Consider the following 72,089-nt stretch of genomic DNA (forward strand, 5'->3'; position numbering starts at 1 on the left):
ATATTTGTTTTTAGTTCAAGGTTGATCCATATCTATTTTTGAGTACTCTTTTAATCCCATAGAGATACTTTTGTGTTCTTATTTTAAAACAATATTTTATCAACATTTGCAAACAAATTGTATTAAGCCATCTGATCAAATTTGGATCGATCAGCTCAGCGCTAATAATGTTATTTTTTATATTTCATATGTTTAAATTAGCAATTGATATTATTATTGATATTATTATATTGTGCGGCGCGAATTTCGGATTAATTGACTATGAGACCATCTAATGTTTACTTATTATTTTTAGAATTATTTTTAAGATAAGATATTTATATATTAGTTTCAAACTTTGTATATAGATAATTACATAACGGAGGGCAATTATGTCGTGGTTAAGTGATTGTCAAATGAGTTAAAAACACTACAATTAAATAAAATAAGTATTAGAAACATGCCCCCGCAGAGAGAGAGAGAGAGAGAGAGAGAGAGAGAGAGAGAGAGAGAGAGAGAGAGTGCGCACAACAGCAAAAGTGAGGACGCGCACTATAGTAACAAGTGTCGGTTTTTTGTTTTTATGTCGTTTTTCCCGCTATCCCCCATCCGCTGAACGCGCAATAAGCAACTTCGTTACAAAAAAAGATTATAACCGTAAAAGTGAAGTGTATAATAGTAAATTTAGTATATAAGTAACTTTACTTAGTTTTTAAGTTATGCCAGATCTATGTACAGGTAACTAGGATTACCTCAATTGCAGGCAAATTTCTTAATTATTTGGTATAATTACTGTTTTTGTACTATGGTTAAACAAATAAATAAATAAATATATACTATATACTATAATAATGTATACTATGGCATCAGTACCGCTACGGGTAGATTTTGCTCAACTGTTGATCTTGGGAGGATTTATGTCTTTTATACTAATAATTCGTCCTTCTTGGCGGTCCATACATGCGCTGTTGTGATAATCCATATTGGTGGGAGGTAGGAAGTGCTACATCCAAAGTGGGTATGAATAAAAGAGTAAATACTAATTGTATCGTTGGGGGAGTCGGCAAGTGTAGCGACGAGGCAAAATTCAGATTTTTTCGGTATATATTTTTTTAGTTATTCATTAGACAGTTATAAGGTACTGTATATAAATTGGGTCAGAATTAATTATGTGTTTGTTAATTTGTTTTCCAAACAAATTTGAGTATAGAGTGCAGACATATATTTGAGATGTTTTAATAACCTCTAATAAACTTTATTTGAACATTTTCTATATCGCGATTCTATAAGAAAGTAATAAAACGAATTGCTATCAAAGCAATTTGTTTTATAATTTCGTTTACATTTTATCACACCACAACAGTTAATTAGCCAAAATCATATTTTGGAATGTCAAAATTTTATTTTTCTCATTCGTTTATCTCATTTACTTTGTAGACCTTATTGGTTTCAAGTTTTTTCTTAGATACTAAGTAAATACTGGTGTTATGAACAGATAACTAGTTTGTTTCTGCGACAATTATATTTAATAATATACTGAATAATATACTGTTTTAGTACAAACTCTATCTAAATAAAAAATGATTATGAATTTTAATATTGGCAAAGTTAATTAAAAGTTGTAAATTATTAAAACCACATGGATAATAAGGAAGAAAAACATTGAAAGCTTATATATTGAAAAGGACAATTTAAACATATGATTTCATTAAAAATTATCCATTGTTAAATTAAATCTAGATTGTGAACATGTGTTAGCAGTAGACTAATATTTTATTTTACTAGCAGTATAAAACCGTTCAATCGAGAAGACATACACAATGACTAGTATGTTGATAAAATTACATATTAAATATCCCTGGTAGAAACGTAAAGAACTGATTCGCCATCGGTTGGCCAAATCCGAACGACTTGGCCAACGGTTTAACCAACAGTTACCCTTAAATACTGCTTATTTCGTCACATTACAAGCGGTACGGTTGGTAAACAGATGGTTTAATTTGAAATACTCGTTTGAGGTTAGATTTGATTTAGGAAACCTAGGTAGCGCGCTCCGTGGCTTTCGATGTGTAGATGTAAGTTCTTCTTGAAGATGACGAGCACGTTACTCAGGACTCTCGCTGACGATGACCAGGTGTTCATCGGGGAAAAAAATGAAATCTATTTGGCGCGCTCCGTGGCTTTCGATATGCAGATGTAAGTTCTGTTTGAAGATGATGCGAGCACGTCACCCGGGTCTCGCGTAGACGATGTCTAGGTCTTCGACAAGAGAAAAATAATAAAATATAGGTAGCGCGCTCTGTGGAAATAATTACTATACAAGACTTCAAAAAGTGTTTGAAAATATTGGAACATTTTTGAAAAATTTTGGAAAATTTTGAAAATGTTTAAAATTTCCACAATTTTATATTTCACTAATAACTAGATTGGATATAGATTACTAGCCGCTGAGGTTCTCGGACACCTGGACATCGTCTACGAGACTCGCGGGTAACGTGTTCATCATCTTCGAGCAGAACTTACACCTACACACCGTAAACCACGAAGCGCATTACTAAGCCTAACATTTTTTCCCATAATAAACACCTGGACAACAATTTAGAGAGTTCCGGGTGACCTGAACAACACAGACGGCGAACATATTCTATATATTTATTATAGGTATTCTATATATTTATTATAGGTATATCACAAACCGAAATTATAAATCACTATAATAGTATTAAAATTTCATAACCTTAAATTACTACACTTGAAATTTTTCCCGAATCGTTGGTTAAATGTTAGCTAATATTCATGATAAGCGTTGGCCAACATTTTTAGCCAATTCTTAATTCACAGGCCATTTTGGTTGGTTTATTTTCTACCAGGGATGTGATATTTTTCTATGACTGTTACAACTTTTATTAGAAATTTGAATTTGTGTCATTGACTTGACAAAATAATTCCGTTATATTATATAAGCAATTGTGTTTTTTATGGGGTTTATCAGAAATAATACATTGATTTAAGTACCCACATATATTAAGTCCATGGATTACAAGTTTTTAAATCAAGATTGAGTTTTATAACTAATGAACCATGGCAACCAATCACGTTCATTTAGCAACCTAAATTAAATTAAAAAGCAATTTTTTTGAATGTACAATACGCACAAATAAGTTGTTTATAAATGATCCATGCATGTATATATGAGTACACAACGATTGTATTTATGAGTATATCTTGATTTTATGTGTTTTTTGTGAAAGGTTCTATTTTTGTATACTGTTTTATTTCTTTGCTATATTTGTTTTCTAGTTCAAGGTGGATCCATATCTATTTTTGAGTACTCTTTTAATCCCGTGGTATATTTGTTTTTAGTTCAAGGTTGATCCATATCTATTTTTGAGTACTCTTTTAATCCCATGGTATATCGGTTAATAAAATTGTTTTCGCATAAATCTATATCATCAAGCGATCATATTGATGAAATGCTTAATAAGCATTTCGTAACGTAGTGAATAAGAGATACTTTTGTGTTCTTATTTTAAAACAATATTTTATCAACATTTGCAAACAAATTGTATTAAGCCAAGCTTGTACAAAGAACTGTTAATTAGTTTAACTTTGTATTAACTCCGTACCTCTCGTTAGTCTGACAATAGATGATATATAAAGTTATAATAACGCACCGCATAACTTGTTAGATCATTAGATCATCACAAAACATTTTTAAAATGAGATTTCTTAATATCTGTTATTAATATCATAACTTAAAAACTAAGTAACTTTACTTAGTTTTTAAGTTATGCCAGATCTATGTACAGGTAACTAGGATTACCTCAATTGCAGGCAAGTTTCTTAATTATTTGGTATAATTACTGTTTCTGTACTATGGTTAAACAAATAAATAAATAAATATATACTATATACTATAATAATGTATACTATGGCATCAGTACCGCTACGGGTAGATTTTGCTCAACTGTTGATCTTGGGAAGATTTATGTCTTTTATATTAATAATTCGTCCTTCTTGGCGGTCCATACATGCGCTGTTGTGATAATCTATATTGGTGGGAGGTAGGAAGTGCTACGTCCAAAGTGGGTATGAATAAAAGAGTAAATACTAATTGCATCGTTGGGGGAGTCGGCAAGAGTAGCGACGAGGCAAAATTCAGATTTTTTCGGTATATATTTTTTTAGTTATTCATTAGACAGTTATAAGGTACTGTATATAAATTGGGTCAGAATTAATTATGTGTTTGTTAATTTGTTTTCCAAACAAATTTGAGTATAGAGTGCAGACATATATTTGAGATGTTTTAATAACCTCTAATAAACTTTATTTGAACATTTTCTATATCGCGATTCTATAAGAAAGTAATAAAACGAATTGCTATCAAAGCAATTTGTTTTATAATTTCGTTTACATTTTATCACACCACAACAGTTAATTAGCCAAAATCATATTTTGGAATGTCAAAATTTTCTTTTTCTCATTCGTTTATCTCATTTACTTTGTAGACCTTATTGGTTTCAAGTTTTTTCTTAGATACTAAGTAAATACTGGTGTTATGAACAGATAACTAGTTTATTTCTGCGACAATTATATTTAATAATATACTGAATAATATACTGTTTTAGTACAAACTCTATCTAAATAAAAAATGATTATGAATTTTAATATTGGCAAAGTTAATTAAAAGTTGTAAATTATTGAAACCACATGGATAATAAGGAAGAAAAACATTGAAAGCTTATATATTGAAAAGGACAATTTAAAGATATTATTTCATTAAAATTATCCATTGTTAAATTAAATCTAGATTGTGAACATGTGTTAGCAGTAGAATAATATTTTATTGTACTAACAGTATAAAACCGTTCAATCGAGAAGAGATACACAATGACTAGTATGTTGATAAAATTACATATTAAATATGTGATATTTTTCAATGACTGTACTACTTTTAATAGAAATTTGTGTCATTGACTTGACAAAATAATTCCGTTATATTATATAAGCAATTGTGTTTTTTATGGGGTTTATCAGAAATAATACATTGATTTAAGTACCCATATATATTAAGTCCATGGATTATAAGTTTTTAAATCAAGATTGAGTTTTATAACTAATGAACCATGGCAACCAATCACGTTCATTTAGCAACCTAAATTAAATTAAAAAGCAATTTTTTTGAATGTACAATACGCACAAATAAGTTGTTTATAAATGATCCATGCATGTATATATGAGTACACAACGATTGTATTTATGAGTATATCTTGATTTTATGTGTTTTTGTGAAACGTTCTATTTTTGTATACTGTTTTATTTCTTTGCTATATTTGTTTTCTAGTTCAAGGTGGATCCATATCTATTTTTGAGTACTCTTTTAATCCCGTGGTATATTTGTTTTTAGTTCAAGGTTGATCCATATCTATTTTTGAGTACTCTTTTAATCCCATGGTATATCGGTTAATAAAATTGTTTTCGCATAAATCTATATCATCAAGCGATCATATTGATGAAATGCTTAATAAGCATTTCGTAACGTAGTGAATAAGAGATACTTTTGTGTTCTTATTTTAAAACAATATTTTATCAACATTTGCAAACAAATTGTATTAAGCCAAGCTTGTACAAAGCCCTGTTAGTTAGTTTAACTTTGTATTAACTCCGTACCTCTCGTTAGTCTGACAATAGATGACATATAAAGTTATAATAACGAACCGCATAACTTGTTAGATCATTAGATCATCACAAAACATTTTTAAAATGAGATTTCTTAATATCTGTTATTAATATCATAACTTAAAAACTAAGTAACTTTACTTAGTTTTTAAGTTATGCCAGATCTATGTACAGGTAACTAGGATTACCTCAATTGCAGGCAAGTTTCTTAATTATTTGGTATAATTACTGTTTCTGTACTATGGTTAAACAAATAAATAAATAAATATATACTATATACTATAATAATGTATACTATGGCATCAGTACCGCTACGGGTAGATTTTGCTCAACTGTTGATCTTGGGAAGATTTATGTCTTTTATATTAATAATTCGTCCTTCTTGGCGGTCCATACATGCGCTGTTGTGATAATCTATATTGGTGGGAGGTAGGAAGTGCTACGTCCAAAGTGGGTATGAATAAAAGAGTAAATACTAATTGCATCGTTGGGGGAGTCGGCAAGAGTAGCGACGAGGCAAAATTCAGATTTTTTCGGTATATATTTTTTTAGTTATTCATTAGACAGTTATAAGGTACTGTATATAAATTGGGTCAGAATTAATTATGTGTTTGTTAATTTGTTTTCCAAACAAATTTGAGTATAGAGTGCAGACATATATTTGAGATGTTTTAATAACCTCTAATAAACTTTATTTGAACATTTTCTATATCGCGATTCTATAAGAAAGTAATAAAACGAATTGCTATCAAAGCAATTTGTTTTATAATTTCGTTTACATTTTATCACACCACAACAGTTAATTAGCCAAAATCATATTTTGGAATGTCAAAATTTTCTTTTTCTCATTCGTTTATCTCATTTACTTTGTAGACCTTATTGGTTTCAAGTTTTTTCTTAGATACTAAGTAAATACTGGTGTTATGAACAGATAACTAGTTTATTTCTGCGACAATTATATTTAATAATATACTGAATAATATACTGTTTTAGTACAAACTCTATCTAAATAAAAAATGATTATGAATTTTAATATTGGCAAAGTTAATTAAAAGTTGTAAATTATTGAAACCACATGGATAATAAGGAAGAAAAACATTGAAAGCTTATATATTGAAAAGGACAATTTAAAGATATTATTTCATTAAAATTATCCATTGTTAAATTAAATCTAGATTGTGAACATGTGTTAGCAGTAGAATAATATTTTATTGTACTAACAGTATAAAACCGTTCAATCGAGAAGAGATACACAATGACTAGTATGTTGATAAAATTACATATTAAATATGTGATATTTTTCAATGACTGTACTACTTTTAATAGAAATTTGTGTCATTGACTTGACAAAATAATTCCGTTATATTATATAAGCAATTGTGTTTTTTATGGGGTTTATCAGAAATAATACATTGATTTAAGTACCCATATATATTAAGTCCATGGATTATAAGTTTTTAAATCAAGATTGAGTTTTATAACTAATGAACCATGGCAACCAATCACGTTCATTTAGCAACCTAAATTAAATTAAAAAGCAATTTTTTTGAATGTACAATACGCACAAATAAGTTGTTTATAAATGATCCATGCATGTATATATGAGTACACAACGATTGTATTTATGAGTATATCTTGATTTTATGTGTTTTTGTGAAACGTTCTATTTTTGTATACTGTTTTATTTCTTTGCTATATTTGTTTTCTAGTTCAAGGTGGATCCATATCTATTTTTGAGTACTCTTTTAATCCCGTGGTATATTTGTTTTTAGTTCAAGGTTGATCCATATCTATTTTTGAGTACTCTTTTAATCCCATGGTATATCGGTTAATAAAATTGTTTTCGCATAAATCTATATCATCAAGCGATCATATTGATGAAATGCTTAATAAGCATTTCGTAACGTAGTGAATAAGAGATACTTTTGTGTTCTTATTTTAAAACAATATTTTATCAACATTTGCAAACAAATTGTATTAAGCCAAGCTTGTACAAAGCCCTGTTAGTTAGTTTAACTTTGTATTAACTCCGTACCTCTCGTTAGTCTGACAATAGATGATATATAAAGTTATAATAACGAACCGCATAACTTGTTAGATCATTAGATCATCACAAAACATTTTTAAAATGAGATTTCTTAATATCTGTTATTAATATCTGAAGAATCACATATTAACATTTTTGTGCAATGTGCTTTTTTCTCGCAAGCTATTGAGCATGGGGTAATGCGAATTTTTTTAGCGCGCGGCACAATGAATTGTTTACGTTTATTGGTGTCAGTGAAAGAATAAATCGTCGTCTTGTGTAACGTTTTCCTATTACAAAATCTCATGTGTGATTTCGAATGTTTTATAACGAGTTGACTAACGTGCTCTCGTTATGTCTCTCTCCTCCGAATATATATGTGAATAACTATAATTCTGCATGTACATATCCATGTAAACATGTACTATATTTCAGCAGCAAGGTAAGTGAGAGAGTTCACACTTAAGCAGCTAGCAATACGGAGAGAGCCGCGCGCTTGTGTGAGTGTGTCACATGAGAGAGAGAGAGAGAGAGAGAGAGAGAGAGAGTGGGAGAAAGCCCGCATGCTCGAGCTGCCGCGCTCCGCTAGATAACTTTGCTTTCGGCTATTGTACGGTGCGGTCTAATTTTCCTAGAGAGATTCTGCGATTGCGATCCGTGACAGTAGTATATGGGCCACTATGAAGAGACAGGGGCGTGGCCTAACTGACGTCACTCCCGTGGCTGGCGCCAGTTGTTTATGTAAACAAACACCATGTTTATATAAACAGTAGCTGATAAGGTCAATAAACATGATTTACGACCGCTACTGTATGAGTGCGTCATCGATGGGTGAACTACTTTGTTTATTTATAAATAATTATAAATAATTAGTTAACAAAAGCTATATCACGCATACGATGCCATAAGGTTAACATGATTTACGACCGCTACTCTGTCATAAACAGTCTGTCATCGATGGGTGACTTTTGTTTATTTATAAATAATTATAAATAATTTTTAAACAAAAGCTATATCACGCATACGATACCAACCTTTTACCCAAGCAGACCCGAGCGCGTCTCTCTCCCTCTTTCGTTATCTACTCCATACCAGCCCCGAGCTCGAGAACGCACGTGCGCGACTCTCGCTAAGCCAACCCGTCCCCTCTCCTTTTACACTATAGTAGCCCGTGAGCTCTGACGCGACGTCTCTCTCTCTCTCTCTCTCTTTCGCTGTCTACACCATACCGGCCACGAGCTGGAGAGAACGCGCGTGTTCGACTCTCGCTATACAAGCCCATCCCCTCTCCTTTTACACTATAGTATCCCCTCTGACGCGGTGGCTCCCGCCGCTGCTGTACCGGACCCGCTTCTCTCTCCTCCATACTCGCGCGTGCGTCCGCCGCCGTCTACCTGTCGTATACCTGCTGTTTGGCTTTTATTGCCCTTGCGTCAGCTCTGATCCTTTCTGCGCTGTAATAATATGTAACCTGTATGATTTCCTACTACACGGTGCCGCAAAGCCTACTCTAAATTTCAGCTTTGGGGTTTATTGATGGGATTTGTACACATTAAAATAGAGAAAATTTGTTTGATACAAGCTTATATTTATTTAATAAAACAGCAAAAATTGAATACATGATATATTTATGCGCTCGTGTGTGTGTGTGTGTGTGTGTGTATGCGCGCGTAGAACAATAAAGAATATTTACAGCTTAGAAACTAACGATAGGAGATGAATAAAAAAAAACGTTATATCGGAAACATAACGTCGTACACATCTTTTGCGATTCTGGCTAAGCCAAACGCATAGATTTCCGTTAAAACTACATCTAAAACGTCGACGCTTACAGTGGCGAAATTCAAGTTTGTCTTAACAATTTCGTCGATTTTATATTTATGAAGGGCGTAATATTGTTTGAACGACTTTACATTTTTCAGAATTTCACGACATAGTTCAGCCTCTTCTCTTTTCAAAGCGTCTTTTATATAATCTAAAATTGAGTCCACGCCGCGATTAACTAATCCCGAAAGCTCCTCGAGCTGTTTAAAACGCAAATCGATGCACTCTTTTACCTGTCTTAAGCCAGCGAACGTTTGTTGATGCATAATTACACTAGGCGGACTCTCGTACTTTTTCTGCTTCTTGCACGCAGGCTGTGCAGGTGGATGCTGTTGTGTTTCCTCGTCATGGCCGCCGACACTGTTGATGAACTGCTGAGCGTTGTGGGTTGTCATTTCTGCTGTAGGTGCTGATGTTGGTGTTGTCCTCTCGTCGATTCTGATCGCTCTTGCTCCGAAGCTATTTGTGAATGTGACATCGTGATTTGGAAGGAGGATCTTGCTAGGATTTCCAAAATCCTGGTAGAACGTGAAGGAGTGATTCAGATAGGCATCCATAGCCTCCATCTGATCTTTGATCACTTCCCAGCTGTGTGAGTCGAGTGTCACATACTTGGCTGGCGATCCATTGGCACAAATTTTTAACACTGCTCTGTAGTAACCGCTGTAATACTCGAGGCCTATGGTTGCACGCTTGCAGTTTGATTTGTTGAGCGCGTACGTCGTCGAGTACAGCAAGTTGCAGGTGATCGGCTTATTTTTCCAAGACTCGGCACTTGTTGCTGCTGAGGTTGCTGCTGCTGCTGAATCCATTGCAAAGATTTTTTTTACACACGAGGTCTACTTGACGAGAGTGTTCTTACGACTGGTGGCTGGCGACTGAGCCACGACACCTTTATAAAGAATGGTATGACAAAGAGCGAGCGTCAACGAGTCGCAGATCTTTCTAGAAACGACCGTTACAGTATTTACATTCCATAGTGAAACACGAGACAAGTTTGATATCGTTAAAAGTTGTTTTGTTTAACGCAAACGTCACAGCTAGTACGATTGTATAAACTACTCAGATAAGAAGCATCCGGTCTTGGCTGTGCAGATCTGATTACAGTAACCCCGTCCTGTAGAACTCGTACGTGGGAATGCGTTGACTCGATGACGCATTGTTTTATTTTGCATTCTTCTCATGAGCCTTCGATAAAACTTAACGGCTAATGCGTCATTCTTGACAAAATCTGATGAAAAAAAACGTAGATATTTTCGCAGAGAAACGCCGCTACACATATGATACAGAAACATAATGCAGTTCGCCACATACTTTAGAGTCGACGCTCTGCACTTGTTTTTTATTCCAGTCGAATCGCGTGCAGTTTTTTCCGAGTCGATCAAGATGATGCTTTGATACGGGTGCAACTCCGTAGCTGTCAAAGTAAATTCCGTATCCATTTTTATCTATAAAGATGGCAACCCAGTGTGATCCTGGCTGATCGGACGTGTCTAGATTCGTTACAATAGCTGTCGGTGTGGATAGCAATTTCGGAACGTGATTAGCAGCGTAAACTCCTATTGAATCGGCTTTTAATCCTCTAATAGCTGTGATTATTTAACGCGTATTCATGTTGATGGTGCATCTACGTACTCTTCTTCTTCCGCACCGTCTTTTTTTTCCTCAGCTGCTTTTTTAATTTCGTCCACAACGTCGCTAGCACGAAATCTTTCGGGATAGTGATATCTCTCCATCTGCAGCAGATCGTAATCTAATATAGCTTGGTACATTACTTGGCTATTTATGTCGTACGGGTCGCTTCGATGAGGACTGGCAACGATTGAGTGTATCCACCTTCTGATTTGATAGGCTCGACGCAGCGCGCAAAAATTTTTCTTCTTCTCGAATTTCTTGATACCGTGGCTGGTGCACAGCAAGACGTTAGGGAATTGCACAGAGAGTTCGTCAAACGAAGGCGCACTAAAATCTTCTAAATTTATGATTCTTCGAGCCACTACTTTTTCCAAAAACTTGGCTTTTGCCTGGCCACGCACGTATATACGGCGCGCGTCTTTCACCAAGTTGCACAGATTACGACGCAAACTCTTGAAGGAGATATCTCCGTCGTGCCACTCTAAACCGTGTACATCGAGAGTGCAGTAATTATTCGTCTGCTGCATGTCCACGGGTAATTCGGTAAATCTGCACGGCGCGCGAAAGTAGATAGGCTATATGCATACTGGCTCATGCGGATTCTGGCTCACCCCCTCCTCTCTCAGTGTGAGCCAGAATCCGAGCTGTGTATTTTAAATGGAGGGATTGTCAATCCCTCCCTTTTCTCCCCAAGCGACCGAGAATTCTTCCCCCTCTCGAAGTGAGCCAGAATCCGAGCTGTGTATTTTTAGATAGAGGGAGTGTCGATCCCTCCCTTCCCTCCCCTAGCGACCGAGAATTCTTCCCCCTCTCAAAGTGAGCCAGTAACCGTAGTATGTATAAGTCCCAATATTCCCTTCTCCGTGTCCCAAAAAAAAAATTTAGTGGTGGGTTCATGCTCCTCCTCCTTCGCGCAGGTAGAGACGACGACCCGCGTACAGGTGTTTTCCTCTACTTTACGGAATGTATGCGAGAAATGCTCCTTATACAAACTTCGCATAGATAATTCTGGGATACGTATACAAACTATCCCACGCAGATGTATACAGCTTCCAGCGACATGTGTTTTTCCTTTCGACTGCGATAAGTTAGTCCCCGTCTGCGCGGACAGATTGCATAGGTACTATCCCTCACATTTCCAATACGATCCTCACGCAGATAAGGACGAAGACCCGCGCACAGGTGTTTTCCTCTACTTTACGGAATGTATGCGAGAAATGCTCCTTATACAAACTTCGCGTAGATAATTCTAGGATACGTATACAAACTATCCCACGCAGATGTATACAGCTTCCAGCGACATGTGTTTTTCCTTTCGACTGCGATAAGTTAGTCCCCCGTCTGCGCGGACAGATTGCATAGGTACTATCCCTCACATTTCCAATACGATCCTCACGCAGATAAGGACGAAGACCCGCGCACAGGTGTTTTCCTCTACTTTACGGAATGTATGCGAGAAATGCTCCTTATACAATCTTCGCGTCTCTCCTTATACATCTAGTTGCGAGTCATGCAACTCGGTGAGGAGCATAAGAAATTTAAAACCCATTCCAAAAAAAACAAAATTGGATGGTGAGTTTTTTTTAATTCATAATAAATTTTTTTTTATATAATTAATTATTTTACAATCTTTTTTGTTTCTTTAGGTGATTTAAAAACTGAGAAGCCGTCAAGTCGCGGGCTGCTTAGTTTGAAGAAACAAAGCAGTAGCAGTGGCATGCAGCAACCGCGGCAGCAACAACAACAGCAGCAACAGCAGCAGCAGCAGCAACAGCAGCAGCAGCAGCAACAGCAGCAGCAACAACAAAAGCAGCAGCAGCAGCAACAACAGCAGCAGCAGCAGCAACAAAAGCAACAACAGCAACAGCAACAGCAGCAGCAACAACAACAGCAGCAGCAACAACATCAGCAACAACAGCAGCAGCAGCAGCCACAACAACAGCAACAAAGAAATGTTCCGAGAGTTATCGATATAGAATTTGTAGTTGATCCTATCGATGTATCAAAATTTTAAAAAAAAACAAAAAAAGTAAAGTAATGTAAAAAAATTTATTTTTTTTTTTTGTAATGATGTATGAAAAATAGAATAAGGTATAAATAAATAAAAATAATATCGTATACATTTTTCTTACTTTCTCTTTAATCCACTCTGCTCAACGTTATTTCATTAAAAAAAAAAATAATGACATTTCTTTTAATAATATAATAATTATTATTCTTTTATAAAAAAAAAATTATTATTTATTGATAATATAGATTCCTCTTTCTTAAAAAAAAAATAAAGCTATGAATTGGTAGCGATTTTTTAGAGCTAAGAAAGAATTTAAACATAGTTTTTTATCTTATTTTTCTTTATTTCCAATATAAACATGTACATACATTATTTTTTTTAGAAATATTATCTATTTCATCTTGACCAAATGTCGATTCTAAATAATTTAGCAGCCAAGCTCTTATTGCTACAACATTATGAATAGCGCACATAGGTTTTCTCCTAATGCAGAGAGCATGGTTAAAACAAAAGTAGTGGCTTTTACTTGTTATTTCTTCAAGAGGTGGACATCCGAAGTCTTCAACATTTGTAATGGATCTGCAAAGTATCAGATAAAATTAAAGATAAGTATCAAAAAAAAAAGTATCAAAACGATTCAAAATAATTAACTTACATGTTTGGCAAAATATTTTTCATCCATCGGGCTTTCTGTTGTCCCTTTATGCCATTGGAGGTTTGAAAAGATATGCGGTCGGTAAGGCAGTTTTCCTCAAATTAAGGAAACTTATTTCTTTGAAAATAAAAGTATCGTCTGCAATTCTCTGAAATCCTTGAATGTCGCAGATATAAGCATTTTCTTCTTTACATTGCAGGATAGTATTTTTAAACAACAAATCGTAGTCACGTGTTCTTTCCATCTTTTCAGCTTTGTAGACAGTTTAGCAAGAAGTGATCTCGCGAGGTTCCAGCATCCTCGTTTTATAATATGAAACTCCGCCTTTCACACTTCCAGAAATGGATACTCAAAACAAATGCATAGCCCTCATTTGTTGGGCTCAAAAGATGATTTTTGGTTGGTTTAAAAGGAAAAAAATTCATCCCTTCTCTAGAAAATTTTCCTCCTCTTAGTCTCATAATCTTCTAGGATTGGATGATGGAAAAATGTGTACCCCTTATTGGAAGAAAATTCATCCCTTCCCGAGAAAATCTTTCTCCTCTCTCCTCAGCAGCGAGATCTTCCACCTCTTCTTATGATGATTTCAGCTTTAAAAGAGAGAAATTTCTCTTAGACGAGCACAGTTCATCTGACGCAGTCGGCAAAAAAAAAAATTCAGTCTCAATTTTGTGCAAGATTACTAGTGACACTCTAGTGAAAAAACAGTAAAAATGGCTTCGATTGATCTTATCGAACGTCTTGTACAAGTGCTTCGCGATACTGTACAAAATGTGGATCAAATGAGCGTCAATGATATTCATTATTGGTTAGATATGTGTAATTCTACTATTAATGAATTAAACGAAAAAATTTCTAAATCCAATCTCACGAGAGGAGAAAAACAGAAATGTCAAACTTGTTTGACGCATCTTTCGTGTGTGCAAGTAGAATTTGAACATCGTCTTCATCGAGGAGGTAGTCTGCATGCTGAAGAAGCAGAAGCTAGAGTTGAGTGGCGTGATGTGCAATCAGCCTTCCAAAATCGAATCAGGACAGGTGTGGTTGTTAACATAAAGCATGTGGACATATTGAGTTTTTTTAATGATGCACTGAAGCTCTTCAAAGATAAGACACAAGCATGTTTAGAAGAATATAATGCGGTGAAAATCAATTCCGATTTTATTTCAGAATTTACAATGCAAAAAAATGGTGAAGAAACGACAGATATTAAATATTTTACGAGTGAGAGTGCTACAGTATACATGTCAACAGATTTAGAGAAATGGTTTACAGACAATATTAAAGAGCCCATTCTTTCACAATTAGAAGAATTTCAAGAAAAGGATTCAGGCTGGACACTGAAGAGTATTATAAGTTTATGTATAAATATGAAAAAATATTCTCCAATTAAGGGAAGTTCTTATATTCCTCTTCCAAAGTTTATTGAAAATAAAAAAGCATGTGTTAACGTTCATAATAACGACGATCAGTGTTTCAAGTATGCTGTTCTTTCATCATTATATCCAAGTAACAAAAATGCTAGTAGAGTTAATCAGTATCGATTGCATGAAAATGAATTAAATTTTGCTGGTATAGAATTCCCAGTAAAACTTAAAAGTATTCCGAAATTTGAAAAACTGAATAATATTTCAGTAAATGTATACATGCTTAGAAAGTATGGCCACAAATTCGAAGTAACACCTTGTCATATTACGACAGAGAAGAAGGAAAAACACGCAAACCTTCTCATCATTCAAGATTTTTATATAGATGAGCATGAAGAAAATAATCGTGCTGATGAAGGTGACATGCCTAAATATCATTACGTATGGATAAAAAGTATGTCTCGACTTTTGAGTTCTCAAGTGTCTAAAACTCATTTAAAATCTTACCATTGTGAAAGGTGTTTACAAATATTTTATACCGAGGAAAGATTGAAAATTCATGAAAGCGATTGTAAAAATTTAAATAATTGTCGAATAAATTTGCCTGATTGTAAGAATAATATTCTCAAATTCGAAGATTACAGTAAGAGTGAAAAGGTTCCTTTTGTTATTTATGCGGATTTTGAATGTTTATTGAAACCTACTGAGAATGAGAATGCTTTCCAACTGCACGAAGCATACAGCATAGGATACTTCATAAAATGCAGTTTTGATGATAGCTTATCTGGCTATAGATCATACAGAAGAAAAAATGAAGAAGAAGAGACAGCTGCAGCATGGTTTGTTCAAGAATTAAAGTCAATTGGTGAAAAAATTGACGTACTCTACAAGAATCCAAAACCAATGAGACTTACAGATTTAGAGGAAATATCTTTTCGGAGATCATCAACTTGTCATATATGTCGGAAACCATTCACTAGTGAAGAACTTGCTGTACGAGACCATTGTCATCTCACAGGGCGGTAAGATTTCCTTCTCGATTATATTCGAAATAATGTAAACGAAATTTTGTAATTCTAAGATAGATTTTCTTCTTCTTCAGTTTCAGAGGTGCAGCTCACAATTCTTGTAATTTGAATTATAAGGATTCAAGATTCATTCCTGTGGTTTTTCATAACCTCAATTACGACACTCATTTTATTTTAAAGGAGATTGCTACTTCTACGTTGGTGAGAGGACGAGTAAATTTAATACCTCACAATAAGGAGAAATATATTTCTTTTACAAAATACGTGGATGGCTGCAACATTAGTTTTAGATTCATAGATTCTTGGCGTTTTCTACCTTCATCATTGGAAAAGCTTGCATCATATCTGAAAAATGTACTAATAGCAAAGGAATTTCGATCAGATGGACTTACAGATGAAAAGATAGATCTCCTTCGACGAAAAGGTGTATTTCCATATGATTTTGTAAATGGATTAGATAAGTTGACGACTACAAAATTGCCAGAAAAGAATGATTTTTATAATAAGCTAACAACAGATTCTCAAATTGCTGAAGAAGACTATAAGCATGCTGTCCAAGTTTGGAATAAGTTCAATATTAGTACGTTGGGAGAATATTCAGATCTTTATCTGAAAACCGATGTTTTACTATTGGCCGATGTTTTCGAGAGTTTTCGAGAAACATCTCTTAAAGCCTATGATTTATGTCCTGCTCACTTTTATACGACTCCTGGACTAACTTTTTCAGGAGCTTTAAAAATGACAAAGGTAGAATTGGAGCTTCTTACAGATATTGACATGCTAATGTTTATCGAATCGGGCATTCGAGGTGGAATAAGTCAGTGTTGTAATCGATATGCCAAGGCAAATAATCCATATATGGGTTCTTCATACGATAAGGATCAGAAAACAAAGACTCTCTTATATTTTGATATCAACAATCTTTATGGATGGGCAATGGTACAGCCTTTACCAGTTGGAAAATTTGAATGGATTGATTATGAGAAAAATCCAAGTTTTTTCAATACACCACCAGATTCTGATATAGGCTATTTTGCTGAAGTTGACTTGGAGTATCCTGAAGAAATACATGATGATCATAGGGATTTACCTTTTTGCGCAAAACATCTTGCATCACCTGGTTCAAAGCAGAAGAAACTTCTCACGACTTTGAATGACAAGAAAAGGTATGTCATTCATTATCGAGCACTTAAGCAGGTCTTAGATAATGGACTTCGATTAAAAAAGGTGCATAGGATTTTGAGTTTTGAGCAGAGGGCGTGGCTCAAACCATATGTTGAATTTAACACAGAAAAGCGAAAGCAAGCAAAGAATGAGTTTGAAAAACTCTTCTACAAATTGTTAATTAATGCAGTCTATGGAAAGTGTATTACGAACGAGAGCGGAAACGTGTAGATGTGCGATTAGTAAATAAATTTACAGGCAGATACGGAGCAGAAGCACGCATAGCTATACCAAATTTTCACAGTTGTGCAATCTTCGATGAAAATTTGGTTGCCATACAGCTGAAGAGGACAAGTATTACAATCAAAAAACCAATATACGTTGGTCTCTCAATTCTAGATTTGTCAAAAACATTAGTATATGATTTTCATTATTCATATATGAAAAAGCGAGTTGGAGAAAAATGTAAACTCCTGTATACGGATACTGATACTTTAATATATGAAGTTGAGGATGTAGATATGTATCAAATAATGAAAGAAGATGTACATAAATTTGATACTTCTGATTATGATGAAAATAATCAGTTTGGAATTCCACGTGTTAATAAAAAAGTTCCTGGATTGATGAAAGACGAATGCTGTGGCAAGATTATGACAGAATTCATTGGTTTAAGAAGCAAAATGTACAGTATTTTGATTAATGGAGCTGCGACAGTGAAAAAAGCTAAAGGTATAAAATCTAGTGTTGTAAAAAAATCAATCACGTTTGAAGATTATCGAAAATGCCTTCAGGATCATGTTATTATAAAACGTGAGCAGTGTAATATTCGTTCAAAATTACACATTGTGCATACTGAAAAACAGGAAAAAATTGCTCTAAGTCCACACGATGATAAAAGATTCTTATTGCCTCATAGTACTGACACTTTGCCTTGGGGACATTACAGAATTATGGAAGAACAGATGGCGCAAGCTGCTATGCAAGTAGAGGGAGATGCGGTGGAGGGGATTGTGGTGGAGGAGAGGGGCAACAATGGCGAAGGACGAAAAAGAGAGGAAGAAAGTGAGTGGGGGCATGAAGCAACCAATGAGAATGCTTCGCGGGTGGGGATGACACTTTATGCTGATGGAGGGGAACCAATCAAGATTGAATATGATGTTTTAGAGGAGTTTATGCACGAGTGGGATCCATCATTGGATAGGTTAGGAACTGAACAAGGAGTGAGAAATGATATATTACTAGAGGCTATGGAAGGGGCAGAAATTGTGGTGGGAAACGGGCTATATGAATGGATGAAACACGATGAAGAGCACATTCGAGAAATCGAAGCGAACAACCAACCTTGTGCAAAGAGACCAAGACTCACCTAACTCTAAAATAAGTAAGTTCTATTTCTTAGTTCTCTCTCTCTCTCTCTCTCTCTCTCTCTCTCTCTCTCTCTCTAAATTCTCACCTACAAGACATTTTTCACTAACTTTCATTCTTATTTTCACTTTTCAGAATGGATCTATCTGCACTCAACAAGATTGCTGAGCGCGAGTTCTTGCCTAAGAAAAGTCGCTTATTTTCTAAATCAAAATCACCGTCCGGTGTAAAATTGAAACCAATGCCTGGGGGACCGCGACTCACTTGCGAGCCCTCAAGTTTTCTTCCAAACACATCGAGACTCATGGTAGTACTGATGCAAAGAAGAAAGTTGCATGTCAATATATATGCCCAGCTTCGCGTAATTCCTCAATAATCGACTGGATTTCATTGACGTGATTATTATTTCCAGCTGATTGTTCGGCAATCAATAATCGAAGTCTCTCAGTAAGCTCGTTTGGATCATCCCAATAGACGAGATCAATGGAAGAATTTTTCTTAGCTATTTTATATTTAGGTATAAGTCCTCCTCCGCTGCTGTTTACATTCTTTTTACGTGGAGTGCTGCGGAACATTGGTGCTAAAACATTCTTATATTTATTACTTCTCGACATTCGTATAGATTCATCTTTGCTGAATTTTTTCCGATGAGCATTTGTTGCTTCCAATATCTTGCGATAATTTGCACGATCTGCTGAACTTAAAAGAAGATCATCCGGATATTTTTTAAATAGTAATTCCATTAGTCCATTCGTTTTAGGATAACTTTCATTTCTGACTTTGACATATTTATCATCAAATTCAATTTCTGAATCACCAATCATATACACTTCATCAACCTTTCGCACTCCGTATATATTATCAATGGTTCTACGGCTTTTATCTAGCATTGATAAAAAGTCTTCAGCTGATTCATTTTTTCCACTCGCGGATTTAAATGTAGAATTGGTTATTGTGTTAAAAACATCATCATTATTATCATTATCATCATAATCATAAACGGTATAATCCATTAAACTCGATCGATCGATTCTCATTCGTTTTTTTTTACTGTTGTTTTGATCCAAAATGTGATTGGATGGTTGCTGTAGTGGGCTTTCACTTTTCATCTCAACAAGTTTCTCAAGTGGTGTGATGACTGGTTTTAGAGTATCACCGATGACTTTTTCAAAATCATCTTTCTCCTGTTTTAATAAAGTGTATTTTTTCTTAAAAGCCTCACGAGCTCGCAAGAGCTCACTAAGAACATTCTTTTCTTTAGTGAAGTCTGACATGCTTACGTGGCGATGTCTACAACTGAACTGTAAGTTTGAGACTCATAATTCCTTTTTTATTGCAAAACAGTCAAATCCTTTTCTGTATCTACCCTCATTCATCGGTCGATCTTTGTCAATAACGATGAATCCATATCTATCATTCTTCCAACATTCAGAACAAAGATTCCGAAATTCGTTGAAAGTTAAATCTGTATTCACATGATCTTCATAGATATGTTTAAGATTTACATCATCTTGTCGATAAATTACTAACAAATTGACATTATCTCTAATGAGATGTTTTCCTATATGAGCATAAGATTGACATAGATAGAAGCTATCTACACTCTTATGTCTTCCCATACAGAAGAATGCTCTGACATTATCCTGCTTCTCACATGCCACATCATCAAAAATCATTATTGAATTTGGAAGGGCTTCATCTGGAGATACTACAGATTCATGCTCACTGAACGGAAGATATGATACTCCATCAATCGGATCCAGAACACTTTTGAGAAATTGATACTTTGGCTGATTCAAGGATTTAGAGTATACATACAAATTTTCAAACCTAAGACCATTGGGATGTGTTATTAAAGCCAATAAACTATTTGTTTTTCCACAGTTCGATGGGCCGCAGAAAACTGCTCGTATACTATCTGGTAGTAATTCCCCATGACGCTTTTTTCTCTTCACTTTTCCAAAATCGAAATTTGTCACGGGGAGTTTGACGTTCTGCTCGGTAAAATCCATGTTCACTCAACAGAGTCAAATATAACATTGAGCTCTCGAAATATAAACGCTCGTTTTATATCATGAATGTCAGTTGTGAATCAACACTCGAAGATCATACACAAATCTCAGAAACAGCCGAAAGGCTATGGATTGCTTGATAAAGTTATCAATAACTTACCTGTTGAAATGCATCTTCCTGGATATCAATACTGCGGTCCCGGAACCAAATTGAAAAAGCGAATGAAAAGAGGAGATCCTGGCATTAATCCGCTTGATCAGGCTTGTAAAAAACACGACATAGCTTACTCCGATAAAAACGGAGATCGTAAAGCTGCTGACAAGATGCTTGCTGAGGAAGCTATGCAGCGTGTTAGAGCTAAGGATGCTAGTCTTGGTGAAAAAGCTTTTGCTTTTGCTGTTAGCAATGCTATGAAATTAAAAGGAAAAACTGGAATGGGACTGAAATTTAATAAGTTAGTGACTGCAGCTAAACAGTCAATGTCAACAAGTAAAAGTTCTCGCAAGGTTATTCAATCAGCATTGAAGGGCGCACGTCAAGCTGTTAAAAGTGTAGGTGGAAAGAAAAAAGTTATCATTCCACGTGTTCTGCCGCTTCCATCAAAAATTGGTGGAGTTCTTCCTTTTCTCATTCCATTGTTCGCAGGACTAAGTGCTACCGGTGCTCTAGCAGGAGGTGCTGCTGGAATAGCTAAAGCAGTTAATGATGCTAAAGCTGCGCAGAAAAATTATGAAGAAAGTAAGAGGCATAACGAGACCATAGAAGCTATTGCTTTAGGCAAAGGTCATCTTAAGCCCTATAAAAGTGGAATGGGATTATTTATGAAACCTCATATCGGTCGTGGTCATCAAGTCAGTAGAAAAAAAAAACTTCGATTTAACTTTGCCAAATCGTGCACTGACTGACTACAATCTAAAAAAATATGCTCATATGATGGGAATTTCAGATTTCCGTGGTGTTTTCATGAGAAATAATCTACCACCCGATGGTCCATGGCGCAATGAATCAGCAGTGGTAAACTTGGATGATTTTCAAAATAGAGGCACTCACTGGGTTTGCTATCGCAAACGTGGTCCTGAAGTACTTTATTTCGATAGTTTTGGTGATCTCAAACCTCCCAAGGATCTCATGATGTATTTTAACGTGAAGGAAGTGAAATACAATTACAAAAGATATCAAAATTTTGACTCATTTATATGTGGACATCTTTGTCTCTACTTCTTAGCTGGGAGACTATAAAAGAGATGTTCGCAGACGAATACATTCATTAGCATCAGATCAGTCATGGAAGATAGCTTCACTCTGAGTCTCTCATCAAACTCATCTGTCTTAGAAGCGCAATATTTTCCTTCGATTGAACTGCCACAGCATACAAATTTTGTCTTGGGATTAGTTGAACTTTTAACATTCAACTCTATTCCCAACGTTGACCATTCAAATAATAAACTTCATTTGAGCAAAAATAATATTATCACTATCCCTACGGGCAGCTATGAAATTGATGCTATAAATCAATTTTTACAAGAAACTTTGAAATCCAAAGGAATTGAATTTTCTTTGAAAGCTAACAACAATACTCTCAGAAGTGAAATTCTCTGCAGTCATCAGATAGATCTCAAACCTCGCGATTCAATAGGCCGTCTCCTTGGCTTCGCTCCTCGCATTCTCAAAGAGAACATTCAACACAGCTCTGATTTACCTGTAAAAATTTTGAGAATCAATGCACTCAGAGTAGAGTGCAACATTACTGCAGGTGCTTACATCAATAATAAGAAAGTTCATACAATCCATGAGTTCAGTCATTGGTGCCGAGGTGGCCTCTATTTCGTCGACGTCGCGCTCGTAATCGTGTTCAGCGTGACGTTCGGAATCTTTGAAAAACAGATATCGCCGCAGTACTTGTAAATAGTTTAGACATTTTTCACGCTCATCTGTAAATTTATTCGAATGTAGAATCGTGTGCATCTCGGAATCGAGTCTCGAGAGATTGTCGCCGCACGTTTGAACAGAGTTTTCACACGACTCGTTTGGCGGTTGTGCTGCTGATGCTGGCTGAACGTTTTGCATGCGCGAAAACATATCTTCGGGCACGATAATCATTTTTCTCGCACGATCCATTTTAGTCTTCCGTTGCTGCTGCTGCTGCTGCTGCTGACTTTGAATTGAATAACTTTGAGACAAGAGCCCCGATAATAGGTGCGAGTAGAAGCGGCAAAAAAGCACCACCGTGCTGTACGAGAACACGTTTCTTCTTCTGCCAATCGCTGACAGATTTCTTATTATTGCAAATAGTCAATTTTCTCAGCACGTTTTTGTGCTTTTTGAGTCGTCGTTTATGCGAGTCTTTGATTTTGATCACACCTTGCAAGATATTCAAAGCGCACTCGCATATGCAACGTACGAGTCTCTTGTCGGCTGTGCGTAAAAGAGCCGTGCGTTGTTGTTCGTCCGTGTGACAAAGAGCGTTCAGTACAGCTACTCGTTTTCTGTTGAAATGCTTGGTGTCGAGCGTAGCCACGACGGGTATACAACAGCCAGCCTGTTTCTTCTTCATCGATGTTGTTGGCGCCATAGCTTCTCGCCTACTGTCTATGCCGAGAGCTCTGCACGCCTATTTTGTATTTTCACTTTTTACCGAATTTCGGCACATAGGCGTACTGAATATCGTCGCTTGGGAATATACACGTGCGAACCCTATACTCGTCCGCGGCGGGCCGCGTATCCGCGTATACTCACGCGCTGGCCGCTTATACGCGTATACTCACGCGCTGGCCGCTTATACGCGTATATTAGCGGCCGCATCCGCGGACGAGCCGTCTTTACGCGTGCATGTACGGCTCGTCTGTAAGCGTGCGATGATGAGTGGATAAAGGAGAGAGAGAGAGAGAGAGAGAGAGAGAAGGGTGTTATAATTACAAGATTTTTGTTTTTCTTCTCAATATGGCCGTTGTGTTGCGCCCTGCTTGATGTACTGCCCTACTGGACTTTGTGTTTGCGTGCGTTTTGCTCTAGTTCTTTGTGCTATTACGCTGTGATCCAGTTTAGGTACTTCTTTATTAGTTTTGGTGCCTATTGGTCTCCCTCGTCCTCTAGGTTTATTTACTATGTCACACGTTGACTGTATACTAGTTCTTGGTTGCGTTATTGTTTTGGATGCTGTTGCTATGCTTCCTGATGATTTCTCTTGTTTCTTTTGTTTTTCCTCTATCACCATGACTTTTATGCTAGGTAGATTTTTATTAATTTCTTCTCCAGTCATTTCTGGTGGGTTTCGCGATAGTGCATCAGCGTTTTTGTTTAATTTACCTGGTTTATATTTAAAGGTATATTCGTATCCGGTGAATCTGAACATCCATCTCATTATTCTTTGTCCTGGATCTTTTCTGCTATGCATCCAGTTCAGCGGTTCATGATCGCTTACTAGCGTGAATTTTCTACATAACAAATATGGTCTAAATTGGTGCAAGGCATATAACACTGCAAGACATTCCTTTTCTGTGGTCGAATAATTTCTTTCAGCTTTGTTGAGCGCTCTGGATAGATATTGTACTGGGTGATCAAATCCGTCTTTCTCTTGACTAAGTACAGCGCCAATGGCGTAATCAGAAGCGTCTGTAGTTAATGTGAATTCTTTATCAAAGTCCGGAAATTGTGGAATTGGTTCTTTCATTAAACATTCTTTTAGTTGTTGATAACTATTTTCACACTCTTCTGTCCATTCAAATTTCACACTTTTCTTTAATAAGTCGTTGAGAGGTTTTGCGATTTTTGCAGTCTTTTATATATTTTCTGTAGTAACCAAACATACCGAGTACTTCTCTCACATTTTTCGCATTTTTGGGTGTGGCAAGCTTTGCGATGGCGACTACTTTCTCTGGGTTAGGCTCTATGCCTCTGGCGCTTATGATGTGTCCTAGGAAACCGACTTCCCTTCTAAAGAATTCTATTTTGTCTGGTTGCAATACTAATTTTGCATGTCTGAGTCTCTCCATAAGATTTCTGATTCTTTGTTCGTGTTCTTGAAGATCTTTACTATATACTATTATGTCGTCTAAATAGACTAACATCTCTATGTTTTGCAAACCTCTGAGCACCTTCTCCATTAGTCGTTGGAATGTAGCTGTTGCATTTTTTAATCCTTCAGGCATTCTGGTATATTCGTAGTGTCCATTTATAGTTGTGAAAGCCGTTTTGTAACAATCTTCTGGGGCCATTGGTATTTGTTGAAAACCGCTTGCAAGATCAAAGATGGAAAAATATGTGGCTCCTCCCAATTGATCCATTATATCAGCAATGTTTGGTAGAGGGTAAGCATCTCTGATTGTCTTCTTGTTGAGATCTCGGAAATCAATCACCATTCTCCATCTTGGATTTCCGTGACTATCAGGCTTCTTTGGTACTATCCATATTGGTGAGTTGCATGGCGAATTTGATTCTCTAATGATCTTGTCTCGTAACTTCTTTTCTACACTCTCTCTAACCACTTGTTTGTGTTTCGGTGGATGTCTGTATTGTTTTGTGTTTATTGGTATGTCGTCTTCTAGATGGATGTGGTGCTGAATCATGTTTGTGCATGGTAATTTATCTCTAGGCAACAGAAACCTATCTAAATAATTTTCTATTATATGGTCTACAATTCTTACTTCTTCTTTATTCAGGTGGCTTCTTCTAATGGCTTCCTTCACTTTCTCTAATCGTTTAATTTTGTCGACTATAATTTCGCCGTTGAAATCGCTATCTGTCGTTTCGAATGGTATGAGTTCTTTGGCATCAACTTCTATGGTGACATCGTGTTCACTTGTATTTATTGCTAGCATTTTGCATGTGTTGTTATCATTAATTACTACTCCTTCTCCCAGGAACACGTCTTTATTTCCTACGTCAGTTCTGGGTATATATCCTTCTTTCAATTCACTTTTGATTAAATTGATTCTGACCACTTGTCTCGTTCTGGCTATTATGGTGTGTATTGTTATCATGGGTACATCTGCGTTCTCTGAAGCGTTCGTGTTGAATGATTCTTTGTTACTATTTCTCTCCTCAACTTGTAATATGTCGCTAGATTTGTAGGAATTGTGTGCTCTCTTTCTTTGCTATCTGTATTCTTTTTCTCGCCCTAAAAATGGCATTGGGTGCATTACATCTCCGCTCACCATCAGAGCGTTATTGTGATAAGAGATGACAGCTTCTTCTTTCTTTAAGTAGTTTCTTCCTAGTAATCCATCGTGTGGAAAGTCGTCTCTAACTATGTGAAATTTTACTGGACTATTTTTGATGAGTAGATAAACAGATCCTAGAGTTGGCACTGTTTCTGCAGTAATTCCTCCAAGCCATCGTACATCTTGCATGTTTATCGGCATGTTGTCGTCTATGAACCCTAATTTCACTAAATTTACCGTTGCTCTATTGTCTATCATGAAGGTCATCCATGGTTTAGTGGTCCCTTCTGGCACTCGTATTTTCACTGCTGTTGGTTCATCATTTTCCCAATTAAACTCTTCAGGTCCCGTGCAGTTGGCTGAACACATTCTTGAAATTCGGGCTGTTTTGTTAGGATTGTCATCACCGGTGCTCTCTGTGCTCCGTACTTGTTCTGGCTGTTTTGATTCAGGTTTTGTTTCTCTTGATTGTAGTTCTGCATCTGTTGTTGGTATTTGTGTTGATCTGGGTCCTGCTGTTGTCTCTGACTGTGATTTTGTTCCTGGCTCGTCATTCTTTCTCCATGACGAGCCCCTTGAGAGTTTAAATTCTCTCTCTCGTTTTCATTTTGTTGATAGTTTCTTCCGTTGCCGCCTCTCCAATTATTTGGATAATTATTATAACTCTCTCGTCTGTCTGGACCGTTGGGTTGATAATCTTCGCGACGACCGTTTTCATGGTTAAAAATTTGTCTTTGATTTCCTTGTCCATTATTTCTGTTCCATGACTGCCAATTGCTTCCTCCTTGTCGATTACTATTGTTGTACCCCCGTTGATATCCTCCTCTGCCATAATTGTTATACCCTCGAATGGAAATAAAAATCGTAGTTTCTAGTTAAATTTCGGTACGCTGCTGTACATTTCCGTACGTTTCTGTACGATTATGTAGGTTAGTATTAAAATTTGGACACATCGTACGGAATCGTACTCCATCGTACGGAAATGTACCGGATCGTACAGGAATATACGAAAATATACAATATTGTACTAAAACGTACCAAAATGTACATTTATGTGAAAATATTTTTTTAACTCTGCGATATTTCGTACCGAAACGTACGTCATCGTACAGAATCGTACCAAAACATACATAAATATACGAAAATTTACAATATTGTACTAAAACGTACCATAATGTACATTTTGTTAAAATTTTTTATGATAACGTTTAGATTTGCACGCTACCGTAGAGAATCCTTTTTTCAAAAATATACGTATAGAATTTGATTGACGTATAGAATTGACAAATTTAAAATTACAAACGTAATTCAAAGTTTTTTATTAAACAATGCAAGGTACATTTGGTAATATTTTTATTTTTATTAGCTACATTTATTGCATCATTAATGTATGAAATCAAGAAACATAAATACTTAAATTGTAATATAAATAATAATAATATTCATCTCGTATTTAATTTTTAAAAAATACTTCCATCACACCAGGCTCTTTTATCGCCATTTACGCCTGAAAACCATTTCCTTGTCGTTCCAGTTCTTCTAGAGCTTTTTGTGCATTATCATAGCGTTTTTTTTTTCAGTTTGGCACATGACAGTGCATTATGGTAATATTTATCAATTTCTTGAAGTTCCTGCTTTATTAGTTGCACATTGTAATTGTTTAATCTTAAAAATCGATAAAGCTCTCTTTCAATTGCTTCACTTCTTACTTTACACAATGGCTGTAAACCAGCTGTTTCTTTTTCATTTTTTTGGCAACGCGTTACTAGATCTTCGTATCCATAAATGCCATACATTAATAGTCGAACAAGCTGAATTGGTTTTGATGATTTGAATGCATCTTTATATGCTATAGTGTTGCACTCTACATTATGAAGAAGTTTTACGCAGTCAGAATCATCATCTATTTGTAAAGGTCCAGAATAGTTATAGAGTTTATATTCTAACAATGGGGAAAACAATCAGCGGTATACAATCAAGGGAAACGAGTACTAGAGTTCGAAGTGGGAGATGTAGTGCGTCGGAAAGTACACTCTCTCTCGAAGGGATCGGAAGGAAGATGTAACAAACTGGACGCGACTTATAGTGAACCTTGCGTCATCTTACAAAAATTATCGCCCCTAGTCTACATTTTGGAGACGAAGGATAAGCGCCAGACCGCTAAGGTACACGTAAGCGAGTTGCGCCGGTACGTGCCTCCGCGAAATCGTCCCGCTAATACATAGCGTCACCCCGGGGTAGTTGTGTTGTCTTTGTGTTGTCTAGTAGCGCCGTGATGTCTGGTGTCGGGTCAGCTACAATTTACTGGACTCCATATTAATGGATGTCGCCTTCTAGTTAATCCAGTATGAAGACCGTGTCGTGGGCAGACCATTTGGCCGAGATAGAAGAGGAGTGCGAGGGGGAGCTGCGCGCGATCGAGCAGCAGCGGGAGAAGCGCCGTCGAAGCCGTCCAGCAACGGACATGACAAGGACGGCCGACATCTGGGCCCGCCGCAGCCCCGCTCCCCCTAGCGCCAGCCCCCAGGAGGAAGGGGACAAGTGGAAAGCCGGGGTCACGGAGACCCGGATTCCGAAAAAAACCGTGGTTGGCGCCCCCGGACCCCTGCCCCTGTCCGAAGAGGAGAAGGAGGCGTACCGGCGAGAGGGAATTCCCGTGGAGGAAGAGGCCTCCGCTCTCGACGAGAGCCGTGCCGCCGTCGTCGAGTTGGAAGCCCTAGTAGCGGAGGACAATGACCTTACGGTGGTCATTGCCAACGAGAGAGCGGGGACTAGGGAGGAGTATCCCCGCCTTCGAGGTCCTAACGGCAAAAGGCGGAGATACAATCCGATGCGCCACCTCAAGGCGGACGACTTCGAGTCGGTCGTGGCAGGGCCGTCTCGTCGTCGTGACGACTCTCCCCCGGGAGCTCCGATACGTCGCGAGGCTTTCGAGGTAGGTTAATTGTTCAAATGGCGCCACGGGCTTCGTATTGACCTTTCGCGACATTTCAGGTGGACATTCCTTTCTACACGCCACCTCCCGCCCCGCTGAACGCCCCGCCGATGCCACGCCTAGAGCTTCTGGACGTCGAGAGCGACTCGAGCGGGAGTCCTAGCCTGGGCGCGGTGCCCCGTCGCTACATGGGGACGACGAGTGCGGGCTCCCGGACTCGGTCGCGATCGTCGCGCCGGAGGAACGCGGTCAGGCTCGACGGGGTCATGTTCGGTGGGTTGGCGCCTATCGCGACGGACCCCGCCGTTGACCCGCCTCCACGGGCGTGCTTCAACTGCTGGAGGGTTGGGCACCGGAGGACGGAATGCCTCCTGAATATTTAATAGTTTTTATCTGGTCTAATTCTATATAGATTTATTCAATTTTAAAATTAATTTCTGTGCGTGAAAATTACAGTTGTATAGCATACAATCGCCAGGTATATATTATGTTGAAAATAATAGATTAATGAAATTTAACCTTAAAAACATACTTATGCATAATTTGTTTATATGTTTATAAATATTAGTATTTTTTTGAAAGCATACGGTAACAGATTATAGTGAAAACATTTAGTAATTATACAGGTCATCTTTACACATACAGTCAAAATAAAAGCATCTATGATAAAAATTGCAATTTGTAATATTTCATGTTTGCAGTTTACTTGAGAAACGCTTCTAAAATATGTATTCAAAAGGATATTACAAGCTATACTATAATGGAAAGCAAAATAAGAGAATTCCTCGAAGTACTTGGTATTTACGGAAAAGAAAATCAAAAGAAAAAGACGAAGCAAAGCAGCATTTACTAATTTTACTGTTTCTAGTATTGATGTAAGTATTTTCTTTATTATAACTACTTTTATTTTGGAAGCTCATTGTCAATTCAGAAACTGTTCTTATGTATTAATAAAATATTATATTTACAGCACTGCCAATCTTTAAACATTCCGGATGCTGAAAATGAGATACCGTCTAATCCAGATGATGTATTGAATGTAAATCCGAGTGACGATCATCAAAATAATGCACCGATGCAAGTAGATGAACCACGTATTGACATAAACAAAGCTTCGGACGTAAAGGTATTTATCGTTTGTTTTTATATCTAAATGTGAATATGTACTTGCTATATTGAGAGTAAACTACGCAAAATAATCATAGTTAACTTTACTTGCTATGTATTATCTTAAAGTAGTAGTAAATTTTTTGTCAAATTTGTAGATTAATAATTAATATTGGAAATTTAAAATGAAATACAATATCGCATTTTTTACAGAAAAAAAGATGCAAGAAGAAGGTGTCAACAGAAAAACTAAAAAGAAACTTGTGTAACGGCTTAGATCTCAATGTTGCTGAAGTGATACTATTATTTTTAACTTTAACGCAGAAACATTCATTCACATGGATCGCTTTATTTGATATTTTTGAGGTATTCAATTATATTTTCAAAAAAAATATTTTTCCACTTACGAAATATATGTTAAAAAAATTGCTGCATGTTGACAAGGAAAGTTTAACAAATCATGTATCTTGTAGGAAATGTAATAACTATTTGGGACAAAGTTCAAATTCAAATTTTATAATGGATTGTCCTTGCGGCGAAAAAATTAATGCAGCATCCGTAGGTTCATTTTTTATACAAATTGATCCAACAAGATAGCTCCAAAAAATGTTTGAAGATCCACTTATACTTAATGATATAGAGGAAAGGTTTAATCGTAAGAAAATAGATGATAGTGCATTAGAAGACATTTTTGATGGAAAAATATACAAACAATATTCTAAAGATCCAAATTTGTTAGGAAATCCATTTAATTTTTCTTACACATTCAATACGGATGGGTGTCAATCTTCAGATAAATCAAAAGTGACCATATGGCCTATATACATGATGATTCACGAACTTCCAGATAATTTACGAAAAAGGTGTATGCCACTAGCTGGATTATGGATACCAAAACAAGAGCCAGATATGAAGATATTTCTACAACCATTTGTAGATAAATCAAATGAATTGTCTACAAAAGGATTTACATGGAAATATTATACAAACTACGTGACCAGTAAGTTGTTTCCATTAGGATGTTGTGTGGACTCCCCTGCTCGTTCATCTGTGTTAAATATGAAGAGGTTTAATGGTTTTTATGGTTGTACATATTGTAACGGGCCCGAATGGAAATAATAATTAGTACTTCAACGTAAATCAACGTAAATTACTGGAAATTCACGTACATTGAAGTAAGTCCTAGCACGATTATGTAGATATTAGTATTCTGCCGTACGTTTACGTACGTTTTTATTAAAATTTGGACACTTCATACGGAAACGTACGCAATCATACGGAAACATACGCGATCGTACGGAAACGTACGGTAATCTACTATCACTTACGTAATCATACAAGAACATACTCGTGCGTACCGCGATATACAGCTATATACATTTGCTAGTAAAAATTTTTTAGAAAAATTAAATATGTTTTACGGAAAAGTACATCAATGTACTTGAACGTACGAAAACGTACTCGAACGTACGAAAACATACTTCAGCATACAGAAATATTACAGAAATATATTTGAATGTACAGAAACATACTTGATTGTACGAAAACGTACAAAAATGTACTAAAACGTACGAAAACATACAGGGAAGTACATAAACATTAAAGACGTTTAGAAAGCATATTTAATTTATTCTGTACATGGAGATGAAATATATTTTTATTTCAAGAATACAAAATATGAATTTTTAATTTATACATTTCCCAATGGTCGCTTTTACTAATCTACTTATGAATAATTCGCTTCCGGCTTTCATTAAGATACATGGTTTATGTATGTGATCATGAGTGATAATATTTAAATTATTTGTCGATGATATTTTACAATGTTGTAAATGTTGAACACGCACATCCGCATTATCTACAATAAAGTCATTTGTTAATTCTATTTTATCGTAAAAGACGATTATCTTTTTTTTGTTATCATATTCTATTTTACAAATCTTTGTTATAATACCAAAATCACCCGTTACACTTTGAAACACGGAATCATCGGTCTTTATGGATCTATTATACAAACAGGAAGTAAAACGGCACCATTGTATATGATTTTAGAATAAATAAAGCATTTTTTTATGTTTGAAATATTCAAATCTCTAGCTGCACATAATTGCTCATCATTTGATAATTCATAATTCTTTCCACGTCCTAATAAATTACATTCTTCAAAATTTCAAATTTTTTTAATCGATTTTTATTGTGTAAGTTATAACACATATTTCTTGTATTACTTGAAATATAATTTTGTCGTTCAAGCAAAGGTAATTGCTGATAAATTAATAGTCGATAAACAATGTGCTGTGCAATACGATTATCGCATTTTTTATTTTTTAACAGCAATCTATTTTGATTTTCAAAAGCAAATGTATTATTAGCCCACAAAGGGCCCCAGTTTTCTACTGTGTCTTTGAAATGCAATAATAAGTGAACATTGTAATGCATATAATGTTCTCCGTATAATTTTTCAAAATAATATACAAATTTAACAATTGATATTCCAGCTTCTTGTAACATTTTAGGAGTAATAGAGTCTTCTAAAAATATATGCATTGCTGACACAAGGAGAGCCCAATGATCGTAATATTTAGAAGGCAACATTCCTCGATAGCAAATTAATGAATAAAAGAAAAGCCAACTGAACCATTGCGATGCATTCCACTGATTTCTTTCATTGATGTCTCGTGGCATATTAGCAACACATGATGGAGGTTTTATTGACAGTAATCTTTCATTAATTAATAGTGTGTTTGACGGGGAGCCAATATAATAGTCATCTTTAGAATTTGACATTAATATCTTCGTATACAATTCAGTTACTCCTAGTAAACAGGAGTGCATGAAATCAAGTACCATACCTTTCACTAAATCAAAATGTTTCAAATACATTAACGGAGATGGACCCCAAACTCCCATAACGTCGTATCCATTATTGTTAGAAGCTTCGATCATACACTGTATTATACGGTTATGTGTACGTAGAGATGGTGGATCACTCAGCATTGGATATTTCCGGACGCATTCTATCAATGTTGTTGGGTGTTCACAATATGTACAACCATAAAAACCATTAAACCTCTTCATATTTAACACAGATGAACGAGCAGGGGAGTCCACACAACATCCTAATGGAAACAACTTACTGGTCACGTAGTTTGTATAATATTTCCATGTAAATCCTTTTGTAGACAATTCATTTGATTTATCTACAAATGGTTGTAGAAATATCTTCATATTTGGCTCTTGTTTTGGTATCCATAATCCAGCTAGTGGCATACACCTTTTTCGTAAATTATCTGGAAGTTCGTGAATCATCATGTATATAGGCCATATGGTCACTTTTGATTTATCTGAAGATTGACACCCATCCGTATTGAATGTGTAAGAAAAATTAAATGGATTTCCTAACAAATTTGGATCTTTAGAATATTGTTTGTATATTTTTCCATCAAAAATGTCTTCTAATGCACTATCATCTATTTTCTTACGATTAAACCTTTCCTCTATATCATTAAGTATAAGTGGATCTTCAAACATTTTTTGGAGCTATCTTGTTGGATCAATTTGTATAAAAAATGAACCTACGGATGCTGCATTAATTTTTTCGCCGCAAGGACAATCCATTATAAAATTTGAATTTGAACTTTGTCCCAAATAGTTATTACATTTCCTACAAGATACATGATTTGTTAAACTTTCCTTGTCAACATGCAGCAATTTTTTTAACATATATTTCGTAAGTGGAAAAATATTTTTTTTGAAAATATAATTGAATACCTCAAAAATATCAAATAAAGCGATCCATGTGAATGAATGTTTCTGCGTTAAAGTTAAAAATAATAGTATCACTTCAGCAACATTGAGATCTAAGCCGTTACACAAGTTTCTTTTTAGTTTTTCTGTTGACACCTTCTTCTTGCATCTTTTTTTCTGTAAAAAATGCGATATTGTATTTCATTTTAAATTTCCAATATTAATTATTAATCTACAAATTTGACAAAAAATTTACTACTACTTTAAGATAATACATAGCAAGTAAAGTTAACTATGATTATTTTGCGTAGTTTACTCTCAATATAGCAAGTACATATTCACATTTAGATATAAAAACAAACGATAAATACCTTTACGTCCGAAGCTTTGTTTATGTCAATACGTGGTTCATCTACTTGCATCGGTGCATTATTTTGATGATCGTCACTCGGATTTACATTCAATACATCATCTGGATTAGACGGTATCTCATTTTCAGCATCCGGAATGTTTAAAGATTGGCAGTGCTGTAAATATAATATTTTATTAATACATAAGAACAGTTTCTGAATTGACAATGATCTTCCAAAATAAAAGTAGTTATAATAAAGAAAATACTTACATCAATACTAGAAACAGTAAAATTAGTAAATGCTGCTTTGCTTCGTCTTTTTCTTTTGATTTTCTTTTCCGTAAATACCAAGTACTTCGAGGAATTCTCTTATTTTGCTTTCCATTATAGTATAGCTTGTAATATCCTTTTGAATACATATTTTAGAAGCGTTTCTCAAGTAAACTGCAAACATGAAATATTACAAATTGCAATTTTTATCATAGATGCTTTTATTTTGACTGTATGTGTAAAGATGACCTGTATAATTACTAAATGTTTTCACTATAATCTGTTACCGTATGCTTTCAAAAAAATACTAATATTTATAAACATATAAACAAATTATGCATAAGTATGTTTTTAAGGTTAAATTTCATTAATCTATTATTTTCAACATAATATATACCTGGCGATTGTATGCTATACAACTGTAATTTTCACGCACAGAAATTAATTTTAAAATTGAATAAATCTATATAGAATTAGACCAGATAAAAACTATTAAATAAAAATAAGCAGGATTGTATATATTTACTTCACTATAGGCAGTAAGTCTCCACCGATGTGTTGCAGTCTGAATATAGAATCAAAAGCACTCTTATGGTTATGTTGCTTAAACAAACTGCGATCTTGCGTTATATATCTATATGTATATAAAAACTGGAACGGTCACGATTCGTTCCTATCTCCAATGCATTTAAATGTACCTTTATTATTACTTTTATAGATAGGAAAAATATAAATGTTTTTCCTTCCTTTTTGTTTATCGGCTAGACGACATCAGCCATGTACCCAATTCACATCTGTTTCTAGAGTGCAAACTACTATGCGACGTGTAACATCAGCGCCATCTCCCTTCGAATAACGAAACTCTCACAGCGAAATACCGACGGGCCGACGGACTGAACGCGGACCGCACTACATATGCATATGTTTACATCTTGGATATAACTAAATACAAAACCCGTTGACAAATGTCATACGTCATACTTAATCATTGTAGACTCACTACAAAAAAAAGTTAATAATACGTAAGTAAATATGAAATATAACCCCTATTTTACATAAACATATATATTTTTATAATAACATGTAAATTTTGATCAGGTTAATCCCATTAGTGTGCAAGTTAACCTCAAAAGTAACAAGTAAAATTGCATATTAAAGTATGTCTGGTGAAAATGAAGCAGAGCCGCACGCTTACATTCACATACCACCAGAGAAGGTTGGAGAAAAGTTTCAGCGATATGTAGTGCCTGTTAGCGCACTAAGAAAATTTGATTATGCAAAATATGCAGAGGATTCTACCATGTATAATAAGAAGCTAGTAAAGTACAAGGATGACACAGGAAAGAAAATAAAATGTTATGTTTTGTATGCAGCAGAAAGCTTTGATTCGGTACAATCAATAATCGACTCAGGAAAGAGATTTGGTATACCTGCAGTTATCCATGACCAATCTGCTGACGGTGTTGACGACTCTAGCTTAATGAATAATGAGAATGTTGATAACAATAATATACAGAAGGACAAAGTGTTGACAGAAAAGTATAAAATAGATGCTAAACGAGCCAAGTCAACAAGAAAGAATTTGAAAAAAACAAAAGTGCAAACATCTGATGAGTCCGATCAACGGATTTTAAATAAATATCTGAGCACTGTTACAAATCTTAATAATAATGAAAACTTACATGACGTTGCAGTGGATGACAGTCTATCAGAAATTTTCTCGTCAACTGTAAAGTCAAAGGAAGGAGATGATTCTAATAATCCAAAAAAGACAGTTTCCATGATGGATGATGAAGAACTCGATCATTTAGAATGTAAATCTATAATAAAGGCGTATAAAAATCAATTATATTTTTTTAAAAAGAAATATGAAGAATCACAAAAACAGTCAGATGAATGGAAGTTAAAGTATGAGAATGCGATATCAAGTGGTAACTGCAAACATTCTAGTATGACAGGTAATTTTTACTCTTACGCATATTTTGTATGTACAGTGTCAGTGTAAAATAAGTGTTATGATATTTCTAATGTATTCAATTAGTCAAACTTCTTTTATATTATAACTTTCTTAATAATTTTTTTAGATGGAGCATTGTTAGAATATTATGATAAACTCTATAACTATTCTGGACCTTTACAAATGGATGATGATTCTGACTGCGTAAAACTTCTTCATAATGTAGAGTGCAACACTATAGCATATAAAGATGCATTCAAATCATCAAAACCAATTCAGCTTGTTCGACTATTAATGTATGGCATTTATGGATACGAAGATCTAGTAACGCGTTGCCAAAAAAATGAAAAAGAAACAGCTGGTTTACAGCCATTGTGTAAAGTAAGAAGTGAATCAATTGAAAGAGAGCTTTATCGATTTTTAAGATTAAACAATTACAATGTGCAACTAATAAAGCAGGAACTTCAAGAAATTGATAAATATTATCATAATGCACTGTCATGTGCCAAACTGAAAAAAAACGCTATGATAATGCACAAAAAGCTCTAGAAGAACTGGAACGACAAGGAAATGGTTTTCAGGCGTAAATGGCGATAAAAGAGCCTGTGTGATGGAAGTATTTTTTAAAAATTAAATACGAGATGAATATTATTATTATTTATATTACAATTTAAGTATTTATGTTTCTTGATTTCATACATTAATGATGCAATAAATGTAGCTAATAAAAATAAAAATATTACCAAATGTACCTTGCATTGTTTAATAAAAAACTTTGAATTACGTTTGTAATTTTAAATTTGTCAATTCTATACATCAATCAAATTCTATACGTATATTTTTGAAAAAAGGATTCTCTACGGTAGCGTGCAAATCTAAACGTTATCATAAAAAATTTTAACAAAATGTACATTATGGTACGTTTTAGTACAATATTGTAAATTTTCGTATATTTATGTATGTTTTGGTACGATTCTGTACGATGACGTACGTTTCGGTACGAAATATCGCAGAGTTAAAAAAATATTTTCACATAAATGTACATTTTGGTACGTTTTAGTCCTTGTCTCATTCTCAGCGTTTGTATGCGTGTGTTGTAATAACTGAAGTCTCTTCCTGGACCAAACCTTTGTTTCAGATGCTTAATTAATTCTTCTATTGTTGTTATACTCTTATTGTTGAGACTTTTCTTTGCTGGTCCGGTTATCTTCTGTAGCACGTTCCGCATAAACTGTGGTCTGATGTCGTTGGTGACTAATTCATTTGCATTTTTCAAATCTTGGATGTAGTCTCGTAACTTAGTGTGTCTCCCATCGAAACTTGGTATACCGCTTATGCAATTCATGAGCGCAAAACTATTAGCCATTGTGGTGGCTAACGCGGCAGCCGTTTGATCACCCGCACTATTTTCGTCAGGCATCTTGGATGTCACTTGTCTTCTAAATAAATTACTCGTCCTTCTAAATGTTTTTAAAGAAAAATTCAATAATCTATAACACTGTTGATGCACGATAATCTTGAATTTTGTCTATTTCTTCTTAAACCAAATTCTTATCTGTGTGTGAATTTCCAAGAAAAAAAATTTTCAAAAATGTTTTAATTCACATGTTAAACCACATGAAACAACCAGTTACTAATTTTGTAAAAAGGAAAAAATTAAAAAAAAATTTTTTTAAATCTCCACTTTGAAGTTAATTTGTTAATAATGAATTAATAATGGAATTTGTTAATTAGCAATAAATGCAAGATTTTCGCGCAAACGATCAATTTATAATTTCCATCTGTTTCGAAATTTTGCGTATATATAAAAAAAACAAAATCCGGATAAACGTGTTTTTGTATTATTAATAATTCTCGAAATTGAATGTCAATAATTTTTAGTAGTTTAGTTAATTAATTATCGTCCGTGTATACTCTCGAAATGCTTCAGTGCATACTTTCAAATTCAAATTCCGCGCGCGCGTTCGACCGCTCCCAAGATGGCGTCCGCTCGTACTCGCGCCTAGTTACTTAGCTGTGTGTGGCACCGCTTCGCGCCTCACTTCGCACTATAGTCAAACTCCCTAGTCGAGTCTGCTTGCGTCAGCTGTCTACCCCGCGTCGCGTGTGTTTTTATCGACAATTTGTTGCTAATAATTAAATAATTGTGAATCGTGCGTGTTGTTTTGTGCTACTTCAATCAAAAAGGTGCATGTGTGCCGTCACCGTGTTGCTGAAAAGGTCAAAGTTCGGGCCCAGGATTATCCCCAATGCCGTGGTTGCAACTCTATCAGCTGATTCAGATAAGTTTTCCCTCTGCACTAAATAAATATTATATTTCGCCACATGCAACTTGAGAATTGTTGCTTTGTGAAAAATTGTTTTGTCTTTCTTTTCAGCTTTTGTGGCAGTCAGCAGCAGCTTGAATTCTTTTCACATCCTCAAGATCAAGGAGGACAGTGCTGAGTCTGCATGAGTAATAGATATGTTTTGTGTAAGCAGATACTTTGTCATTTACTCTCTCTCTTTTCCAATTAACAATAATTTGTCTTATAAATTAACTGCGTGCTAGAGTCTAATGTTGGGAAAGATGTGAAAAGAAAATTGCGCGAGTCAAGTTACCCCTCGTGTATTTTGGACCGTTTCTTTACTCTCACTCTCTGACCTTTAATTAAATTAATATTTTGTAATAATTCATTAATTCATAGATAATATATCATTGTTCGCGTCCAGGGTGCTTTCCAAAATCAATAAAATATTAGATTTACTTTCAATAATGCAAAACTTGTCTCCCGTGTTTTGATGTTCAAAAATTCTCCTATACTTTGCAATAATAATGTAAAACTTTATAATTTTGACGTTTACGCTTCCTCCTCATTAATTGTCAATGCTTTTTGTGTAATAAAAACGATAAGTAATTTTTATAGTACTGCCTGTATTGAAAAATTGTCGCGTCCGGAGGTCAATTGTCGCTTTTTGTTGATTATTATTGATATTTATTGGGCTTTTTATGATAACTAGATATACTTTAACCTAAACCCTCGGATTCTAGTTTACTTTACTTGAAATCTTCAACAATTATAGTTTTGACCAAAAATACTTTGACACAGAATTAGGTTAAACACTGTGTGTCCACGCCCGGTCCTAACTAAATGATTTTAATGATTCTTTGATGGAATTTTATCGTCTCTCACTCTAAACAATGATTGACTATTGGTTCTTTTTATTAATTTACGTGTTTTGCGCAAATTTATCCAAATAAATTCACACAAAATGACTTTTCTTATGTAGAGCTTTGGCGTGTCTTAGACCAGTGGGGCAAAATATAATACTAATTATTTAAAACATGCATATACATAAGAGTAATAATTTTTCAATTTTTATAGGTTCTAATTGGCGTGTCGGCACCAGAAGTAGTTATTTTAGGTGCCGGAAGCCGGATTTTCTGCTGTGAAAGCCGAAGACCACCACTGTACACAGCAGCCTCGTCAAGGCCCTGGCTCGACTCCTGGCGATCACTTGCCAGTGCACTCTAGTGCTATTCGTCGACCAGATTGCTTTTGGTTCTTGGAGTCTTTCTGGAGCACGAACTGCGCAAGGTCCTAACGGGCCCACCCCTACGTATATTATTGGATGTATTAGTGTACTTGTGTTTCAAAATTAGTTGTAATATTCTGTGTGCAAATTTGTTAAGACAGTGTCAAAGTGAATTGTATTGTAAACACATTGTAAAAGGTACTTTTCTCTCTTTTCTAATACGAGTGAAATACATTATAGTAGTTGCTTTAAAACTTAACCCCGTCTAAGTGATTTCGTTATCCGGCTCCCTTTCCCGGAAGGCAGTGACCGCGTCTGCGGTAGCCAAAAGGGATTTCCTTTATCACAATACGAATAAAATAATATTACGATAGGAACTCGGCACACGTAAGTATATTGGTGAGTTGCGCTCATTCGGACGTAACACATTAATATATTTATATTTTTAAAATGGTGCATAGCGGCCGGGAAACGCGGAAACGAAATCACTTTTAGAATGAGTTCCTATCATGTCACGCGATCAATTTGTTAACACAAAACGTGGTACTAAATATGCAATAGATTTTGATGATTCCCTATTAACACAACTTAAGGACAAAGAAAACGAACTAAAAAGAGCGATCCAGAATAATAGTCCCGAAGCAACGAAGCTTATACAAGAAGTAGATCGATTAACAAAAGAAGTGAAAAACTCGTGCGAAAAATTTAATATTGACGCTGATAAAAATCCCGATTTACCCCGAAATAAGTATGAGTTTTACCAATATCGTTTAAATAGCTCAAATCAGTTAGGAGATAGTGACGAAGAAGTCGTCATTTCTGAGGTAGAGAACGAGCAGGATAATACGGTCAAATTTAACTCAAAAATTTACCTAAAACCATCCGCACTGAAAAAACACGCAGAGTCTTCGTGTATCGGTACAAGCACTCCCGTTTCTCGAGGACTAACACAAAATAATATAACATCTATTTTCGGATCCCTGGAAATACGCGATACCCCTATAAACGAAAACGCGATCGATACTATCAAACAACAATTATCCATCGAAATCAAGCCGGAAGTGTTAGAAGCCTATTTCGCCGACGAAAATAACGCGGCGGAAATTAATAAAACTGTAAATAGCCCCGGATTCGGATTTTTTCAAGCAATCAAGCTTGTGCGAGACCGCCTTAGTACCTACGCGACGGGAACATTTGTACCGCCTTTTGAAAAATTTAAAATCGAGACATCCCGGAGTCATCAAGACTCATCTAACGAAAGCGAACCCTTCTTGTCATTTGACCAAAGCCTCAACACACTAAAAATTCAATCAACCCATAATAAACCAAAAATAGAACAAAAATCGAGAATAATGGCCGAGACAATCCAGGTTCGTGGAATGTCCATATCCAACGTATTAGATTTAATTCCGCGATTCAACGGACAAAATGTGTCACTCTCACTTTTTCTCGACGGATGTAGGGAAGCAAAAGAATTGCTTCCTAGCACACTCGAAGGAGAGTTAGCCAAATTTATTCGGATGCGCCTATATGGGGACGCATTAAACAGTACCCGCGGACAAACGTTCACATCGGTAAATGATGTCATCGAGTTCTTCGAAAACATTTACGGTTCGGCAAAAACTTTTCACGAGTGGTCTGGCGACTTGGCTAAAATGAAGCAGAAAGGAAACGAATCGCTAATTGTATTTTTGAATAGAATTCGAGAAATTGAAAAAGAGATCACAGCCGCAGCTCAGCGGGAAGGGCGAATAATCAACAAACAAACGTTTCAAAATGATCTCGAAAGAGATTGTATAAAATTTTTCAAAAGAGGATTACGGTGGGAGATCCGCGGACGCATGGGCGCGCCTACGACACTCAAAGATGCTCGAGAACAGGCAATTGAAATAGAACGCGAATACGCAGGTTGTGCGATCGACGACGACGAGTTGCCGGACGCGAAATTAAAAGGTAGAGATACGCGGAAAGTACATGTAGTTGATTTTGATCAAAATGCAATGAAGTGTGGCTTTTGTGGAAAAGTCGGCCACGTAACCATTAACTGCCGACAACTCGCCCTGCAACATCTGCAGCGACCAAACGACACGCGTGACTATCAACGAGATCGAGGACCCCCACCGCGCGGTAATCAAAACTTTCGGAGTGATACTCGAACTAATAATACTAATTTCGGAGGATCGAACGCGGAGAATAGGCAGCGCAACGGATTCTTCCCGAATCAAGCAAACAATAGTTACGGTAATAATAATAATTTTAATCAAAGAATTTCAGAAAATCGAAGATCGAATAATAATGAACATTCAAGACCTCCAAATAATTCGAATTATAATCGTAACCATAATACTCCCAACACCTCTAACGCATTTAGACCGACGTGTTATTATTGCGGGATACAAGGGCATACGCGTAATGCCTGTTTCAAGCTGCAGCGGGACATGCGCTCAGGAAACGTAGCGCAGGGAAACGCCGAGTCTCTTTCTCAGGAGGGCGCGCGGAAACGAGAGGAATACTCCCACGTCCGCACAGAAACCATAAATTTGAGTCGCGCGAGTACGGTGCCGACTATAAAAGTTGACATTGGAGAGTTCAACAAACCATTAGAATTTATGCTCGACACCGGAGCTTCAGTTAGTTTAGTGCGTAAATCGGAGGTATCGCCCTATACTAACATAAAAACTGATGAGATCATAAGATTAAAAGGCATAACAACTCAATCAATTTCAACGCTTGGCAAGGTGTCAGTTGATTTTAATAACGTGTCAACAGATTTTCATTTAGTTGACGATGATTTTCCCATAGCGGAAGCTGGCATATTAGGCAATGATTTCTTTCGCAAAAATGAAGCGACGATTAATTATTTTGAAAATTATATTGAAGTTAATGGACAAATAATTCCTTTTGAAAAGTATCCTACAGAAATAGAACCTATGAACACAAATCCAGAAAAGAGAGTTACAAGTGAATCTAAAAATACACGAGTAGGAAGCGATTTGATTGAAGGAGGGGAAACAGACCGCGGTTATGACGATTCTTATGTTGATTATAAACAAAATATGTTTGAACAAGAAAATGGGGAATTAGTTGAGAGGAGTAACGAATTAATTAAGGAAACTTGTGAATTTATTAATGAAAAAGATAATGAGAATTCTTATATACGAGACGAAGGTATTTATGTTAGTCAGAATCAGGAGAACGTTTATGTAAATTTTGATACGAGTAATCCTGACGCTATTGAAAATGATGAGTTTATTATTCGTGAAACAAATGACGAATCGAGTGAAAATATATATACAATGGAATATGTTGAGAATTTATTTAAAGAAATTGAACGTTTAGAGAAACTTTTACAAGTTAACACTTCTCAAGACAACGAGAGCGAGCAAACTAATTATGTGGATATTGAGAAAAATGTCGTTATGAATAAAATTGAATCTGGTGCGGAAGACACTGAGATGAGAGATAAAGTGAATATTGTTGAAATTATTGATGATAAATTGATTAATGATAATGAAGTAATTAATGATGATACGAAAAATGTATTTGTTGATGAAGTTACGGAGAATATATTTGAGGAGAATAAAAGTAACGATAATTATGAGATAATTGCTAATAATGCCACTAATTGTGAACTCGACAAAGGACTTGAGAATTGTTTACTAAAAGAAGAGTCTATAAATGCTGAAACTTTTGAAAAATTATATGGAGATAAACAAGAATTTAGACCAGATAGTTGTCATTTTGTTGAAAATTATATTGAAAATAGTCAAATGGATGACTTGTGTTACAATTATATGGAAATTTCAGATAAAGATTATTTTGCCAACGGGATGCCAGATAACGCGACGCCGATTCCTATCTTCCAAATCACGGAAGCTGAAAAGGCCGAAATGCCAAGAATAGATCGTTTGAAATCATTGCTAAGATATACTCATTTAGAAACCGAGCTGCGACAGCCAATCGAACGCCTTATAGAGGAATATGCCGACTGTTTTCATTTAAAAGGGGAAAAGCTGGGGACTACTAATTTTATTAATCATAGAATACTAACTGTCAGCGATGTACCGATTTGTACTAAACCTTATAGATTTCCTCACGCTCTTAAACAAGAACTCGATCGCCAAATACAAGAAATGCTTGACGGAGGTGTAATTCAGCCTTCTAATTCTAATTATTCATCACCGGTATTTTTAGTAGCAAAATCTCCGGATAGTAAAGGTAATAATTCAGCCTTCTAATTCTAATTATTCATCACCGGTATTTTTAGTAGCAAAATCTCCGGATAGTAAAGGTAATAAACGATATCGAGTAGTTGTCGATTTTCGCAAATTAAATGATATAACTATAAAAGATAAATATCCGTTGCCAAATATATTGGATATAATCGACCAAGTAGGCGGAGCCGAATATTTTTCTGTATTCGACCTAGCTCAAGGATTTTTCCAAATTCCTTTACATGAAGCCGATAGGCACAAAACAGCTTTTTGCTCTTCGAACGGTTTGTACGAATTTACCAAAATGCCAATGGGCCTTTCCAACTCACCTGCAACATTTCAGCGTTGTGTGGATAAGATTTTTAAAGATATGCAAGGTAAAGAAATATTCCTATTTTTAGACGATGCTGTTATATACGGAAAAACTATCGAGGAACACAATATCAAATTCGAGAAATTTTTGAAACGATTACGCGAAGCTAATTTGAAATTGCAACCAGATAAATGTGTATTTTTAAAGAAAGAAGTTATTTATTTAGGGCATTTGTTATCTAAAGAGGGAGTTAAGCCGGATCCTAAGAAATTAGAAGCAGTACGAAATTTTCCATTACCTAAAACTCAGAAAAATATTCGCGAATTTTTGGGACTAGCGGGATATTACCGTCGATTTGTACAGAACTTTTCGGGAATTGCTAAACCATTAAGTAACTTATTAAAGAAAGATGTAGAACTCGTTTGGAATGAACAGACTCAAGAAGCATTTGATATATTAAAAGAAAAGCTTTGTAGCAAGCCAGTTTTACAAATTGCAGATTTTTCAAAATCTTTTATAGTAACGTGCGACGCTAGTTTATACGCTATCGGAGGCATTTTGAGTCAAGGAGAGATAGGTAAAGATAGACCCATTGGATACGTATCACGAGTACTTTCCGACACCGAAAGCCGGTACGACTCATATTCGCGAGAAGCTTTAGCAATATTATATTCCGTATCACAATTCAGACCATATTTACTCGGAAGACATTTTACAATTGTCACTGATTGCAAACCCTTGATTTGGTTTAAAAATTCAACCGATTTAAAGTCAAAAGTTAGCAGATGGAGAATTAAATTAAACGCGTACGACTACGACATCGTGTATAAGTGCGGGAAAGCCAACGTGAACGCAGATGCGGTCTCGAGAAACCCCGTCGAGCGGTCCGAAGAGGCGGAGACGGAGGAGCCTATACTTGTAATAGAGACACGCGCTAGAGCCGGAAAAATACAAATACCGAACTATCGAGAAAATAGACCGAAACGCCCTAATAATTCGCGTAAGATAAATCAAAAACGCGATGAACCAGAAAATTATAACGCCGAAAAAGCCAAAACAAGCAAAGAGCCGAACACTGATTTGACAAAATTGTATGATTATCAATTAGAATTTCCAGCAGAATCAAGCACGGAAAAAGAGATAACTCAAGAGATCGAGCCAGTTATAAATAAAGAGAGAAAATACGGAAAAATATTCGTCGAATGTAAAGAACAATTGTTTATGCGAAAAGATAATTATATTTACTTCATAGCCTCGGACGGTACGCCATGTGATGAGGGAGCAAGACAGCTACACATACGTAATGAATTGCCCAGATTTTCTGAGTTAGAAGCCGGAGAAATTAAAATCACGAATAGAAATAAAAAACTACACTTCGCTATTGTTACACGCGGCAAACAGGCCTTAAGCACTACTGAGATTCTCAATAACATAACCGTTGCATTCAAGGTTCTAAAGTCATTGATTGTAAAGGAAAATATTTGCTCTATTAGTATTGCTAAAAGCAAGGATATTGAAAACGTATTGTGGGATGACATGTTAGTTAAATTAAGACAACTATTGAAAGGAATATCAGTAAAAATTATAATTTGTTTGGGAATAATTAAATATATAGCAGAGAAGGATAGAGTCCGAATCATGGAGGAACTACACAATACGGCTATAGGAGGTCATAAGGAGGTAAATAAAACTTACAAACGAATTAAGCAAAGATATTATTGGGAGAATATTAAGGAAGATGTACAAAATTTTATACGGAAATGTCTCACATGTCAATTAAAAAAATTAGTTCGAGTCAAAACGAAGCAACCTATGCAAATTACGGATACACCGCAATCGCCTATGGAAAAGATTAGTCTCGATATAGTGGGACCATTCCCTGTTTCTAAAAATGGTTATAATAATATATTAACAATTCAATGCAATTTTTCGAAATATTGCTTAGCAATACCGATAAAAGACGCCACCGCAGAATCAGTTGCCGACGCGTTAATCAAACGTTTTATTTGTATTTTTGGCGCACCTCTCACTATTCTCACGGATCAAGGTAGTAATTTTATGTCAAGCCTAATGAGACGAGTAGCAAAGAAATTTCGCATCAAACAGGTAAAAACTACTGCGTATCATCCGCAATCTAACGGTTCTTTAGAAAGATCGCATCATTCGCTGACCGAATATATTAAAACGTCTCTAGATAACGAAACCTGGGATGAATGTTTAGAGTTAGCTACATTTTGTTACAACACTGTGCCGCATGAAGGGCATCAGTTCACACCATATGAGTTAGTTTTCGGACGCTTAGCACGTGTTCCTTCGAACGAAGCACTCGAGCCCGAAGATCTGATTCCCACATATAACGATTATGTCATTAATCTTAGCAAACGATTAAACGAACTACAGAGAATTGCACGCAAAAAGCTAATTGAATCAAAAATCCGATCGAAATATTATTATGATAAAAAAATCAACCCAAAAGAATTTAAAATTGGAGACACGGTTTGGTTATTAAAGGGCGGTAAACAATATAAATTGGCGGACCAATACGAAGGACCATATACTGTTATCGATGTTTTTAACAATCAGCGGAACGTTAAAATCCAAATGAAAAATAAGAAAATCAAAACGGTAAATGCGAATAGACTTAGAGTATCGTACATAGAGCCTGAGGAAATCTAAAAATAAGTGTCAATTTTAAGAAACTATATATATATATGCATATATATGTACACACACATTATATTTACACATGTTTGTTTTATGCGTTGAGAAAATACTAAAAAGAAAATACGAAAAACAAAATAACAAGTAAAGTGCAAAGACAACGTATAAGTCAAAAGCGGTATCGTCTCTTAGGGACGTAGCACAAAAACCAAGTGGAACACAGTCAATTACCTGGTGAACAAACACGAGAAACTACGATGAAAAGAGAGAAAGCGAAACTGACAGCTCAAGACAAAGTTTTAAACAAATAATGATTTTGGGATTGAAAATGAGAGGAGAATCCAAACAAGGTATTATCCCGCATATCACTACCCCCTACCTTGCTCATGACAAGGCTCCCAAGGTAAATCGTTCACAACAACCGGATTAACAACATCAATTACCTAAAAATAAAAAAAAAACGATAATACTAATAAACGGCGTAGGGAACATAAACGGAGAGTCATAACAAATAATAAAGACAGAAAAATTACCTCACACATTTTTGGAAATAACCAAATATATACGTAACGACAATACCTCACTGACACTCTCGATAAAACTAATGCGGGACCAGCCTGCAGCACGCGCACAAAAGTACGACTAGGAAAGAAAGTAGGGGAAAACACATGTCCTTAAGAGAAAAAGAAGCCTGGGAAAGAAACGAATAAAATCTCGAGCCCACGAAAATTACATGATAGGACCTCCTGCACACGCACTAGGAAGAATGTTGAAAATTTCATGTTCAACATTCTTTCTCAGGCGGGGTGGAATTTTATTGCATAAAATCAAAATCGGAAAGAAAAATAACAAATTCATATAAAGAGAAAAGTACTCTTAAGCATTACATTAATCCAAACAAATACTTGCATACACTAATCAACATTCTTTATGTTACAGTCAACTATCGTACAAATTTTTAAAAATACACACATACATATATATCCATCAACCATATCCTTATCATACTACAAAATTTTTTTTTTTAACAAAGAATTTGTAAACAATTTATATGTAAAATATTAGAATATCCATTGTTATAAAAATTAAAATATATATATATATATATATATATTAAAATATATATATATATATATATATTAAAATATATATATTAAAATATATATATATATATATATAAAATTAAATATATATATAAAATTAAAATATATATATATATATATATATATATTTTAATTTTAATATATATATATATACGAAAAGTACCTTACAATAGACTATGTAAATAAATAATGGTGCGCGGAGAATGATATTACCCATCATTATTTATAGAATATTATACACATATACACACAAACTACACACATACAAAATTTTTTTTACGAACGTCGAGTTTCACTCATCCGTTCTTTTTCGGGCGGGGAGGTGTAATGGAATTCACAATTCCATTACGCACATAAACGCGATGTAATGAAAAATAGAAAAGTACAGGCGTAAGGAAATCCTAAATTCCACTACACGCACAAAAACAGAATAAAAAATTAATAATGGCACACGTACACACTGAAACAGACACATACACTCATAACGCGTCGCCATCGCAGCAACCACACGCTGAGAAAAGAGATTATGCCTTACCAAAATAAAACTAAAGAGCCAGCAGCCAATACGCATCTAAGCCGACTACCGTAAAAATGGCAGAGTAAAATAGACATAGACCAGAATACGAAACAAACAAGCTAATAAAGGAACCTCATAAATATCGCGACACTCCGCAACGATGTCACACATAAAAATGAAAAATATATCGATACAAAGAAATCCAGGCAGACGATTTTAGATTCACGAGAACAGGCGGCAAGAAGAAAACAGCGAGTTACGACCTTTCTAATTTAAAACAATCGAGAAAGTCTCACGCGCGCACTCTCAAAGAGGGCGCAGGCAACGGAAAGCAGCGGGAGAGCTAGTTACAAGCCCGATTCCCCAAAATTAGAAGTAATAAAACTAAGATTTTATGAATTGACCTGTCACATTTCCATTAGAGCAAGTATCACAAGGAAATCTTATGTTAGCATCTCCAAAAATGGAATGACGAAAAATATGAAAATCTAGTATATAAAGACCGGGAGCAAAAGGGTGCTCGTAGTCAGTTTTCCTGAAGTCGCTTTACAAGCCGAATCGCTGCCAGTCGCCAGACCAACAACAATTATTATTACGAGTTCACAGTGCGCAAGTAAAAGGAACTTAGCCCGAATCAACAGTCCATATAGTGAACGGAGATACACGTGTTGGCGTTCATCAAAGCGCATCACGTCTCCAAAAGGAAGCCGACGCATCGAGGCGCCCATCTGTCTGCACTTGTTTACCATAAAGGAGAGAAGCTGAGAGCCGACGGCCCATCAACAGCCTGACCGTACTGAACCACCGACGCGATAAACCAGGCCCCAAGGATCCACAGCTGTAACCTCCTGCTGGCGTACATCTTCAGACGAACACACACAAACACACACACACACACATTGTAAAAGGTACTTTTCTCTCTTTTCTAATACGAGTGAAATACATTATAGTAGTTGCTTTAAAACTTAACCCCGTCTAAGTGATTTCGTTATCCGGCTCCCTTTCCCGGAAGGCAGTGACCGCGTCTGCGGTAGCCAAAAGGGATTTCCTTTATCACAATACGAATCAAATAATATTACGATAGGAACTCGGCACACGTAAGTATATTGGTGAGTTGCGCTCATTCGGACGTAACAGTGATTTGATTTAAATTTAATATAATTTAATGAGTTTTATATATGTGCTTTGTTTGAGAATTTGTTCTGTGATCTTGTGTGAATTTGGCAGGATGCGTCAAACTGCTTGTGCGTTAGATGTGTAAAAAAAAAAAAAAATGTAAATTATTGCGTTTTGTTTTAGAGTTAGTCTACACGCACAGAAAAGCGTACGCGTAACTTAAAATTGCGTACGCGAAGTCCCCTCTCTCCACGACAGGCTCCGCCCCTTTTTCGCGTACGCAATGAAATTTTATTTAAGGAAAATCTACGCGTACGCTTTTCTGTTTTCTGCGTACGCGAAAAGTCTCGCGGACGCTAAAAAGGAATTTTCTTTTCGCGTACGCAACAAAAATTCTCAAGCAACTACGCGTACGCTTTCGATATCTGCGTACGCGAAGTTGGCAGAGGTCTTGCGGACGCTAAACATTTTTTCTGCTATAGAAAGAAATCCTCGCGTACGCTTTAGAGTATCTGCGTACGCGAAGTGAGGTTAAGTAGAGGTCTCGCGGGTCGCGGACGCGAAATATTTTTGCTGCTATAGAGAGAAATCCAGAAATCCACGCAGGCTTTATAGGGTCGTGTCTCCGTACCTCGTATTTGCGTACGCGAACTGGTTAGAGGTAAGTCCGTTTTCGATTTTGTATTATATCAAATGGTGTACATAAATGTGAGTACATTAATGTAAATCTAATTTAATACATTTATTTAACTTTTTCAAAGCTAGGTAGAAAAAAATTATCACAAAATATGAGCGCTATAAAATATTACATAAAAACTAACCTCTAAACAGTTATAATTTTGCACTTGGAAAATGACAATAATGTACAACGGATTTAAATGACTGGGCAGATAAATAATGATAGTAAAGTCTTCTAAGCTCTTCAAAGGTAAAGTACAAATATATACATATTATTATAAATACAAATATACTATTGGCACTGTCTACGTACACTCACCCGTGTACTATTAGACCCTATACTATTAGACGATAAGATGTATAAGATTTTAAAGCTTTTCATTTGTACTAGCTGTTCGTTTATGTATCTTTATATAACTTTTGATATCATAACTCTTTCGACCAAAACATTTCATAGGTGTTGGCATTATTATGTCTTTATCTGATTGTTCATCTGTTGAATTATCAATACACTTGGCAGCATCTTCAGGACACAATGACAAATTAATTTCATCTCCAGTTTTGATTGTTACTCTAACTTCTTTATTTTGTCTCCATGCATTGTCAATATCGTGTAAAACCTTCAACCTTTCTTCAAAATTGTTTTTTGAATAGCTGCCAGAGTGAGCAGCATTTACTGCTGCTTCTTTCAGTATTCTCATTCTTTGTGGTAACGTTTCAATATTTCTTTTAGGTGTCAACGTGAAATTACTTTTTGATGCTGGCGATTGCATCGATTTTTGTAAAACTGAAGCTGTAGATGAATTCAAAACTGGTTGATTCTGAAGATTATAATAATTGATGTATTATTATACAGAATTATTTAGAACCTGATGCATTTTCTAAATTAAAATCTATGAGAGACAAAAGACGTAAAATGAAGAAAACTATATTCATCTGCAATGTATGCAGGTTAGAAGCACATGATGAAGTTGGAGAATGTACTTGCTGTGGTGGATGGGTACATTACAAATGCGTTAACATGTCGCAAAGAGATTTTGATTCTGTAGATAAGTGGTTTTTGTCCATCCTGCGTTCAATGTTTTTAAACCTTATAAGTTTCTTAAAATAATCACAAGATTTTGTATTTCAATTATACCATTATTGGATTTTTATACTTAATATTAACAAAAAAATTATATCAATCATTCATTTTAATTCTGCAACTAAACAGTTTAGTTTATTCGGCGTTTCGTGTTTTAAAAATAAATATTTTGATAGTTTTTAGTTGGATGTAATATTTTGGAGCGCTCATATTTTGTGATAATTTTTTCTACCTACTTTTGAAAAAGTTAAATAAATGTATTAAATTACACTTACATTAATGTACTCTCATTTATGTACACCATTTCTTTTTATAATACAAAATCGAAAACGGACTTACCTCTAACTACTTCGCGTACGCAGACACCCTTAAGCGTACGCGCTGGGATTTCTTTCCATAGCAGAACAAATTTTTTGCGCCCGCAAGACCTCTGACAACTTCGCGTAGGTAGATATCGAAAGCGTACGCGTGGATTTCTCTCCAGCTGAAAAATTTTTTAGCGTCCGCGAGACCTCTAACAACTTCGCGTACGCAGATATCGAAAGCGTACGCGTAGTTGCTTGAGAATTTTTGTTGCGTACGCGAAAAGAAAATTCCTTTTTAGCGTCCGCGAGACTTTTCTCGTACGCAGAAAACAGAAAAGCGTACGCGTAGATTTTCCTTAAATAAAATTTCATTGCGTACGCGAAAAAGGGGCGGAGCCTAATGTGGAGAGAGGGGACTTCGCGTACGCAATTTGAAGTTTCGCGTACGCTTTTCTGTGCGTGTAGACTAACTCTTTGTTTTATTTGAGTACCTCTCTTAACATTCACTGGGTCTCCTAAGAAATTATTAATTGTGCGGGTCACGAACGAATATAAAAAAAATTTTTATTTAAAATCACTGGTGTTTCCGCGTGTTTCACCTGTTGTATAGTTGCACTGACGTCACGACGTCTTTGTGTGTGTGTGCGCGCGACTCGAGTTTCAAATTCTTATCTACGACTGTGCGTTCTTTGTGCTCTCGACTCTAATTCTTTGTTCACGCACTTTATAATAATTTTCACTTTTTACGCGTACTTGTATGGGACCTTCTATATATATTTTTTCTTTTAATCATTTACTCAATTACACAAATTTTGTTTTTAATATGTAAAAAGCAAACAATTCCGCGTCTGACAAAAGCTGAGAACAATCCCAGACGAGTCCCCAGTTTTGTTAGGGTAATTCTGAGCTTACCAAACTAACAATCAATTATTAATATAAACGTGGGCGATCAGCTACTCTCCCATACGGAAAAGATTAGTGAAATTACTAATTTATCGCGCCAGAATTGTTTGATTTGGTAAATTTTAACTTTAAATCATTAAGGAAAATAACTTACTTGTGTTTGATGGATCACTGGAAAACTAGATCAATGAGGTAGTGGTAAGAACCAAAACTATGACTGCGCTGGGGTTCTGTTCTAAATTTTATTTTATTCATCTTTCGATAATTGACGTGACGTACAATGAAATTCAATACAATCCACTTCGACGTGAGACATTTAGCGATGCAATACGAAACTCAAAGAAGAATATTAATCAACCAAATCTTTTAATTCTAAAGAAAATAATATTGTTTTTCTATATTCAATCAACTCAATGTGAAAACTCGGAGAGAAAGCATCCTGTCTCTAGGAGCACACACACAGGAATGAGAACATCGGGGGAGGCAAAGTTTGAAAAGAGCGTCATAGCTTTCTCCCACACAGGGTCTTTACTTCTCCTTCGCACTTCAGTTTAGCCGCGCTCTCTCTCTCTCTCTCTCTCTCTCTCTTACTCATTAGGCCTTATGGGTCTAGCCTACGGTCAACGGCTAAACTGCAGCGTCGACTGTGCACGCGTGCTTTCAGCCGAGGGAAGAGAAGTTTTGTTTTGGTTTTGAGTTACTTCTCGCGTACGTTAAGTGTCGAAGTTTCTGGATTCTTTCTTTCTTTCGTCTTAGTTTGATTTAATTTAATTTAATGTCTCTGAATAGTTATCCAGAAACTTCGTCACTTAACTATATATATATATATATATATATATATATATATATATATATATATATATATATATATATATATATATATATATATATATATATATATATATATATATATATATATAGTTAAGTGACGAAGTTTCTGGATAACTATTCCGAGACATTAAATTAAATTAAATCAAACTAAGACGAAAGAAAGAAAGAATCCAGAAACTTCGACACTTAACGTACGCGAGAAGTAACTCAAAACCAAAACAAAACTTCTCTTCCCTCGGCTGAAAGCACGCGTGTACAGTCGACGCTGCAGTTTAGCCGTTGACCGTAGGCTAGACCCATAAGGCCTAATGAGTAAGAGAGAGAGAGAGAGAGAGAGAGATATATATATATATATATATATATATATATATATATATATATATATATATATATATATAGTTAAGTGACGAAGTTTCTGGATAACTATTCCGAGACATTAAATTAAATTAAATCAAACTAAGACGAAAGAAAGAAAGAATCCAGAAACTTCGACACTTAACGTACGCGAGAAGTAACTCAAAACCAAAACAAAACTTCTCTTCCCTCGGCTGAAAGCACGCGTGTACAGTCGACGCTGCAGTTTAGCCGTTGACCGTAGGCTAGACCCATAAGGCCTAATGAGTAAGAGAGAGAGAGAGAGAGAGAGAGAGAGCGCGGCTAAACTGAAGTGCGAAATATATATATATATATATATATATATATATATATATATATATATAAATATATATATATATATATATATATATATATATATATATATATATATATATATATATATATATATATAAATATATATATATATATATTTCGCACTTCGTCACTTAACTATATATATATATATATATATATATATAGTTAAGTGACGAAGTTATATATATATATATATATATATATATATATATATATATATGAATGATATGCCGTTATCAATCAAGCAATTATTCAAGTTAGAAGCTGTTACATATCACTATAATAATTTAAAAACGCAATATAAAAATAGCCATAGTATAACTAGGAACAAAAACATAAAAATACCAAAATCGCATAAATCAATTAGCCAAAAAGACAGCTACTATGCTGCAGTTAATGTTTTCAATATGCTTAGCAATGATCTCAAAGTTTTAGATCTTAGCAAATTTACAATAAGGAATAAATTAAAAATGTTTATAAGTGAAAAGGTACTTTAGGCAAATACAGTTATTTCCTATTGTTGATCTGGGTGACTTTTAATCCTAGTAAAAATAATACGCGAAAATATACAAAATATGAACATGACCATGTTTTTAGTACATAAGTATAGTTCATAAGTTTTCTTTTATTTTTTGTACTCCGCTCTACGTACAGGCAAGCTTGTTTTGCCTCTGTAGAATACCTTTAATGGTATATGTAAGTGGATGGTTAAATAAATAAATAAATAAATAAATATATATATATGTATATATATATATATATATATATATTTATTTATTTATTAATATGTTGTGGCCGAAAATATAAAAATAGAAAATACCTTATTAAAACAACTTAATAAAGAGTTGTATGAAAAAAATGAACTCATGAAGGAACTTTTAAACAAACAAAAGGAATCTAAAAAAGAAAACAAAAACACTTACTCGCAAGTGGTGCAAAACCCTAAACCTAAACCAAAACGTATACCAAAAATTATCATTAAAAAAAACAACAAAGAAGATCAAGCTGATATAAAAGAGTACGTAACACATTACTTAACTAAAGAAAAAACTATATTAACTAAAAACATCAGCATCAACAAAGACAAAGACGAATTGGTCATCACATGTATGAATGAGGAGAGCGTTGAAGACGCAGAAAAAATATTAAAAAAGAAACTTGCAACTCATTTCAAGATAACAAAAGAGCAGCTTCTGAAACCGAAATTAAAATTAGTAGGAATAGAGAACTGCCTCAAGCTAGATGCAGCTGGGTTAGAACATGATCTGAACGAAAGAAATTTCAAAAAACTGAACTCCAAATGTAAGGTACTACATACATATGTTAATGATAAAACTAATAAACAAAGTGCAATTATTGAAGTAACGGCAGAATTGTACAAATTCATAAAAGATAATGATAGCAAAATTTTTGTCGGGTTTCAAAGGTGTAGAGCTTTTGATTTAATTAATATATCGCCTTGCTACAAGTGTGGACGTTTTGGACATAGTGCTAAGAAATGTGTTAATAACGAAAATTGTACTAGATGTGCAGGATCGCACTCAGTGAGAAATTGTAACAATAATAACATTATTAAGTGTGTTAATTGTCTCTACAGTAATCTAACCTACAACACTAAATTAGAGGTTAATCACACGGCTACGGATAGTTTAGCGTGTGAAATACTCAGAAAGAAAATCAAAAGATTAGTGGATATGACTGATTATCCAATGCAACCTACAATACCAAGATTTGTGGGTAAGGTAGATTACTTACGGAAGCAATCTATAGCTTCAGTGTCAACGAACTCACCTATCATTCCAAATATCTCGTCAGCGCAAAACAACAACAAGAGAGGCAGCAATGGATCAAGACGCTGACCTTGCAGATCTGATTCAAAACGAAAGCGAATTTGATGACACCAAGAAGCTAAATGATATCATCAAGCAGAAAAAGAATATTATCTTGTGTAATAATATTAGAAGCTTGAATGCGAATTTCGATAAGCTTGAAATGTTTATTGATATATATATATATATATATATATATATATATATATATATATATATATGTGTTAATATGTTATATATAAGTTCTATATATATATATATATATATATATATATATATACACTAGTGGGGCTCCGCCCCCCTGCTCGCTGCGCTCGCCAACCGCCCGATTCTTGTTTTAGTGTAAATTTAATTTTCAACGTAATTGTTAGAAGTAGCTTAATCAAGACAAAAAAAGAGGTTAAATTCATACCACTTGCATTGATATATATGTATCATTTTTCAAGTAGTAAGTAATTTGTTTTTAAATATAGTACATATTATTAAAATTTGATATGGTGATGATTAAAATATAAAAATTGTGATGCGGGCAACAACTTTTACAAATTACTTTTTGGTTAACGGAATATTGTCTACGAAGAAAAGCACCATATAGATCAAATTTACCGAAAAAATCCAACGTAGATATATGTTGATACGTACCGTCATTATTTACGTTAGTAGGAAAAATAAGTACTACAAAGATTTAGAAAAGTAATAAAATATATTTCCAAAAAATAAATAAATATATTTATAAATGTATAAAAACATTATTGGAGTACGTATGTGCCTATTGTAATTACTTTTGTTGTTGAATGATTTTGAACATATTTTGCATGAATGTTTTTTTTCATTTGAATGTATGCGCTGATGCGTCATTAAATATTCTTTTTTTTTTGAAGGTTTTTTTACAAACGTTACATTCATGATTACATACATTTGTATGTGTTTTTAAATGAGATGTTAGATAAGATTTCCTTGATACAACTTTACGCGATTTATGTGATACTAATATTCCTTTCGGAAATAAATTAATAGTTTTAGGAGGAGACTTTCGACAAATATTACCTGTTTTAAAGAATAGCAGTAGAACTATTATTATAGGAGAAACTATAAAATCATCATACCTTTGGTCATACTTCCATATTTTAAAATTAAATATAAATATGCGATCACTCAATAGAAATTTTTCAAAATTATTATTAGACGTTGGAGAAGGAAAGATAGAAAAGTTTAAAATTCCTGAAGAATGGAAAACAAATAATATATGTTCAAAAATTTTTGGTCAAAAGTTTGATTTTTCATTAAATAGTGTAATACTTACTTCTCACAATGAATATACTTATTTTTTGAATAATAAAATTTTAAATCAAATGGAAGGAGAGATAAAAACATATCATAGTATTGATACTGCAACTTATAAAGGTGTTGATAAATCTGATGATAATATTTACATTAACTTTCCGATCGAAATATTAAATAGCATTCGTGAAGGATTGCCACCTCACGAACTTAATTTGAAAATTGGGGCCATTGTTATGTTAATAAGAAACTTAAGTATAACTGACGGTTTGTGTAATGGCACACGTTTAAAAGTTACTAAATTATTTAAGTATAACATTGAAGCCGAAATTATAACTGGGGAAAAAATCGGAAACAAAGTTTTTATACCTAGAATCACCTTAAATACCGGAAATTTATCTTCATTGCCACTTATTTTATACAGAAAACAATTTCCTTTAGTCTTAGCGTTCGCTATGACTATCAATAAATCTCAAGGTCAAAGTTTCGATACTGTAGGGATATACTTGAAAAAACCATTATTTTCTCATGGTCAATTATATATAGCTTTATCTAGATGCAAAAATCCTAATCAACTATTCATTCAGATTGAAAATGAAAACGATTCAGAAATCGAAAACATAGTTTGGAATGAAATTTTTAATTAATAGTAAAAAATTGATACAAAATTAGCATTAAAATTTCTTTAATACATGATTTAACAGTAAATTGATAAGAATATGATGCAGTAAAAAGTATAATGTTCCTATACATTTTTATACATAATAATTTCAGGATGGAATGGAATCCGGCTCAAAATTTTTTGATTCCAGAGGACAATGTGGATTTACGTGAAGTAAATAATCAAATTATGGAACATGAACGTGATCAAGTAAATTATGAAAATTATTTAATTGATTTACAACAGGAATATGATAAACATGAATTGAATAGATTCAATGAAAAGATTGAATTTTATGAAATTTTTAATAATGAAATCATTCAACATTTTTCGAGTTTAGATGAAATTCCTACCAATATGACTTTGAATATTCAACGTATTTTGAAACTACGTAAAAAAGAAAATCTTATACCTAAATCTTTAATAAGTAATCCTGATGCTTACGTAGCATATATTTTGAATATTGCTAACATTATATATCACATCAATTTAACAACAAAATAAAATTTTACATTGTACAGTGTTAGGGTAATTCTAAGCTTACCGAACTAACAAACAATTATTAACATAAACGTGGGCGGTCAGTTACTCTTCCATACGCCAGAATTGTTTGGTTTTGTAAATTTTAGTCTTAGATCATTAAGGAAAGTAACTTACTCGTGTTTGATGGATCACTGGAAAGCCCAAATCAATGAGGTAGCGGTAACAACCAAAAGTATAACTGCGCTGGGGTTCTTTTCTAAATTTTATTTATTCTGGTTTGCTTGATTGGCGTGATGTACAGTGAAATTCAATACAGTCGTTGACGTGAAACAATTAACAATTCAATACTAAACTTAAAGAGGGATATCAACCAACTAAATCTTTTAACTTTAAAAGAAAATGACGTGCCTTTTCTATATTCGGTATACTCAATGTAAAAAAAACTCGGAGAGAAAGCGTCCTGTCTCTCGGAGCGCACACACAGGAGTGAAGATTGGGGGAGGCAGAGTTTGAAAAGAGCGTGATAGCTTTCTCCCACACAGGGTCTTTACTTCTCCTTTGCACTTCAGTTTAGCCGCGTTTTCTCTCTCTCTCTTACTCATTAGGCTTTATGGGTCTAGCTTACGAGGGAGGAGAAGTTTTGTTTTGGTTTTGAGTTACTTCTCGCGTACGTTAAGCGTCGAAGTTTCTGGATTCTTTCTTTCTTTCGTCTTAGTTTGATTTAATTTAATTTAATGTCTCTGAATAGTTATCCAGAAACTTCGTCACTTAACATACAGTTACGTTATATCAAATTATAATAATTAAAATTAACAATACTGCAAAAACTTAACAATCATTGATTTTTTTACATTATTAAATTCGAGTCAATTACTATACTAAAAAGTGGATTAGGCCTAACGGGGATACCACTCTATTTTTTGTTAAAACTTTGATAAATTAAAAATATTTATGATCTTATAAAGTTTTTACAATGCTGAATATAAACACGCGAAAGTGATAACAATACAAAAGCAAAAGACAATGCTTAGTATAAACACATCAAAGTGTCAACAATATAAAAGCAAAAGTCAATGCTTAGTACATCAAAATACGCACATCAAAGTGTTAACAATACAAAAGCAAAATAAAAACCTTATAAGAATTATTTACTTCAAACAAAGTCAAACTTTAACAAAAAATATTACAAAAAAACGCTCCTGTCTATTTATCTCATGGGTGGTGTGGAAAAAATAGAAAAAAAAATTTATACCACTCTAACTTCAAAATGCAAACTTTAATTGCAATTTTCGGCTCTCGTGATATAAAATATACCTTGCTCGATTTTCTCACTCGCAGTGCTCGTGCGAAAGCCTCGAGAAAGGTAGAAAAGCAGATCCCACATCAGTGTGATAATATACTATTAAGTTATCTCTCTATTGGTTTATCTCTACTCTTATATATATATATCTACCTATATTATATAGACGTTTTGGACGAGACGTTTTAGATATATATTATATATATATATATCTACCTATATTATATAGACGTTTTGGACATACTCCTCCCCGCAGCCCTCCCGCACAGCCGCCCGCAAAATAAGGGAAAATTCTTCCATTTTTCATGTGATTTGAATAATCTGAAAAGCCCCCCCGCAGCCCCCCCGCGGCCCCCCCGCAGCCCCCCCGCGGCCCCCCCCCGCAGCCCCCCTGCAGCCCCCCCGCACATTTTAGCAGCTTTTTCTTAAATATAATTTACTACTATAAAGAAAAACAAACCACCGTTTAAATATATCAGGTATAGTACTGCATTAAGATGTTGTATCAGCCTCGGGAAAATTCCACATTCTTCGTAGTAACTCTTCCAAGCCCCCATTACAAGCTCATAGCATAGTAGTATCTAAATTATATATAAGAGTAGAGATAAACCAATAGAGAGATAACTTAATAGTATATTATCACACTGATGTGGGATCTGCTTTTCTACCTTTCTCGAGGCTTTCGCACGAGCACTGCGAGTGAGAAAATCGAGCAAGGTATATTTTATATCACGAGAGCCGAAAATTGCAATTAAAGTTTGCATTTTGAGGTTAGAGTGGTATAAATTTTTTTTTCTATTTTTTCCACACCACCCATGAGATAAATAGACAGGAGCGCTTTTTGTAATATTTTTTGTTAAAGTTTGACTTTGTTTGAAGTAAATAATTCTTATAAGGTTTTTATTTTGCTTTTGTATTGTTAACACTTTGATGTGCGTATACTAAGCATTGACTTTTGCTTTTATATTGTTGACACTTTGATGTGTTTATACTAAGCATTGTCTTTTGCTTTTGTATTGTTATCACTTTCGCGTGTTTATATTCAGCATTGTAAAAACTTTATAAGATCATAAATGTTTTTAATTTATCAAAGTTTTAACAAAAAATAGAGTGGTATCCCCGTTAGGCCTAATCCACTTTTTAATATAGTAATTGACTCGAATTTAATAATGTAAAAAAATCAATGATTGTTAAGATTTTGCAGTATTGTTAATTTTAATTATTATAATTTGATATAACGCAACTGTACAATGTAAAATTTTATTTTGTTGTTAAATTGATGTGATATATAATGTTAGCAATATTCAAAATATATGCTACGTAAGCATCAGGATTACTTATTAAAGATTTAGGTATAAGATTTTCTTTTTTACGTAGTTTCAAAATACGTTGAATATTCAAAGTCATATTGGTAGGAATTTCATCTAAACTCGAAAAATGTTGAATGATTTCATTATTAAAAATTTCATAAAATTCAATCTTTTCATTGAATCTATTCAATTCATGTTTATCATATTCCTGTTGTAAATCAATTAAATAATTTTCATAATTTACTTGATCACGTTCATGTTCCATAATTTGATCATTTACTTCACGTAAATCCACATTGTCCTCTGGAATCAAAAAATTTTGAGCCGGATTCCATTCCATCCTGAAATTATTATGTATAAAAATGTATAGGAACATTATACTTTTTACTGCATCATATTCTTATCAATTTACTGTTAAATCATGTATTAAAGAAATTTTAATGCTAATTTTGTATCAATTTTTTACTATTAATTAAAAATTTCATTCCAAACTATGTTTTCGATTTCTGAATCGTTTTCATTTTCAATCTGAATGAATAGTTGATTAGGATTTTTGCATCTAGATAAAGCTACATATAATTGACCATGAGAAAATAATGGTTTTTTCAAGTATATCCCTACAGTATCGAAACTTTGACCTTGAGATTTATTGATAGTCATAGCGAACGCTAAGACTAAAGGAAATTGTTTTCTGTGTAAAATAAGTGGCAATGAAGATAAATTTCCGGTATTTAAGGTGATTCTAGATATAAAAACTTTGTTTCCGATTTTTTCCCCAGTTATAATTTCGGCTTCAATGTTATACTTAAATAATTTAGTAACTTTTAAACGTGTGCCATTACACAAACCGTCAGTTATACTTAAGTTTCTTATTAACATAACAATGGCCCCAATTTTCAAATTAAGTTCGTGAGGTGGCAATCCTTCACGAATGCTATTTAATATTTCGATCGGAAAGTTAATGTAACTATTATCATCAGATTTATCAACACCTTTATAAGTTGCAGTATCAATACTATAATATGTTTTTATCTCTCCTTCCATTTGATTTAAAATTTTATTATTCAAAAAATAAGTATATTCATTGTGAGAAGTAAGTATTACACTATTTAATGAAAAATCAAACTTTTGACCAAAAATTTTTGAACATATATTATTTGTTTTCCATTCTTCAGGAATTTTAAACTTTTCTATCTTTCCTTCTCCAACGTCTAATAATAATTTTGAAAAATTTCTATTGAGTGATCGCATATTTATATTTAATTTTAAAATATGGAAGTATGACCAAAGGTATGATGATTTTATAGTTTCTCCTATAATAATAGTTCTACTGCTATTCTTTAAAACAGGTAATATTTGTCGAAAGTCTCCTCCTAAAACTATTAATTTATTTCCGAAAGGAATATTAGTATCACATAAATCGCGTAAAGTTGTATCAACTATTTCTAGAGCTTTTTTAGGAATCATAGAAGCTTCATCCCAAATTATCAAATCTGCTTCATGTAACTTTTCTTTATCAGATTTGTACTGCAAAAATGAGATTTTTATATTGGTCAAATCTAAAGGCAAACGAAAAGTTCTATGACTGGTCATTCCTTTTGGTAAAAATATTGAAGCTATACCTGTAACATAAGCTAATACTTTACCAAAAATATTTTTTTTCGTTATATCATTCATTATTGATTGTAGTTTTGTGTGAAATAATCTAACAGTGATATGAGGTATATCATTTGGATTTGTATTCTTCGGAAACTGTTTTAAAATTAATTTCAATTCTTTCCATTTTGGATTGCATGTTACTGTTATGAATAAATCTGGTCTCCCACATTTTCTCATAATAGCCATTGCATCTTGATAGTGTTGTTGCATATACCTAGGACCTCCAATATATGTCGCTGGTAATATAAAAAGATTTCCGACTTTTTCTTTTTTTTCAAAATTATTAGAAATATTTGAAGCACTATTAACTACTGCATCTAATAACCCTTGATAACATTCTATCCTTAATGTGTTTTGATTGTATCTCAAATAATTCAAACGATTGTTTTCTATCATTACATAAGCATGTATAAAAAATTGATGAGTTAGTCTCCCTGCATATAATAAAGGACTAAAATTTATTTCGTTTGGTCGGTAGGCAAGTCTATATGAATAATATTGTAAAAGAGAAAGATTTTTTTTTTCTTTTAAATGATAATTTTGAGAATAATGAGTAATAAAATGTATAATGTACTCCATCCTAAATCACCTGACGGGAACAACAATGGGAAAACCATCGGATCAACAAATTGTGATAATTTATTTAAATATGTATCTTGTGGATGATTTTCTGGTAATTCTTTAGGATACACGCAAAGATCATAGTTTTCTGGTAAACCTGAGTCTGAAACTATAATAGCACCACATTCAGCGGTCAGGGGTTTGTTATATACATGCTTTTGTTGACCGTTTTTTCGTAAAAAAATCATTTTATAATTCGGAAGATTTTGAATGTTTGCTATTTGATGCAAATGCTTATAATTTTTAGCTATGGGATTATTTTTTAAAATCTTAGTCAAAGTTTCAATATGTGATTGGATTAATTTTTTATTATTGTTCGTATTTAATCTCTTTTCAACAGCTGATTGATCATCATATATATAAAATTGACTATGTTTTGGTGTTTTATGGATATCTGGTTTTAAAGTATTCGGAGTAACGTGACAAATTTGGCCTTGTATTTTAATATTATAAATAGATTTTCCTTTTTGTTCTATTTCATTACTCATAAAAGATGCAAAACTAAAAAGATTATTATAATATCTAATTAATTGTCTAAAATCATCATCATATAATAAAAGGTTTTTTAAATCGTTATGATATTTACTTAGAACACATAAACGAACTTTTCCATTATGACAACAATTTATTTTTGATCTTTCTTCCTTCCAAAATTTAGCAAAACAATGTTTGCATTCATAATACTTAGTAAGTTAGAAAGATATGGAATTAGAGGCAATATCCTAAAGCTGTTAACTAGCTATCTTTCCGATAGAAAACAAAGCGTTAAAATCTCTAACTATAAAAGCGATTATAAAGAAATATCAATTGGCGTTCCACAAGGAACTATATTAGGACCATTATTTTTTATACTATACGTTAATGATCTATTGTTAGATATGCGAAAAGATACCATCATATCTTATGCGGATGACACTGTCATCATCACGAGCGATGACGAGTGGTCTGCTGCTCAGGACAGGATGAATGATTGTTTGGAGTGGGTGTCCAAATGGCTTGCTCTAAATAAGCTGTCATTAAATCTAAGTAAAACTGTGTACATTGCGTATGGCAACTATTGTAACAGCGTACCTGATAATATACAAATATGTATTGGTAATTTCCCTATCAAAAGGGTAGAAAATTATAAATATCTTGGCGTAATTTTCGATTACAACATGCGATGGGATAAACATATTGATAGTATAGTAAAAAAAACGAGATATCTCATATTTATTTTTGCTAAAATCAAGAATCTATTTGATCGAAAAACGCTTATGATGATTTATTACGCATTTTTCCAAAGCCTTGTGAAATATGGTATCATAGCGTGGGGAGGAGCGTACAATAGTTGTCTTAACTTAATTCAAAGAGTACAGAACAAAATTTTAAAAATTATTAATAAAAATCGTTTTGTAATGAATGATATGCCGTTATCAATCAAGCAATTATTCAAGTTAGAAGCTGTTACATATCACTATAATAATTTAAAAACGCAATATAAAAATAGCCATAGTATAACTAGGAACAAAAACATACAAATACCAAAATCACATAAATCAATTAGCCAAAAAGACAGCTACTATGCTGCAGTTAATGTTTTCAATATGCTTAGCAATGATCTCAAAGTTTTAGATCTTAGCAAATTTACAATTAGGAATAAATTAAAAATGTTTATAAGTGAAAAGGTACTTTAGGCAAACACAGTTATTTCCTATTGTCGATCTGGGTGACTTTGAATCCTAGTAAAAATAATCCGCGAAAATATACAAAATATGAACATGACCATGTTTTTAGTACATAAGTATAGTTCATAAGTTTTCTTTTATTTTTTGTTCTCCGCTCTACGTACAGGCAAGCTTGTTTTGCCTCTGTAGAATACCTTTAATGGTATATGTAAGTGGATGGTTAAATAAATAAATAAATAAATAAACTCATTTCACCATAATTTAAAGGTTCAACAAAAAATTCTTTATCAGTATCATCAATCAACTGTTGAACAGAAATTGATACTTCTAATTTTTTTTTTCTTTAGATAAAGCGGACGTAAAAGATTTTAATTTTCTTTTTATATCGGGATTTTCGTAATTTAGTAGATGATATTGGCCTGAATCGATATTACCAGTGAAAAGCAATGTTAGCTTTGACTTACTCAAAGTGTTTCCAAAGCTTAGTGTGTTATTAAAGTTATCAACAATAATAGTAAAATAAACATCGAATATTTCTACGAAACTGTGAATTTCAATTACAGTGCCAAAAATGCCAACTTGTGACATATAATCAAAATAAGTATCACTACTTTTGATATTTTGAAAATAATCGTTTCCCAAAACAAAGTCACGATAATTATTCCACTCAATAATTACTTTTTTAACTATCAATAATCTTATATTTCGATGTAAGTTTTCATTATTGTATACAAAAATTGAAAATATCCTAAATAGCCCGTTACCATCTCGTACAATATTAATTTCATTTTGATGTAGTTCTTTTTTATATTTTTTACTTTGAATAACGTTATTTGCCAAGTCATCATTTTTTCTTTTTCTGTTTACATTTAATCTATTTGAAATGTCTTTTAATATTTGTTCTATATTTTGATTTTCAAAATTTATTATATCATAGTGACCCGAATCAATATTTTCCGTAAAAAGTAATGTTAATTTTAAAATACTTTCTGAATTTCCAAAAAAGTTACTCTGATCAGAAGTATTAAAAGTTACTCTTACGAATACGTTAAATATTTCAGTGAAACTTTGAATTTCAACTCCGGTTCCATAGAAGCCATTTTGGCAAATTGAATTGAAATAATCCCGAGTATTTTTTACATCTTTATAATAATCGTTTCCTACTATAAAATGATGATAATCATGCCATTTACTTATAACATTTACAACTGTTAAATAACAAAGTAATGTATGACAATTTTGATGACCATATAAAAAAACTGAAAACGTTCTAAATAAGCAATTTCCATCTCCTTCAACTGTAATTTTAGAATTATACATATATTAAGTTCAAGCCTACTTTAGGCGTGCAGAATGTAATAGCGGAAAATAATACGCAAATGTTGACAAGTGTTTCTTCTCGATTTCTTATTTCGGCCGCAGGAAGATAGATAAGGAAGACAGGCGAATAAGGAATGCTTCAAACCACTTTGCTTCAAGCTTGATATATCAATTTTGATAGTTGCCCTACTGAAAAACCTCAGGTGAGAATCAGATGAGAATCATCTGATTCTCATGTGAAAATCACGCCAAAATCGCATATGATTCTCATATGATTCTCATACGATTCTCATACGATTCTCATACGATTCTCATACGATTCTCATACGACTAAATTCAATTAAAAAAATATACTTTCTTATATTATATAATATTTAATAATATTAAAAACTTTTATATAAGTATTTCGAAACATTAGAACATGCATACCGATAGTAATAATAGTAATATAGTAATATAGATAGTAATAATAATGAATATATATTTAAAAAAATACAAGGATAGAAAAAATATATATTCAGAAAAAACAGTTATAATATAAGTTTTAAAAACATTTTATTATAAAAATATAAAAAATAACTTTGTTTTATTCAATAATGCAGTAAGTTTGGAAGAGGAAAAATATATTTTGAGTTAAGTATCTCCAAAAAAATACAAATAGTCATGATTTCGAATGTTGGTACAATAATAGATTCTTCTTCGATCCTTTCTACTACTTGTAATGGTTTATAATGATTTGTGAAGCGGACTCTAGTACGTAAGACATTACAGACCGTCAATTCTTGATTTGAATTCTGGTCTACAATAAAACTAATAATTTGCACAAATCGCTTGTCTTTTAATTGTACATATGAATTATTAGATCGTAACTTAGATTTGATAGAAGACTCGTATAAGCATCCATCTTTTATCATCTTTACATATTTTGTTGATTCTTCTGAAAGTTGTAATCTATCTAGTATATAACACAGATGTTAATTTTCTTTATTGCTTTAAATTTTTAATTTTTAATTTGTTAATTCTTAGAAATATTATTTTGCAGAATCTCCAGAATGTGCAGTAAAATGTTTAAAAGAGTTTAAGCCTAAGTTATATCGAATGTATAAAAAGAAAGGTTTCGACTTAGAATCAGTATTACCAGAAAGATATCGAAAATATGAACGATTAAGTGATGATAAGGTATATTTTCTATTATTTTATACTAGCATTAAAACTCATTTAAGTAATATTTTCATTAAATATTGATAATGTTCTAGATATATTTGGGATTAGGAGTATCCGTAGGATATAAAACATGGAGAATAGCGCAATATAAACGCCGTACTGGTTTTTTATGTGACCTTGGATATATCTTATGGAAAAGGCAAAATTTGGCGAATCGTTGTTTGAATTTGTCCAAAGTCAGGAATCAAATACCAAATAGAAGTCCGGTAAAGCTTTGTTCTCCAAGAAAACTGAACTTATATCTAAGTAAGTATCATTCATGTTCAGTATTTTCAAACAAGGTATTTTTCACAACTCAGACATAAAATGGACCTTTCTTATGCCAGCAACTAGCATAAAAAATCGTTCATTCCAATCGTGTGAAAAAGTTTAAACTCAAGTGAGGATAAAAGACTATTTTTCTCCTAAAAAAAAAAAAATAGGTTTTTCCTTAAGTGGAGAAAATAGGCTATTTTTCCGCGCTATAATTACATATTGTTTCAGTTTTTGCTAATTTTATAAATTCTTTAAAATTGAAAAACTTAAAACTCAAAAAATAACAACTGTACTTTGCACGACTTGAATTCCACGATTACCTACGCTACGTTCTGGAATTAGAGGCCCTTTCATGCCCTCGTTGTAAAAAATACAGTATCTAACGTGGGAAGAAACGCTATTTTCTCCCCATGTTGCACAATGTACTATTTTACTTTGAAATGTGAAAAAATATTTAATATTTTATGTATGATACAGATTTATACGAAGATTATCTTAAAAAACATAAAGCTTATGAGAATATATCAACAAAATCAAGAGATTTTCGAGATGTGAGAGCGGATTCAATCAATACAGCAAATCAAGCTGCCTAAAATAATTGTTCCTTTGTAAAATGTATTTAATAAAATTAAATCATTTAAAATAAATTAGAATTTTTTTTTTGTACTACTCGTTAATTAATATAAACTATTTAAACTTATTTTAAATAAATATATTCAAATATCATTTTTGTATATTCCATTTTAGTCGTATGAGAATCGTATGAGAATCGTATGAGAATCGTATGAGAATCGTATGAGAATCATATGAGAATCATATGCGATTTTGGCGTGATTTTCACATGAGAATCAGATGATTCTCATCTGATTCTCACCTGAGGTTTTTCAGTAGGGTGCTGTTCGCCTGTAAAATTGAAATTTTATGTATAACTAAATAAAGAATAACTAATTTCTGTATTTCAGTTTTGAGTACATAAGGTATTGACTCCATTAGTCATTCACATGTATAGGATATTGGGGTCTTATATAAAATCTTATTAAATATATTTTACTACCTGATTGTAAGATAAGCGCGTCAGCGATTATTAACTTAAGGTCTCATAGCTGTATGCACGCGAACGACTAATGGAATCAATTAACTAGCTGATGTCAATATTAATTGACGTGCACTGCCTCATAGCGCAATAATGATTAGAAATAACCTCCATAAATAAAAATGAAATTGAAATAATGAGTTGAGAAACTTTCGTTTTCTTAGTTCTAAACACAATACATTAAAACGTCTATTTTACCAGTGCTTTCACAAAGGTACACTCGGTGATAGTGGACTCTCAAAGAACGTTTTCGTAATCAAGCTCCTTATTGGTTAAATTTTTGGAATCGGACAATCTGATTGAAGGATTTTAAAACTGATTTTTGAAAATCACCTTCTGCCGAGTGTATATAAATATTAGTAAGAAAATACCTGTAGATGATTGAATTTTTTGCTTGCTGGTTATCACATATGAATGACTAAATCAGTAAAATACACAAACAGCAAAAATGATAATTAACAATTTATTTGCAATGCGCGGAAGAAAGACAATGACACCAAAAACAGTTTGTTTATCATGAAGTAGGTTAAATTTTCTACCAGTGGAAAGATGTATGTACATTCGAATGATCTTAATTCGAATTTAAGAAAATTATTGAAAAATATTAATAAGAAAATGAACAAATTTAATAGAGTTACTTATAACTTAATAATATATAGTGATAAAGAGTAATATGTCATAACTTTATTCCTTATTACTTGATAAAAGATATTAAATGATATTACGTTTTAATAAAAATGTATGTACATAATTACCTGCAGAAAAAAAAATTCAATCATATCTTGAATGTGTTAGTTTCGTTTTTATTTTTGTAGCTTATTTTATCAATATATTAAGGTATAAAGAAGTGCACGTTAATTAATATTGTCGTAATAATTTACATTGAATCCTTTATGTTGGAATACGCCGAAAATGTGTATACTTTCTATGCACGCACATACACAGCTACAGACTACAGCATACGGAGAGGCCCAAGCGGAGAGGGTCCACTACCTGGATTTTATTGCACCCCCGCCGGACTTAAGCCCCCCAGCGCAGCAGCGCGTCAGTTCCAGTACGGACACGACCAGAGCAGCACACCGAGAAGAGCATTCAATCATACATACAGTTATTCTAAATATTTAGTTATTCAATCTTGTACATCCTTTTAATCAGTGTTAAATAAATAAAGTATCCTTATATTCGTCACATACTTCACGCATATTCCTGATATTCCAATAGGTTATGGGCCCAGAATAGCGTGTGACTATATATAAAGATAATAAGGACAGTTCTAAAGTGTAAACAGTCAAATTACAGTTTATAAAGTTTAAAGAAGATTCTTAGTGCGCGTAATTTGTGAAAGTAAAGAATTAAAGAAACTAAAGAAAATGGCAGATTTTAAAGCAGCTATGACAAAGCTAAACGGCACGAATTACGCGGCTTGGAGCCAGAAAATTGAAATACTGCTCATTCGGGACGAGGTGTGGGATGTCGTGGATAAAGAAACCCCAGATACAGCAGATGCAGCGTGGATAAAGAAGGACAATCAAGCTCGCACAATCATCATCTTAAGTATGGAGGACGACCAGCTTCTACACATCAAAGGTACCTCTACGGCGCGCGAGATTTGGTTAAAATTGAAAGACCATCACCAGAGATCAACCACGTCGAGTAAAGTGCATCTGATGACACGGCTATTCAACATAAAGATGTCAAGTGACGGTGATATGGAGAGCCACATTACGGAGATGCTCACCATGTTGAACAGGCTGGCGGTAATGGGGCAGGAACTGGACGATACTCTTAAGGCAGCTTTAGTGCTGAACAGTATGCCTGAATCATACGATGTTTTGACAAGCACGTTGCGTTGTCAAAATGAAAGGGATTTCACGTTGGCGTCCGTTAAGGGAAGGCTACTGGACGAGTATCATCGGAGAAAGGATGTGCGTGTATCGGACAGTGAACACGAGGCGGCTTTGCACACATCACACCAAAAGAAGAGCGGACAAATCGAGTGCTACTTTTGTCACGAATCAGGACATTTAAAGAGAGAATGCAGCAAGTATAAAAGTTGGAAGTTAAGGAAAGAAAATAAAGAAAAGGCCAATAAAGTTAAAGAATTTTTCACAGAATCTGAAGAATCCATTTTTACAGTAAAGGAGCATATTGAAGAAAAGGTATGCATTAAAGAAATTTGTTTGTCTACAAGAGAAGATGCAAACAACGCCGGTTTATGGCTTGTAGATTCAGGGGCGACGAGCCACATGTGCGCATCGAATGAAGCGTTCAGAGAGCTTGATGCAGCTGTAGGCGGCTACGTGCAGTTAGCAGACGGAAGCAAGAAAAAGGTGTGCAGCAGAGGTTCGGTCGTCATAAAGTGCGTCTACGACGGAAAAACGAGAGAAATAAAGCTTAAAGATACGCTATGCGTACCGTCATTAACGACAAATCTCCTGGCAGTGAAGAAGCTCACGAACAGCGGATACGAAGTAATTTTTACAAGCAATGAGTGCAAAATAATAAAGGACGGAGAAACCATAGCCATTGGGAGATCAAGATCAGGTATGCAGGGACTCTACGTAGTACAGGCCAATATAAAGAGGGTCGAGGGTGCAATCAATACACGGCGACCATACAGAAACGGCCCGGATGATAAACATGTGTCCAGCAGTTTTTCAAGACCTCAAGCATCAAGAGAAATAAGGAGTGCATTAAAAAAGGGACAGAACTCAGGTACAGTCATAAAGAGCGGCGGAGAGACGCGTAGCGGATTAAAAACCGGCCATAAAGAGAAAGCGTCGAAGCAGCCTAATCCGGAGACAGAAGCGTCGCAGTTTTTCGTGGATATTTTCTGGAAGAAATCGACAGAAATTGACGAAGAATTCAGCGAGGAAGAAACGGCCTCAAGTACAGCATGGAATGCAGACCAGTCGGAACATCAAGATTCGGATGATAGTGCGGAGACAGTAATCGGCATAAATGAAGAGCACTATGAATCGTTTGCAGAAGCCTGGGATGATGCGACGACGTCGGATAGCAGTGATACCTGCAAAGAGGGGACATCGCCGAAGGATCGGAGCGTCACTACCTGCGAAAAGGTCGCCAGCGCACGGAATAATAAGGTGCAAGTGGCCGACAACCAGAATGCGGGACCCAGTACTCGAGCCGCAGTCAAGAAAAAGAACAGTGCAGAACGA

General features: G+C 34.2%; 3 protein-coding genes and 1 long non-coding RNA gene across 4 annotated transcripts; 3 read left to right on the plus strand and 1 right to left on the minus strand.

Moving 5' to 3' along the window:
* The first annotated feature begins 28,171 nt into the window (after positions 1-28,171).
* Positions 28,172-29,969, plus strand: LOC116417994. Its single transcript, XM_031933181.2, has 4 exons — positions 28,172-28,843; positions 28,903-29,321; positions 29,545-29,718; positions 29,814-29,969. The coding sequence occupies exons 1-2, from the start codon at positions 28,256-28,258 to the stop codon at positions 29,224-29,226; spliced, it is 912 nt and encodes a 303-aa protein (XP_031789041.2). The 5' UTR covers positions 28,172-28,255; the 3' UTR covers positions 29,227-29,321; positions 29,545-29,718; positions 29,814-29,969.
* Positions 29,970-30,324: 355 nt separating this feature from the next.
* Positions 30,325-34,871, minus strand: LOC116417991. Its single transcript, XM_031933179.2, has 5 exons — positions 34,717-34,871; positions 34,320-34,493; positions 34,069-34,224; positions 33,722-33,874; positions 30,325-33,614 (listed from the first exon to the last, which is right to left on the minus strand). Exon 5 carries the CDS (start codon positions 33,479-33,481, stop codon positions 32,096-32,098), a length of 1,386 nt encoding a protein of 461 aa, XP_031789039.1. The 5' UTR covers positions 33,482-33,614; positions 33,722-33,874; positions 34,069-34,224; positions 34,320-34,493; positions 34,717-34,871; the 3' UTR covers positions 30,325-32,095.
* Positions 34,872-35,037: 166 nt separating this feature from the next.
* Positions 35,038-37,075, plus strand: LOC116417992. Its single transcript, XM_031933180.2, has 3 exons — positions 35,038-35,341; positions 35,418-36,277; positions 36,404-37,075. The coding sequence occupies exons 2-3, from the start codon at positions 35,479-35,481 to the stop codon at positions 36,823-36,825; spliced, it is 1,221 nt and encodes a 406-aa protein (XP_031789040.1). The 5' UTR covers positions 35,038-35,341; positions 35,418-35,478; the 3' UTR covers positions 36,826-37,075.
* A 12,949-nt stretch (positions 37,076-50,024) lies between these two features.
* LOC116417990 lies at positions 50,025-51,752 on the plus strand. Its single transcript, XR_004228154.2, has 3 exons — positions 50,025-50,377; positions 50,482-50,644; positions 51,128-51,752. It is a non-coding gene; the product is annotated as an uncharacterized LOC116417990 (long non-coding RNA).
* Positions 51,753-72,089: the final 20,337 nt, after the last annotated feature.

This window comes from Nasonia vitripennis (genome assembly GCF_009193385.2).
Source record: "Nasonia vitripennis strain AsymCx chromosome PSR unlocalized genomic scaffold, Nvit_psr_1.1 chrPSR_random0007, whole genome shotgun sequence".
NCBI classification, from domain to species: Eukaryota; Metazoa; Arthropoda; class Insecta; order Hymenoptera; family Pteromalidae; genus Nasonia; species Nasonia vitripennis.

What these genes read in the sequence shown, in the direction of transcription:
- LOC116417994 (XM_031933181.2), top strand. Translation starts at nt 28,256, where the DNA reads ATGAAGACCGTGTCGTGGGCAGACCATTTGGCCGAGATAGAAGAGGAG. An exon ending in TACGTCGCGAGGCTTTCGAG is followed by an intron (nt 28,844 to 28,902) that starts GTAGGTTAATTG and finishes GCGACATTTCAG; the next exon opens with GTGGACATTCCTTTCTACAC.
- LOC116417991 (XM_031933179.2), bottom strand. Translation starts at nt 33,481, where the DNA reads ATGTTTGAAGATCCACTTATACTTAATGATATAGAGGAAAGGTTTAAT.
- LOC116417992 (XM_031933180.2), top strand. Translation starts at nt 35,479, where the DNA reads ATGTCTGGTGAAAATGAAGCAGAGCCGCACGCTTACATTCACATACCA. An exon ending in CAAACATTCTAGTATGACAG is followed by an intron (nt 36,278 to 36,403) that starts GTAATTTTTACT and finishes TAATTTTTTTAG; the next exon opens with ATGGAGCATTGTTAGAATAT.